The following is a 72,089-nucleotide window of genomic DNA, read 5'->3' as shown; positions in this document are numbered from 1 at the left end:
TAAATAATTAATTTAGTGCTTCTTAAATGAGAACTGTCATACTAGGTAAACATAATAAAATGTAATGGAAAGCTTTGGATTCAAGCTTTTGTTACTTGCCTGTGTGTGTGTGTATATATATGTCAATGGTTGTTGCTAATTAAAATTCTCGGACACTCTTGCCGTCATATGCACTTTAATTTTGGTGTGGTCTGCTTTGCAAATGTATGGTGGGGATTTTGCAGAACTTACCTTTTCCGCACACTCGGCTGAATACATGTGATATATTCAGTCAGCTCCAGATCTGGTTCTAGTTAAAGCTACGTGCAGGGGCCTGTGTAGACCCCAGTGCGTATGTGTAAAGTCTTCTCATTGATTTCAGTAGGAACACTTTCCTGCCCCTGATTGGCAGCTTCAAGTAGCCAATCGGTGGCAAGAAATGTCAGATCATGAAGGAAGATTTTGCAGCATGGCTGTAAATTCTGTCTGGTAAGTGCTTTACTATACATTCTCCCAAAATGGAAAGTACACCCAGATTCTTCTATACCGGGGATACATTAGACAGTCTCATTAAGTAATGTTAAAGTCTTGAACAGTTAAATGTTTAATGGATATCCAATTTCTTTTTATGAAAGAGCAGTTTGTAAAACATGTTAATATTTTTAATACCGTGTACATGCCCATCATTAAATGACATGCATTTTTTTCATTCACCCTTCTTTCTTTCTCTCTCCCCACTGTTTCTTTCTTATCTCTAGCCCTTCTCTCCTCACTGCATGCAGCTCCTCACTTCACACAACACGATACAGCAGCCCCTCGCTTCACTTAACACTATGTGGCAGCCCCTCTTCTCCCTCCGCACAACATGATGTGGCACACACGCTGCCAGAGCTTTTGGATTATTGGTCGCACTGACCAAGCAAAGGTCCAAGGTAAAGGACAGTACTTAGCATTAAGCTCTGTCCAACTTGACCAACAACTCCCACAGTAAAAAAAAAAAAAAAAAGTTTGTTTCATCTTGCAGCTGGAGTAAAAAGTGTGCTTTTGCTTTAGCCCTCCTCGCTCCCAGCAACACAGAAGTTAAGTCACTCATAGGGCCATATTTTATTACACAATTCCAGGAGGATTGTTACGTTTTGAGTGTTGATTTCCCCCCGAAAACAAGTCCTTGGACGTATACACATGATTTATTTTAATTGTTACAAAATTGGTATTCTTCAGTGATAGCTTGAATTATAACAAAATACCTATAGCAGCAAATAACCATATAAGTGAACCATTATAGGGTTTACTCTTAACTCATTAAAAAGTTTTTGCTTATTATTTAACTGTGCAGTTTCATGTTTTCTAGATGCTGACCCAGAAAACGGGGAAAGTGGAAATCCAAAGGAATGCCAGTCTCCTGATAACCGAGAAAAGGACTGTAGAAGTCCTCAACAGAAAAAGGTAAGAACTGGGTCTTCATTTATATCCTGTAGCATAAACAAAAACCATTTGGCATTTTGTAAGACTAAGCTGTATTTTATCATTCCCTTTCAGGATTGCTCTACACCATCCTATGGCAAGGCTACTTTAAAGCCGGAACCACCTCAAGAACCTATGAACACTCTGGTAAATGAAACTGTAAACCAGTCTAATCATGACCAGAAACAGATTGCACTTTCCAAGTCTCACCTTTCTCAACCTCATTCACAGAAGCTGCCTTCTACACCTTTAAAGTTGCATTGTCCTTCTTCTCCACATCTTGAACATCCTCCAAAGTCATCAACCCCTCACACCCCAGTGCAGCATGGCTATTTGTCACCAAAGCCTCACTCACAACAGTTAGGGTCTCCTTATAGGCCTCATCAGACACATCAGGTTGGAACACCACAAAGAGAATCCCATGTAAACTTTTATCCAACGCAAAATCTACAATCCTCTGCTAATCCCCAGCCAGCAAGTGGGCAAATTTTTTCCCAGGCACAACCTGGGCAGTGCTCAACGGTTTATGCTCCCTTTAACCAACAGACTGGAAACAACTCTGCTCCACCTCCTCCACCCCCTCCTCCTACACCAAACTATTATCAAAACCAGCAACCCACTGTAAGCTTTCAGAATTACAGTCAAATAAAAGGAAGTATTCCACAGCAGGCTGTGTTTACACCTTGCTCTAGCCAAGGCCATCCTACTAACACAGGGCAACCAGCAATTCAAGGACACCATGTGAATTCAGGACATTACCTGCCTTCTCAGAGTTCCACTGTGCATATCCAGCCTGCACCAACAGGAGTGCCACCGCCTCCACCACCACCGCCGCCACCACCAGGCTGTCACCAACAGCACCCTGTTCCACATGTGACAGGGTCAGTTCATGCAGTACCAGTTGCCAGTGGCACACTTATTCATCCTCAAAATTCCAGTCATCATTTACCACCACCACCCCCTCCCCCACCTGGTCCCAGTCCCCATCACCCACACTTGCAACATGTAACCGCCGGGCATCAAAGCCTCCAGCCGCAACACCAGCACGCTATAAATGCAGCTCCTCCTCCGCCCCCGCCTCCTCCGCCCCCGCCACCTCAGGCAGTAACTGTTTTAGGTGGATCTGGACATCATTCTGCATCAGCACAAGGATTGCACATACAGACTCATCAAGGGCCTCCTATTTTCTCTTCGGGGGCTCATCCTGGTGTTGCATCATACGCTGCACAGGCTACCCATCATAACCCAGTAGGACCTGTATCACAACACCAACCTTCTACAGCAGGACCACACCACCCACTTTCTGGCCAGAGCCCTCATATCCAGCCACAAGGACCAAATAGTATTGCAAACTCTTCTGGATTCTGTCCTCATCCTGGGTCTGTTAACATTCCCCATGGGGGGCAAGGATCTCAACAGGCATCGGCAGTGCCTGGGCAGATACCTACTCACAGACCACAGGTGCCACCAAATTTCCAAAACAATTACCATGGCTCAGGCTGGCATTAGAATTTGGACTCTTTACACGTAAAACATTTTTAAAATGTTATGTAAATTAACCTGTATATTTTATATGTACCTTATAAAGGTACTTTTTAAAGCCTGTACATGAAACTTTGTAAATTCGAACTCCAGTGCTCGTTCATTGTGTTACTTTCTTTTTGTCTAAAAACGATGTGCTTCTAAGCCAGTATTGAGTCTTTATAGTAAGTAAACATTCCAGTTTATTTTTGTTTTGCTATTTTTTTTAATGCAGCGTAGAGAACGCTGCACAACATGTACATTTACTTGTTGTAGTTGAAATCATTTAGTGAATGTTTTCTATTGTCAGTTTTTTATACATGTGGTTGCTGGCACTAACAGTTTTTAGAATTTATTTTCTTTTTGTGTTGTGTGTGCAGATAGATAAACATAACGCAGGTTTCAATGTTACATTGCTCCTTTCATTGGTTACTTACAGACTTGTAATTTAATGTATAGTTCTTTTAAACTTCTTGAGAAGTTCTGTAAATACTGTATCTTGCTTGTATATGGCTTAAAGCTTCCTCATTTGATAAAACATTGTACATAGGTTTTGTTTTTCAGAAAAATGTATGATGCTTGTGGAAGTAGTACAGTATATGACATTTAATATTTGTAATATACTGTCACATTGCAGCACTGGTTGGGCATTTTAATTCATGTTAATAAATCACAATTATGTCAGTTTTATCAGGTTAGTCCTTTCATACATTTTACAAAACTTGATGCAGATACAGCACTTAAATTGTACATTAAATGAGTTGTCAGCACTTTTTTCCTGACTTACAAAGCATGTTTCATGTGTTGTGTTGTCTTTTAACATTTTAATGTTTTAAAAATACATATCCCCCTTGAGGGGGAAATTATGGGTGGTTGGACGTCTGATGGCATGAAATGATCTAGCCTCATAATTATCTTTTATTTATATAGCGCCAACAATTTACGCAGCGCTTAATACAATACATATATTCAAGGGGTATGACAAGACGAGTATTGACAGATTAACCCCTTCGTGACAAAGGCTGATTTTACTTTTTGTACCCTTCGTGACAATGGCTGTTTTTTCACACACATTTTACTTCAGGTATGAATAAACAGGTTCTGGTATATGTCAGTATCATAAAACACCCCAATATGTGTTTAGCAACATCTCCTGAGTACAGCGATACCTCATATGAATGATTTTGAATGCGCATTTTTCAATGTTGAACTTTGGCATTTGGGGATCCACTGCCCATGCCCTATTTGGTACATCTTTGAGCCGGGCCATTTCAGTGTGCCCAACAAAACCATATATTTTTTGAAAACTAGACACACCAGGGTATTTTAAATGCTGGTATTTTAACTCTTTGCATGCACACATTTTACCACCAGAATTTTTTCAAAGTTTGCAGTAGTATTCTTTTGTGTGTATTGTTTCCCCACACACCTATGTTATGTATGAATTTACAGCTCCTGGTATATGCCGCTGTCACACGACACCCCAATATGTGTTCAGCAACATCTCCTGAGTACAGTGATACCCCACGTGCATGGGTTTGTCATTTTTTGGGGGAACTAAAAGGCCACATTTGGTACATGTGCATTTTTCTAATTGGAAATTAGATGTGTGGCCATCCTTCCCCCTGTGTTAACTGGGACATTGTTGAACCTGGCCAACTCAATTTACCCCATCAGATCATACATTTTTTAAAAGTAGACACCCCATGGGCATTTAATATGCCAGTATTTTAACTCCATGCGAGAATTGTTTTAAGCTAATGTGCTAATTTTAGGACTTGCTCACAAAAATATATTTTTTATATATTGGCTCGGATATAGGCCGCCCCCGTATATAGGCCACCCCCTAAAAAGTTTTTTTCTTTAAAAAAGCACCAAAAAAAACATGCTGCCACTCTGTCCCCCCCGAGATATGCTGCCACTGTCCTCCCTCCCCGAGATATGCTACCACTGTCCTCCTCCCCCCCCGAGATATGCTGCCACTGTCCTCCTCCTCCTCCTCCCCCCGAGATATGCTGCCACTGTCCTCCTCCTTCTCCCCCCCCGAGATATGCTGCCACTGTCCTCCTCCCCCCCCCCCGAGATATGCTGCCACTGTCCTCCTCTGCCCCCCCCCCGACTTACCGGAGCAGACGCCCGGGTGTCTTGCGGGGCCGGCGGGGGACATCTACGCAATCCGCGTATACAACACCGGAAGTTGTATACGCGTATTGCGTAGATGTCCCCCGCCGACCCGCAGGACACCCGAGAGTCTTCTCTGGTAAGTCTTGGGGGGGGCAGAGGTAAAACGCATCGTGCAGACGGTCCGCAGGATGCGCTTAGACAATCTCCCGTGCCGGCACCCCCCCCTTGGGAAGTGCTGGCAGGGGAGGCTGTCTGAGCGTATCGGGGAGTAGGATACAGGTCCCCTGCACCACTGCGGGGGATCTGTATCCTAACCCCGCTGCCTGCCCGGCAGGTAAGTGTTTGGGTGTCGCTGGATGCCTCCTGATCGAGGCATTCCAGCGACACCATTTAAGTTGATCGCCTCCTAAACGCTTTTAAAACGGGCGTCCGTGGAGGGGCCAGACATGGCCCCTGGTGCCGATCGTGGCGTTGCTGAATGCCTCGAGGTCGAGGCATTACAGCAACGCCGTTTGGGTGCAGAAAGCGAATGTAGATCGCTTTCTGCACCCGTTTAAAGACGTGCCAGTTCTGGCACGTCATTTGTCGTAAACGACTTGTTTTTCCGGGCCGTGCCAGAACCGGCAATTGTCATTAAGGGGTTAAGACAAACTGATACATTGAGGGAATGGGGTGACAAACATAAGGCACAGAGAAAGGGTGAGCGGTAGTGTGGTGGTTGTATCAATGACGAGGAAGTTCTAGCAGCTAAGATGGTATGCTTCTCTGAAGAAGTAGGTTTTGAGATGTTTCTTATGTAGAAGCATTATTAAACACTCATCTAGAGACACCAGACAAGCCAGAAGGCTTGTTGTTCCCTCGGAAATCTCATGGGGCTGCCACAACCACAAGGGATTCTGGGTAGGTGCATGCAAATAAGGTTTAGAATTATCCCAATTGTTAACCTTATTTGCATGCGCCTACATATCCTTACATTTTAGTGGAAGGGGTTTCCATCACCTTTACCCACCATAACATGTAATAGAGATGTTTCTTGAAAGTTGGGAGGGAGGGTGAATGCTGCAGGTTCGTTGGGAGTAGATTCTAGAGATATGGGGCAGCTCGAGTGAATGAGAGGGAGAGAGGGAGGGCTTGGTATATGCTGGAAGGTGCAGTGAGGGGGGGGGAAAGGATGCCTACACAATCACCCTTTCGGCCATCAGGCCTAGGAGTGTGGCTGAAGTGTACTCATACGAAGGAGAGTGTGGCAGAAGCGGTAGTGTCATGGGAGGGGGTCATGTATACAAGCATTTGTTGCATACCAAGTGGGCATTCCTTAGGGCACAGTTAAAGATGGGAGGGAGTTTATGGTTGGAGATGATAGGAATAAGATTGGTTAGATTGTGCATGTTGGTTGAGTTTGGTGGTTGAGAGTGATAGGGATAGGGAAGAATATGTGCATGTTCTAATTCATTAGGGAGACTTTTTAATAGATGAAAACTGAATAATTTTGGGTTACAGCATTGCTTGTCTTTTGGTATAATACTAAGCTGGCACCTAGACACATATGCTGAGATGTTTCACTACCAGATTTAGCTGTTTAGTATTGTATGTACGTATATTATATATGGTTTTCTGAAGTGTGGTATTGAGATTTAACAGATTCCTTCAGGAAGCACTTGATTGGCCATGTACCTATTGAATTATAATTAATGCAGTCATCTGAGCACTAAGAGAAACCAGTATTTGCCATTCGTAATCAATAGGCGTTCCCCCGCATACAGTATTTTCCTACATTTGTGTGATGAGCTGATACCACTAATGGTTTTACGCGTCTTCTATATCATGCTTTACAAAAAGGGACAGCCTAAACATACATACCATGTACCCCTCATTATTATTTCTCACCTGTACAACTGAAACCATGCCCATTACTGAACACCCCCTTTATAGTTTTGAGGTGGACTAGGAACTATGTGGGTGGGTCAGAGGCTAAGCATAACAAACTTACCTTTTTTACATCATGGAGACTTTTTAAGATTGATGAGGATGGTGAAGACTTAAGTTTACTTGGCAAAGGACGAGGTAAGTAAAGCCTTGGTTTACATTTTGAGATTGGGGATTCTTCGCTTGGGAATGCGTGAGCCTTGTATATAGCATTGTATGTCATCAAAAAACATCAGTTTGCTCCTGGCCCACAAGCAACTTGCAAAAACTAATGTTGATAACAATGCTGGGTAAGAGCATCCAATAGTTGTCAGCAAGCTCTACACCAGGACTCCTATTGAAGCTGCACCAACTGAGCATTGGGACACTGAAGTGGGAAATAAGGATGGGTGTTCATCACTGTACCGTTGGAGAGGTGTCTTTAGTAGGTGTTTTTTTATGATGGTCAGCCAGAAGCTATTTCTACTACAGAAAGTTGGCTATGCTCTCTAAACTGCGGAAATCAAATAGATGAGTTTTTGCTAAGAGATGACTATTCCTTTTGATGATGGTCCATGACCGTAAAAAAAACATACTCCACTACCTCACAGATCAATCTGAATATTGACATTAACATGTATACTTTTACATATGATTTACATACACTGCTTACATATGATTTACATACGCTGTTTTTTTGCCCAATCCAGCCAGCTCCCGCAATGTGGGTGTTCCACTACCGCCCGCTCCCACCACATTTGGGGCCAATCAAGCCCCCCCCGCCGCCTTACCTGAACTTTAGATTTCCCGCGCAGTCCCGCAAGGCTGCCCTTGAGTTACTCCCTCACAACATCTCTTTCTCTACCCAGGAACAAGGTGGAGTCACTGTAAGTGACATCACATCATGTGACTCTGTTTTGTTCCTGGGCGGCGCAAGAGAGCAGACACTGTAAGAGAGCAGCGAGAAGGCAGCTTTGTGGGATTACCGGGATCTGCAGGTACAGTCCCTGACCGCCCCCTCCCGCCCGCAACCTCAGCAAGATGCCCGCGCCCGCAAGTTTTTTGCGGGACCCGCCTCCCGATGCAGTCCTCTACCAGGCACCTCATGGGGTTAAAGAAGCATAGAAAGCCAACAAAGATTGCTTTCTTCACTCAGCTGATGGTGTTGCAACACCTCAGAATCGAGGAATCCAGCAACACCAAAAAGTAAATAAAATGTAGGGGCCCCGTATGACCACTCATGAGAGCAGTTGTATTCACCATATTGAGGCTACATGCCTCTTAATTACTGCAGCACCTGGCACATAAAAACAAAACAAAATGTAAGCCTTCTAAGCTCAGCCAGTGTTGCTGAAGTGCCTGTATAGTGAGGCGTTGAGCAAAAAAAAAAACAAAAAAAAAAAAACACACACTTTTAAACTGCCACCAGTGGGAGACATACTGCCGCTAAAATAATGGTGATGCCCACTCAAAAATAAGAGTTCCCAGAGGTTCTATCCAGACATACCCTGAGAACTTGAGCGTCCCCTGCAGGTTGACTACAGGTACTGTAGCCAACCATGCAGGTCAATGGAGCCCAGCTCACTAATCAATGAAATAAAAAGACCCAAGTGATGTCACCATGACATCGTAAGAGGAATCATGCAGTTTAAAGAAAATTAACAAAAAAATAAAAACATTTTAATGTGCAAATGCTAAAATTAGCACTGTATCTTCCGAAAACGTCTGGCATGGAAATAGTTAACACCAGCATTTGAAGTACTCTGGGTTGTCTAGTTTTCAAAAATATGGGTTGATGGGGGTAAATTGCATTGACTAGTTTCAAAGATGGCACAAATAGGGCATAGGTGCAAACCGGACGGGAAAAAAAAAAAGCACACTTCCCAAATGTGACCTTTTAGCCCCCAAACATGGGTGGTATTCGCTGTTTTCAAAAGGTGTTGCTGAACACATATTGAAGTTTTTGACAGGCGCTGTAAATTTACTTAATGAGAATGAAGAAAATAACATTTCTGTGGTGCTTGTGCCATCCGCCATTGTCAAGAAGGGTAAAAAAATAAAAAAAATACATATATTATCGCCCATGAAGGTAACGCCACCATGTCCCCACGTTCTACCTGTATATACAAGAACTGAGGGCATTTTAGTTAAATAGAGGGCATTTTAGTTAAATACATTTTAATTCAACAAAGGATAGGTTCTCTAGAACATAGGTTTGCAACAAAGGTGTTTTCCAGTTTTGGTGTGGTTTTTTTTTTGCGACACATTACTTGGGTTATATCTTAAGTGAGAAACAGCCCACAGCTTGTACAACTTGAGATCAGTCAGAGTCAGCATATAGTGAGTGAGTGAGTGTGTATATATATATATAATTTATATATATTATGATATACAATATACACACACGCGTGCCATTTTATTAGATACACCTGTTCAATTGCTTGTTAAAAGAAATAGCTAATAAGCCAATCACATGGCAGCAACATGCATATAAACGTGGTCAAGACAACTTGCTGAAGTTCAAACCCAGGATCAGAATGGGGAAGAAAGGGGGTTTCAAGGGACTTTGAACTTGGCATGGTTGTTAGTGCCAGACGGGCTGGTCTTACTATTTCAGAAACTGCTAATTTACTGGGATTTTCACGCACAACCATCTCTAAGGTTTACAGAGAATGGTCAGACTGGTTCGAGATGACAGAAAGGTAACAGTAACTAAAATAAACTCGTTACAACCAAGGTATACAGAATACCATCTCTGAACACACAACACGTCGAAGCAGAGGGGCTACAGCAGCAGAGGACCATACCGGGTGCCACTCCTGTCAGCTAAGAACAGGAAACTGAGGCTAAAATTCGCACAGGCTCACCAAAATTGGACAAATGGAAGAACGTTGCCCGGTCTGATGAGTCTCGATTCCAGCTGCGACATTCAGATGGCAGGGTCAGACTTTGGTGTGAACAACATGAAAGCATGGATCCATCCTGCCTTGTATCAACGGTTCAGGCTGGAGGTGGTGTAATGGTGTGGGGGACATTTTCTTGGCACACTTTGGGCACCTTAGTACCAATTGAGTATCCTTTAAATGCGACAGCGTACCCGAGTATTGTTGCTGATGTACAGTAGCTCGTCTGTTGGAACTGAACTCACAGGCCAGCCTTCGGCCCCAATGTGCATCAATGAGCCGGTTCAAGGCGTTTCCTTCCTTAGACCACTTTTGATAGGTACTGATCACTGCAGACTGGGAACACCCCACAAGAGCTGCAGTTTTGGACATGATCTGAGCCGGTCATCTAGCCATCACAATTTAACCTTTGACAAAGTCGCTCAGATCATTACACTTCCCCATTTTTCCTGCTTCTAACACATTAACTTTGAGGACCAAATGTTTACTTGTCACCTAATATATCCCACCCACTGACAAGTACCATGATAAAAAGATTATCAGTGTTATTCACTTCACCTCTCTACCACCATGGGGTCATATGACATGGAATCTGTGTACCTCTGGCCCCAGCACCCCCTGAAGCCAAGCAGGGAGGAAGCTTCCTTGCGTCCTGGGTGCCAGGAAGTGATTTATAGTCACCTTGGTGACCTGGCGCTTGTGGGTCCCTGATCTAGCCCATGTTTTATAAGATGTAATTGTCCTATGGTGGCAAAGTGGATAAAGATCTTAAAATGTTATAAAGCTTAAAAACAAGTGCTTCCAGTATATCATATTCCAGCCTAATCCTGTGCACAGTAAATGCAGAAGTGCTGTCTGCTGGGAAACGGCCAGTGGCTGCTGGCAGGGCCGGCCCTATAATGGGGCAGACTGGGGCAATTGCCCCAGGCGGCACTTTAGAAGGGGCGGCACTTTGCCGCCCCAAGCGCTTTTTTTTTTTTTTTTTTTGAAGCGGAGGAGAGAGAGGGGCACCGAGTGGTTTTCGCTTACCCGCTCGGCGCCCCTCTCTCTCCTCTGCGGCGAGTCTCCCTGTTCGGTCCCGGTGCCGGCTTGTAATGCAGAGCGCCGGAAGTGACGTCAATTTCCGGCGCTCAGCATTACAAGCCGGCACCGTGGCAGAGCAGGGAGACTCGCCGCAGGACTCTTTAAAAGGTAAGCACCGGGGGGGGGGTGGCATTTTAAACTTCGCCCCAGGCGGCGTTAAGTCTTCGGCCGGCCCTGGCTGCTGGTGAAGTGTCATTTGTGAGCTTATTCAACAGATCGGTCAGCAGCAACAAGGGCCTTTATGTATAATGTGTGTGTGTGCGTGTGATATAAGAACTAAGTTTACCGATTTTCAATTATGCCAAACTGTCAAGAAAAGAGGAGAGGGTAAAGACAATTTATTAAACACGAGGTCAAGACTAGATTATCTGGGGAAAAAAAAAAACATACATTTTTATTGGACAACTGCAAGCACCGTAAACCACAACTGGTTACTGTTACAACACGGGGCATTTTCACATCGAATTATTGCAAAGGCTTGTGATTAAATTGCAATGGATAAGTCAAGAGAGGAAAAAAAAAAGTGGCACCATAATTTTTAAAACCAGAAATAAATTTACATTCAATCCACTGACTTCTAAAAGAGGCTAAACCCACCTCTGCTTACATTCTAAAATCTGAATCGTCTAGAACAGTGTAATTCTATTACTCTGAACAGGGAGCACTTAAACAAAAGTCAACGTTCAAAAGGGAAAATAAGTGGCTAAGGAGTTAGTGTATCCAAAATACATGTAACCAGTGCAATTAGTTAAAAAAATAATGTTGAATTATATGTACAACTAAAGCAGTTGTGAGATGGGCTATTTGATGTTCAGAATGTTACATCAAGAGCTAGATTAGCCCATTTCACCACACACTATAGAGCAGAACCTTGGTTTTAAATGCTTACGATCTTTCTTTCCCCCCCCATACTTGCAAAAATATAGTTAATGGTACATTAGACATAACACACATGAACATATCCCCATAGTGATTTTAAAGGTTGTATACAACATAAATATACCTTTTACGAGGCAATAACCTATGGATGAGACCATCACATGGGAAATTCTCAAAGGCTTCAGCAATTCATTTTCAAACATGTTACAGTGCGACAGACACTGAGAAGTATTTCTCCTGCGCTCAGAAGATGCCACGGTAAAGGAGAAACGCATCAATTAACATTAACCTGATTTTTTTTGACTCTTGAAACCAAGTAAATATTGTCTACAGCAATTTGTTTCCAAAATAAAACATGTTTCTATCATAAGCAACTTAGATAATGACCCAAAAGTAAAACAGAAATCAGTAATGTTTCAAGCCTCCCTCTGTTCTAAAAGCTTCTGCTTTCCTTACAATTACAGAAAAGCTGTAACAAACTGGCAATGGGGCTCCTTCCATAAAGAAAAACGTTGCAGTCAAAGGAAACTAAAGTTCCTTGGAGTAAAAGGGTCAGCTACTCAAAAATGGTTTATCCGAGATCAGGACAGCTAAACAGTATTTCCCCACAAAAGCTGCTCATTTATTTCCCTGGCTGGTGCTGCAATGTGAACTGTGCATGCATGTGCATTCACAAGCACTGCTATACAGACTATCACACCACAAAGCTAAACAAAGGCTACACAGAGTGTTATGTACACACACACACACACAATGCAGAGTACGGGAGGCTAGGGGGAAATACTATTTAGTATAAACGGGAATAAAAAAAAAAAAAAAAACCCTGACCGTTCCCATTAACAGTGCATTAGAAAGCACCAAAGGGCAAGAAGGGACCTGCTTGCCCTGCATAATGCACTTCTAATGCAAGGACATCTATAATCGCTGCAACTCACCTTTTAGCGGATAAACCCCACTGTGGCTAAATTCTATTCTGTAAAGGGCAAGTTACATACGTATCTATCCAGTCGAAGAGACAGTCTTTAACAGAAACTGCCCGCTGTTGTACTGTGAAGTTTTTGGTAAATACTACAAAGTTATCTCCCCTAAAGTGCCACCAAGGGTATGAAAAGGAAAAATAAACAGCAGCTTTTTATTCAACAAAATGCTTACACACCTCTGGATAAGAGTGGAAATTCATTACATGCATAGCATCCTAAAACAAATCAGAAAAGATAGAGCTGCTTTGGAATTCAAATCCCCTTTTTCTGTAACTAACCTTTTGGTGCAAGAGGGCTGAAGAATATATCACCTCTTGGCACTGTGAGGCTCTCAATGAAAAGAAACATTTACAAAGTGAATGTACATACACTATAGTACAAGAATGGTAATCCTCAATCAGGGTAAAAAGTGTACAGTACCCATATAACCAGGCCTGGTATTCATTTCAAAACCATGGATTTACCCACCATCTGCTAAAACTTATCTTCATAAATAGTTACAAAATCTGGCAGACATGGAAAAAATGTACTCCTTTTCAGAAACTGGACAGCTGAATGCCACATAACATGAAAAACAAGAACAGATTTTTTTTTTGTTTTTTTGTGTGTTTTCTCCCCTCCCCAGAAAAAAAGAGTGGGTCAGTAAAGCTTTATATAGCTGAAGACAGAGGCTAACTTTTCCATTGAGCACAGCGCACACCAAGCAAAATAAAAACAAAAACAGAGAAGGAGGACTTCAAACTGAAAAGAAACGGTCAGAGGCAGAAGCCAAATCACTGATATTCCTACTAAAGATTTTGTGACAGTCAGCATTTAGGTCCAAAGCAACGGAGCAAGATTTCAAGCTTGGAATATCTGCTGCTATGAATTTAACCACGGGTGTCTGAGGCACTCGCTAGCAGATGCGCGCTTCTCTGGAACCATTTCTAGCATCGGCGTCAGAAAATCAGTAAACTGGGCAGCATCTTCTTGAGGCCACCCATACTTCTCCACCAGAACATCAAAGAGACTCCAGGGCTTTAGTTTAGTAATATGCCGAAGTTCCCCTGTGGAAAACAAGCACTAAATTAGTAGCCTGGACTTGTAGGGTTCTATGCGTTTGTATTATTCAACCAAGCACCTTGAAGCTCAACCTTCCTTGCATAGAAATCATGAAGATATTTGATTTACAGCACGTTGGATATCTTCTTTTTCTTTGTACACGTCAACAAGTTACACGGGCTGTCCTAACATGCATCCTACAATGTTTCTAATATGTAAATGTCAACAAGCAACATATGGTTTAGTTATTAGCATTGCAAGGGCTCTGGGACAGAAAGGCAGTCATTTTGATTACTTTTAACCTGTTGTATACCATCAAATTGTTATAAGTTATGTGTGTATATATACTATATTATATGCCAATTTTACCTCTGCAAAAGTTAGTTTCTTTAGTGCAGGAAATCATTTTAGTAATAATTTCCCATTTACTTACCTGCAGTTAACTTACCACTTACAAATGCCTTCAATAGAATATCAAGTAGATTTGGAACTACAGTTCTGCTGTAATGCATGTATTTTTTGTGACACATTTCTCCTTTTAAGTGGCTGTCACCTACAACACTTCTAACGCTGGAGCTGAATGGCAGAGATTATACTACAGGCTCTCTGATACAGCGACTGCAAGCTGAGGAGACGGGAAAGAGGCAAAGGGCCTCATACATCGGCAAGCAGGACCACTTACCCATCATGTACATCACCATGGCTGGCGTGTCCCTTTATTGTAACACATGCACATGTGAATTACCACCACAATTAGATTTAGAAGTTTGGATTTTAGTGCATTGGTTCTTAAATCAGACACAGACTAACCTTTTTTTCTCTAGCTTCCGCTAGTTAAAGTCTTTATGTGTAGGTGACTCATACCGAACAGTTTTTAGCAACTGCTCACTAAAGCTCTTTGGTCTATCCACTTTAACATTGTTGTGAATTCTTTTTAAAAGTTTTGTTCTCTTAAGAGATAAAATACATGTGTGCGCAGGTCACCGAAAAAGTAATAGTAAACATGGAATCCTCAATGGAAATGCCATTTAAAGTGAAAAAAATATGTAAGATAAATGACACCATCAGTACCTACCTACTGACCAAAATACATTATAATGGTGACAGATCCACGAGACACAAAATAGTTACGTTCGTGTACAGTGACTATCTGTTCATTATATACCACTAAATACAAACTGTTTAACGTTATAGCAGCCCACACAAATATTTTTTTACTTGTCTTAAATTGAAAGTTAAAACAAGGTCACCATCAGAAATTGGGGATCTTTGAATGACTAAATGAGTCCAAAGGCATCACAACGACTGACACAGGACCCATGGGTAGTAAGGAGTGCATGCGGACAGGGGCCTGGCCACACCACTACAGACTGGCATTACAGAACTGTATCTGCCATAACAGGTGATGGGCAACCAGAGCACTTTACAACATAGTGTATAACAGCAAAACATCATGCAAGTTCAGCTAACACAAAAAGATTAAAAAAAAACAAACAAAAACAACCAGCCAAATCGCAATCAGTGCAGTTCTGTGGTGCAGAAATACAGTTACCTTTTTTGTTGAAAAAATCCTTGGAATATTTCCCCAATATAGCAAATTTTCGAGGGATTTTTCCCAGCAGTTCAGTGATCAATGCTATGTGATCTGTGTTTGAAATATTGCCAGCAAAACAAAAACATACAGCACAATCAGTACATTTTTTGTGTCAAGTCGGCCCGGCGCAGACAGAATTGATCATAATGCTGTTGAAGGGGCAAGTGTCTGCTCTCTCAACGCTGCGGACATTCGCGGCAGTGCAGTGCCAAATTTCCTGCACCAAGACACGAAATACAGTAATTCTAGGTGTTCTCAACCTCTGCTCTAAATGAAAGTAGCCCCACTGTGGTTTTTTTACTCACATTCAGTGCACAGGAAAGAGAAGTCTGGGCAGTGTATAAACACATATTGAGTTTGGCAATACCCACTACAATGAAGCCACCATTTCAGGGGCACTGCACGCATTGAATGATTTCCATTCTGTCTGCATCACAAGGCCTTTCAAAAAGAAGAGGTACTACCTCTGCGATTGAAGAATTCCCGAGAATATTTTCCAGACAGAGCAAAGTGTCTTGGGATATTGCCTAGAAGCTCTATGATGTGTGCTATGTGGTCTATGAAGAGAAAGAGAGGAGTGAAGGAGTGAGAAAGGAGAAAGAATGAGATAGGAAAAGGAGGAAAAATAAGAATTCATTTAAAAAAAAATTAAATAAAAAAGGAACCAGAAAATAAAAATCCAAAACTAACCACGTGGCAAACCCATGCAGGAGAGATTTTAAGGTCAGCAGAATAGCACTCTTATTAGTAAAATTTATGACCAATGCTTATGTTGCAGAATAAATCAACCAAGCAATAAAGCATGGGAATGAATATAGAGTACATATCAGGGTACATATATAAGCCTTGGTATGCATGTTAGAGAGAATTAGTCTTTCCATTTCTATCATTTAAACTCATCACATAAGGACACAGTGGTTTAAACACACAGGCTATTTATGGGAGTTTGTGCAGCCCAGACAGTGCCTTTGTCAAACATATGCATGTCTTACAGGTGCATAGTGTAGTCTGTGGGGTATTAGAAAGTAAACAGAACTGGAGGAAGGATTTCCGGACACTTCATTTGTTTGATTGGGATATGAAAGAAAAAAATATGGTTACATTTGTAGCACACTGCTGGAGACAATTATGTACAGACCAGTTGTGTGAGGGGGGTCTAATATTTAATAACATAGAATATCATTTAAACAGAAGAAAACATTGACAGCAAAAATAGGCTGAACCGCCAGTTGCAGCTGAGAGTCAGGGTTTCTGGAAGCAAAAATAGGAAAGTTACTTTACTGCAAATCAGCAGTACCCTGATCTGGTCCGAAACACCGGGCAGCGTCTAAAAAAAACGGTGCAATCACTGTAGGAACATGGAATATTCCGACACTTTGTACCAAGCTGGACTTTACACCTAACTGTCGTTAAGTGCACCCGTGATATGAGGGTCAGCAGTAACTGCCCTCTTTTGTGAGCATGAAAGACAAAAAGCAGGGAAATTACCCCCTACCTACCCAACCTATTTTTAGATTTTATCTGGTTTGCTTCCGGTTGAAAGCAGGTAATTGCTTTGAAAGAAGGGAGATGGTTCATAGCCAGAGGGGCTGTCACATTAATGATCTGGCCATCAATAGCAAAGAAACACTTACTCTATCTGTATTTTTTACATGTCGTATATGAGGCAGGTCTTATGATCCATCAACAGTGGATTACTAAAATACTTCAACCAGCAACTAATGTAACTACTCTGGTGTTTCAAAAAGACTTCTTAAAGTTTTACATACAGCTAAACTAGTATTTAACAGGCTTTCAAAATGCATTTATGGCAGGAAAAAAAGGTTTGGAAACTAATGTTCTCACATAAGGCGCACATCTTACATGCCTTTGCTGGTCCATCTCAAAGGCCTACAGTATATTGTTGCTGTTAATGTAGAAAAGGAAGATTTATACCAGGAGAAGTTAGTGGATGCTTTATTTTCTTATAGTGGGAAAACCCCACCACCAGTAAACAGTGTGTGTGTGTGTGTGTGTGTGTGTGTGTGTGTGTGTGTGTGTGTGTGTGTGTGTGTGTGTGTGTGTGTGTGTGTGTGTGTGTGTGTGAGTGAGTGATACGGGAGGGAATCTTTAATTTATTTCCCTCCCAATGAAATAACAATACGCACCTTCATCTCTGGAGTAGTCCTCACCGGAATGTGGTTCAAACAGGTAGTCACCAGTTGCTAGTTCAAAAGCCTGGACGCACAAAACATTGCATTAGAACTGATGTTATAATAATGCTTTTTTAAAACAACTGTAAGATAATTCTTAGAGTACTTTCCTCTGCATTATATAACACCTGGTGCTCTAAGCATTTAATCTTCTCTTACCATACAGGCGGTGCTCCAGATATCCGCAGGGGTGCTGTAACCAGCTCCTATCAACACCTCTATGGACCGGTACTGCCTGGTCTGTATGTCCTCGGTAAAATGTTTATGCTGAGGAGAGAGGTGCCGTTAAAGAGTAAGTGACCTCATGTGGGACACCAGCATCATCTTTATTCAGGTGTCCAATAGATACATACCACCCAGCAGGCATTTCCAAGATCAGCAATCTTAACCCTTATCTTATCAGCATTTCTTGGATCCAAGGGGTTCACCAGAAGGTCTGCAGCACAAGCTTTAGCTGTACAAAGTAGATAAGAATCATCATTAAATATGGAGACACGTATTAAAGCAACAGCTTCAGAAAAATACCATTATTTCAGTCAATCACTCAATGAATAACTCCTACATAACTTTAATGACATATGGGTCCTGAGGCTAAAATGTCAATCATACAAATAGTAAGGAGAATGTGTGTATGACATAGTCCACGCAACATATTGCCCAAAATATCATAGGAATTAAATAGCGTGTGTCCGAGGAGGTGCCTAGAACATTATTCAATGCATTTAGTTGCACATCCTCCAAATTCAGTGCTTCACAATTGATATAGCTGCTTTCTTTCCACACCTGTCCGATATTCCAGGATTAACTCCTTAAGCACAATGCACAATGTGAAGGGGTTTAACACAGATACCCCAAGGTACGAGAGGCTGCCTCTTTATAATGTATGGATTATTAGCACTCAATGGCTGCTTTCCAAGCCGTTTTGCAGTAGAATTATCGGTTATAGCGGTTACCTTGGGACACTGTTCGATAAATCTTGTACAAAATAAATAGTAAGTAGAACCTCTCCCAGTCATGACTGATCTCAATCAGAGATTGAGGCTCCGAAACAAGAACAATCTTCATATTTTAAAATGTTACAAAGTACAATCTTTCAACGCCATACGAATAATACATATCCACCAGTTTGCTGCACCTTATGTTAAACAAAAAGTCAAGAACAGGTACTAGTGATCAGGCCTGAGTGGCTGGCTAATGCAAGCAAATAGTCAAACAATTAGAGGTGAAGCTGACTGCATTATATAATTCTGACTAGCAGCATAAAAATACATTAACAGGAAAATGCTTAAATTGTTAATTTTCCTCATGATCAGACTATATATAGTATTTCTTTCACCTTTACACCATAATTATTTCTGCACAGTGCAGAGCAGTGGGCTGAGGTGATATATGGGAAATTATAAGGCTATCCTGAAAGTCAGCAGCTGGTCACTCTCGTCGGAGAAGGAAAGTTAGCAACACCTGCGTGTGTAATGGGCATGTGTGTGTGTGTGTGTGTCTTTATGGGCAGGTGTGTATCGCCAGTATGTGTGCATGTGTGTGGGCAGGTGTGTGTAAGAGCAGTGCAGGTAGTTGTGTTTGTAAGCTGGTGTGTGTGTATGGGAATGTGTGTGTATATATGCGTTTTATACACATACACTGACTTTACACACTAGCGAATATGTTTGCGTTTATGGGCATTGTATGTGTATGTGTGTGTTTATGGGCAGGTGTGTGTGCAGGCAGTATATGTGTATATGTGTGTTAAAAGGCAGTGTATGTGCATGTGTGTCTTTATGGGCAGGTGTGTGTATGGGCAATGTGTGTGTGTTTTTATGGGCAGGCGGTGTATGTATGTGTAAGAGCCGTGTAGGCATTTGTGTGTATGTGTATATGCGTTTTTATGGGCAGGTGTGTGTGCAGGCAGTATGTGTGTATATGGCGTGTTAATGGGCAGGTGTGTGTTAAGGCCGTGTATGTGTATGCGTGTTCATAAATGCTATAAACTAAAAACTACATTTTCTCTAGTCAATTTTCTTACCAGAGTTTTTAGTATAAAACTAAAACAGCATTAAAACATTTATTTCTGTGGCACCAAACATCAAAGTAGCTGTAACCAGTAGTTTATCATTTGCTTTGTTTATAAGACCTTACGTGAAAGAATACCTACTTTTTGGCAAATCTCCAGTACTCGATGCTGAGACGGTCCTGCTTCTATCACGACAGGAGCTACCCACATCTCTTTCCGTCGCAGCACAATCCTCAGATGCGCCTAACTCTGTTGCATCTGGTTCTAAAGGCCCAGAAAACATCGAAGCTGAAAACTCAGAAAACTGTAATTCTTTATTCTTATGCTGTCCGTTTGGCAATTCACCATTAAATTGTTCATAGGAGCTACTGTATGTGTAATCACTTTCTGCATTTGATTCATCCAAATTAAACTCATCTGGGTTGGGGCAGTCATCATCCTCCTCATCCTCCTCCTCTTCATCCACTTGTTGTTCTAGAGAGAAAGGACCGTTTTCAAGATGGCCGTTAGTTTTTGGAGATTCAATCCATGTTGGATCTGTGTTTGTCAATTCCTGCTCGGCATCCTCATCTTTCTCAACATTTTCCTTCTCAGTGTCTTCTTTCTCGTCGTGGTCTTCTCCTTCTGAGGAAATACCTGCTGTAATTACAAGAACAGTTCTAACTGATAACTGAATTACCGAAAAGGAGAAGAGTTTTTCAGTGATGTTATACCCTCAACCTGGACTGACTATTTAATACCAAATAAAGAGGCGGTCGGATTGCCTGCCACATATTTTGTTGAGGGAGAAATGAACAGACAGGAAGCCTCTGAAATGTTGAAACCTCCGTTAGATTCTGAACATAGAAATTAGACTGTCAAACTACAGGTTAATGTGTGAATACACCCCCCCCACCACCACTAATATATACCAATGACATAGCCCAGCACATATACATACAATACTTTCTTTGAAATCTTTTCTATCAAGCAATAGTCTTAAGATTACAATGTCACTGCATAAGTTATCAAAACCCAACCAAGAACAGTACAGTGCATGGTATAACAATACACACGTCTTTTCTACAAGAATAAAAATGTCTCACAAACGGCAACAATATATTTCTTCCATATGCATGAATAGAAACTACCCAGGTAGTGGGAGTGTTAAACTAAGCAGTAAGCTGCAGAAATTATTCAGTTCATAACTCAGCAGTGTTTCTCTTTGGGTCTACATAGAGGAACTTAAAAAAAAAAAAACCTGTGTCTTTCAAGACTATTCTGTTCTCTGTAATTATACCAACCATATTCATTGGCAGGCTCCTCGTCAGCCACATCATCTAGACATACTGTTTTCATCTTGGCCTCGGGCTGGCCTTCCAAGTCCTGCTCATTTGAAAGAATATCCGAAGATACATTTTCTTCTGTCTTTTTTCTCTCTGCTTCTCGCTCCAATTCTTCAATTTCTTGAAGTCGTTTTTCAAGAAGTTCCGCTTGCCGCTTCTGCTTTTTTTTTAGTTTTTTCTTTTTGTTTTTAGATATCTTCCCAACCTATATCAATGTAAAGCGTAAAAAAAGGTTATAAAAATACTAACAACAAATAAATAAATAAAAATAATGTTGAAAAAAAAAAAATGATAGAAATGAGTTTATTTACCAATATACTTACTGGCTTCTGTTGAGGAGCGGTACTCACTACAGAAAAGAAAAAAAATAAATAAAGGGAAAAAAAAAAAAAAAAAAAAAATCACAAGGAACTATTTTAGTAATATAATAATGCAAGGAAACGCACTTGCTCATTAAGTTATATTGGGTTCCAAACACTGTTTTCCTTTATCTGCACATTACCTGCTGAACCAGAAGGGGGTGGTGCACCAGCCTTCTGCCATTCTGTTGCTTCAGCGGCCATTCTACGGACATAGGCCTCATCAACAGACAACAGGATGTTTTCTGGCTTTATATCTGTATGGATTATTTTACATTTGCTATGCAGGTAGTCCAAGCCTTGAAGGACCTATATAATAGAGACAAAAGAAAAGAAAAACCCTCGACACATCTGAAATAACTGTACATGTAGTAAAATTGCACAAATCCATATTCAGTAGCATTCTAATTAGTATTTTAGTAGTAATTACTATTTTAAGCAGAGGGTATTTAGTCAATGAAACAAAAAATACTGCTCTACCATTAATATCACATCAAAATAACTTTACTGTCAAAATTTACATGATCAAGTGCTGTAAAAATATTGACATGAAAGGAAAAATTACCATATAAATGATATTACCATAGTAGTCAGAGCAGAGGACTCTACATTGTATTCAGTTTGCAAGTAGCCTTATCTAAACAAGACCACATTTATCCACTGATAGAAATCTAGTGAACAAGGCTCTAAATGTAGCCAGAAAAACATTCACAGGAGCAATTTGTTTATATAATTACTATTTTATCACAAAGACATTAGAAAGGGAAGGTAGATATTTGTCCTCTGCGTTATAATAGCATTTTTAACAGGTTTGCCTTAAAATACTTATTTCTGGCTGGACCAGAAGCTCACTACACTTGAAATGCGGTTTGTGGGTTTCCAGAAATTAAACACTAGAGCTGTTAGATCATTATAAAAAAAAAAATCTATTTTGCTCATATGCATTAAAATGCATATAATGGCTAAAGCACTCATTTAAAATAGGTAGTGACTAAAACTATTAACAATTAAGAAAGATAAAAAGAAAAATATGCTTAACATTTTTTTTGACAGAAAACATTGCAAATTTTACCTGATGGATTATGCTTTTTACACATCGAATGGGAAGCCCCTGATAATTTGACTTAATAATCCATTTTAACAAGTGATGGCCAAGAACTTCAAATACCATACAGACATCTGGAACACAATTAAGGCCATACACAGAAGGGAACACAGGATCAAGCCTAAACTGAGATTATGGTTTAGTTACGGTAATGTGTTAGTCACTTCACAATAAACATTAAAGCTTGTATAAGAAAGCTTTGTTTTACCTACATGTTTGTTAATTCTACTTTTAAGTTAACTACCGTATTTCTGCTCCCTTGTATAAGACGCACCTTAATTTTGGGGGCCGAAATTTTTTAAGAAATATATTACATAAAGTTATTGTTCTGGCTGCCTGGGCATGATATGAGCGTGATTGATGTTAGCTGCAAGCAATTGTTAGCAATCGCACTCTTATCATGCTCAGACAGCCAGTATATGCACATCACTTTCAGCCTCCTTGGGCCCCCTCCACACAGATCCATGCTAACAAACACACACACATTCATTTACTCCCCCCACTTTACCTGAACTGCAGATCTTCTGCTGCCGCTCGCAGACTTCCATGGGGGGGTGCTGTTTCCCCTCTGCCTTGCTCAAGCAGGAACAGGAACGGAGCAAAGGCATGTGATGCAATGTGCATTCACGTGACTCCACTGGGTTCCTGTGTCACCACGACGGATCAAGAGACGCTGCTGAGCAAAACAGGTAAGCAGCAGGTCCCCTTTCCAGTAAAAAAAACTGTACAAAAATCTACCACCACTGTATAAGACGCACCCAATTTTTAGACCCCAAATTTTTCTAAAAAAATGCGTCTTATACATGGAGAAATAGGGTAGTTTATATCTGCTTTCTTTTTAGTAAAGCAGTGTATATGTAAATCGTTTCATGGCTCTGTTTTTTGTAATGTTTTAGACGGAGATCAATGTCTGGAAAGGAACTGACCATAATGTATCATTTCAAAGCCTTAGTTGTAACTGTGTATGGTCGCTGAAACTGGTCGAGAGCGCAGCAGTCTTTTTTAGATGCTGTTCCATGGTAAACAAAGCTTTCCATACAACAGATAGTGTGTTATGGATTACAGCAACTTTATTATTACTCTCAGACACTAACAGTGTTTGCTTGTCAGGTGTGTGTGTGTGTGTGGGGGGGTGGCTGGTCTCTTAAATCCACCAAATGCTCAGAAACCAGGATGGGTCATCAAAATGAATGTTTGCATAAGCACCAGTTGCTTCTAATCCCTGCGTTCACAACTCCACCGACTCCTTTAATTTCATATGGCTTAACCCCCCTTTGTAAGGAGGGACATGATGTATGTTCTTGAAATCCATCCCCGGAGGACAATGAATGTATTATGTCACTACTTTGGTCAGACATGGCATGACAGCTTAATCTTTTTCATTCAGCAGAAGCCAGCATCACTGACAAAGATACTGGAAGTGTGCTTGGTATGGGAACCATTGCGCTTACAGCATTTGTTTGGGCATTTGCCTACTGCAGCGTCAACACTGACACCGCAGGAAGCATCGACCCTTGTAAGAGAGGCCCTGCTGGGTACAGAGCTGTACAGACTGCTGGGGTCTCTAATGTCCCTTCCCCCAGCTCTGATGCCATTCTGTTATGAGGAAGGAAGGCACTGTGTGTGTGGGAAGCACATATTAAGGTTAACGCTATTAAGGCTACAGCATATCATGTTCCCAAAACACAAATCAAAAAATAAAATGAACAGTACACATTTTAATTTTAGCCTCAATGCCAAGGATATGGAATATTAATTGAGCAAAACCAAAAAACAAAAAAAACGTATTTTATGCCATTAGATTACAACATGAACGGGAAGGATACGTATGCCATTCATGCCAGAGATTTTGAAGTCATCAATAAGCTGCACCACCATGTCTTTATTTGGGTCACTGGGGTCACTTTCCCGTACCTAAAAGGAGAGAGGGGAAAAAAATATATAACTCTCAGATCAATACACAGCTTTCTACATATCTTTCAGTACCTGCTAGACTGCAGGATTCAACTGAAAAAGAAAAATGTTTGTGTAAAAAAAAATAATTGTGAATTTAGTAGTTTATAAAAGAAATGGAGCATCTTACACATCTGAGAAGCTTAATTTCATCCAAAGCCGTTTCTGTGTAGTGCTGAGCACTCTTCACCACCTTCATCGCAACAAACCTTTTGCCCCTAGAAAATAAATACGTCATATACTATAACAGTGACTTAAGCTTTACATCACAAGTGTTGTTGCAGTGAGACTGGGAACATGCAGGCTTTATGGTCACTTGTAGGACATGCTGTTGAACATGTTTACGGAGAACACGGTTATATTTGCAAACATGGTAAAAGTGATTAACAACTACTTACTTATTAACTAATACTTACTGCATGTCCCAGCAAAGCCACACTGTGGAGAAATGACCCCATCCCAGCTTTCTAATAACGTGATAGCGACCATTAAACAGATCTCCAATCTTCACAGGATGATAGCCACCTTAAAATAAGACAAATCCATTAATTGTACGAACATCTGCCTTTGTAATTGTAGTTACAGATGGCCATAACAATGCATACACATCTAAACCCATAAGCTACTGGAGGGAATGTCATGAAGGATGCTCTTCATTCAGGACTTCAGTTTCTATCCTATAAACTAATTTTTCTTAAAAAAGGACACTCCTCTTGAACAACAAATGTATATATGCTAAACAGTATGTATGTATATATAATATTTTGAATGCATATCAGAGTTCATTGTTTCATGTAACTCTCCTTCATTGGAACGGACCATTAACTTCTTGCCCTCTTATATCTGAAGATGCTCAGAGTAGAGTTTTAATTATGGCAATTTTGTCACTAAAGTTGATGTTATATTTTTAACAAAATGTCCCATGAATTATTAAAAAAAAACAAAAAAAAAACCAACATCAGTTATTACAATACAAAGAGGCTTCCAAAAATGCAGCTCATCTCCATAGAGATTGGCATAGTCGTTGTCTGGAAGCGAGAGGGTTATATATTCTACCATAGCTAACCCCTAAAATCCTACGAATCGTGGAAAATGTGGTCCTTTAGTGATTAAGGCCATCCGCAGTTCCTAATTCTGTTAGATCCATGGGAAAAAAATTCTTCTTGAGGATAAAATATCCAGTGTTCTGTACTAGGTTAGCACTAACAAAACTTGGTTTTATTATGTTTAAACTTCTTTCATCTGCAGACCCGGAGGGTGCCATTGCAGCCAGATGTGATATTTTAGGTGACTTTTCCTGCTCAGATATCACACAGAGCTCATTTGGACTGCATTGGGAGGAGGGTCCCGCCAAAAAACTTGCGGGTGGTCTTGCTGGGGTTGCGAGCAGTCAGGGACTGTACCTGTGGGTCCCAGTAATCCCGCGCAGCCCCGCAAGGCTGCCTTCTTGCTGCTCCCTTACAGTGTCTCCTCTGTTGCTCCGCCCAGGAACAAAACTGAGTCACATGATGCGACGCCACTTCCCGTGACTCCGTCTTGTTCCTGGGCGCAGCAAGAGAAGAGACGCTGTGAGGGAGCAACTCAAGGGCAGCCTTGCGGGACTGCGTGGGAAATCTGCAGTTAAGGTAAGGAGGTGGGCTTGATCAGCCACAAATGTGGCGGGACCGGAACACCCACATTGCGGGAGCGGGCGGGATTAAAAAAGCAGTCCCACGCAGGGCTCTACTCCATATACCTTTCCTCCATCATTAGAGGGTCAGGCAGGGTGATTAAGACTGAGCTATTCTACTGATTACCACAAGTTAGTATGATAAGGAGAATTTTCTAGTAGATCGGGCTAAGACAACAGAGCAATAATGCATTATTATGCACACACTAGAACGGTTTACAAAAAAAAAAAAAAAACCACAAACCGAATACACCACTGATCTTATTAAATATTAAAGTATTTAATACTACTTTCGCAGCACAAATCAGGCAAAAATGATATCAGTTTAAGGCGTTTTATAAATGTTAACACCTACACAAGCATATAAAAATAACTACCTGACACTTAATATACTTTGCAGTAGACAAATGTTCAGCCAATTCACAGCATGAAACAAGAATAGCTTTTATCACACAATGAAAGTTTGCACTTTTGCAAGCCAACCATGCACAGAATCTGATTTTAAAGCTGTAACTATATAATCACAGTAAAACAAACAGACAAAAAAGTGTAAAAATATTTTGTATCGATCAAACACTATTGATGGTCTTTAATTGCTGCAATAAGATCCCATTTTTTATTTCAAGACAAAAGATTAAAACATTTTAAAGCTTTACCATGGTTTATAGTCAGTGCTTTTAAAGTTCTATTTTTGCCAAATACCTACTAGCCGTTAGGTCAGTTTAGTCTATAATAAACATCAAATTTGGCCAGTTTTATACTTTAAAACAGTTCTGTCCTGAACTCAACATATGCAAAGTTTCTAGTGCACATAAAGGATGTATAAACACCCCCCTTTTAACAAGCAAATATTTTGCTTGCAGTGAGCTGTACAGTGGAGGGCTTTGATCAATTTTATCCACTCGAAACATACAGAATCTATTCCTAGCTGCTATTTTAATTTACATGTAGGTGCTGGGGTGCGTGTCACCCAGCAGCATCATGTTACATGTGCTACATATGATTAGACTGTAGTAAGAATGATGTAAGCCAGCAGAAAACTGAATTGCAGTGAAGTCAGGGCACTGCATGAGGTGAGAGGAAGGAGCTGGCCAAGCTGCAGTCAGGATGTGAGAGTGTGAGTGCGTCTGTGTATGTATATTTGTGTGAGTGTATGGTAGAGGGTGCACCTGTTAGCATATGGTCTGCATGATGGTGTTAGGATGTGAGTATTAGTTTAGTATGCGTGCTTGTTACTGTATTTCGGTAAAGAATGTGTTTGTGTATAGTGTGTGCCACCACGGTTTTTCAAGATCGAGCATAGGATTAGTGGTGCAAGGAATAGGCAGATAGTAAGTGTATGGTGTTAGAGCGAGTATGCGCGTTAGTATGTTTATGTGTTCTAGTCACGAAATACTGCACCCAGAATGCTAGGCTTATCGCTGTTTACATGTATTCTTGTTTCTATCCTGCACTGATGAGCTCAAACAAACATAACAGCTGTATGTAGGTGGAACTATATTTAATCCCACCCTGTGCTATGCTCAAAGCTATGTATAAAGGAGCAGGCACATACAAGGGGAGGCCTGCTATATTTTGAACTGAAATAGGGATTGAAAATAGGTCTTTCCACGAAATGATATGCCCCAAAGAAACAGGGCAACAGTACTACTGTACATATATACGGGTTGGTAGCTTACCTGTACAAAAGTGACAGGCTATAATTTTACAATATGCCAACTGAACAGCTAAATGAATAAAACACTGAGCCTCCAATCTTTTTTCACTTAATGGGTATACTTAAGTATTTTTGTTTTTACCATTAATATTTTATACTGTATAATACACACATTTGAAGCCATAGATGGTTTAGGTATATTAAATACATCTGAGCCTTTGGCTTTCACAGCTGACCATTAGCAATGACACTAGGAGCTGACAATCGCACATTAAGTGCCTGTAGAGATTACCTTAAAATAAAAGAACCATGTTTACATAACAGTCACAATAAGTGCCGATTCCAATACCTTAAATAAATGGTATATATATCTATAGATATATCTTTGCCTTGTTACAGACCTAGTTTGAAGAATCACCACCGTCCCCAGATAACAAGTCTAGGATGTAATTTCAATAACCAGTGCCTACTGCACCTGGCCCATGCTAAGAAAAATGCTCCAGCAGTCTGTACAGATAATGTAATGTACCTTGACCAATATTTATCATTGATTGGTAATCCCTACTCCTGGATTTACGCATGACATGTTCAGTGAAGTTCATAAGCGGAATTAAGCTTTCCAGCAGCCTCAATGAAAGTACCCAAAATATTCTACTTTGACTTACCTGGTGTAGCACAGTGAGCAATAACTGTCACATTTTGTAAACTTTTTTTACTCTTATTAAACAAACCTTTACAGTAATCGGCAGGGTCTTCCTGTTCCTCATCATCAGATCCTAGAATTTCCTCCTCTGCCTCGGGTGGTGCTGGTTCTGGAAGTGGAGGTGGAGGAGGGGGAGGAGGAGGAGCAGACGGGGCTTTTTGTTGAGCCTCTGGCCTAGAACAGAGAACAAGAAATATTTTTTCCACCTTCGTTTCACTTACAATAGGAAGCTATGTTAACTTCAAGTCTCTATAATGCAGGTTTAAGTTCTTACTAACCAACATCATTTTATTCTAAGGCTTCACCAAAATGCTTTGTGCAAAAGGAAACCTGTGACCCAGATAAGAAGTTGAAACAAAACATGTATAGAACGCATATATCGGATAACACATCTCATTGTGCTTCCTGTGGGTGAAACGATTCAATAAAATACATTAAAAAAACTCCTGTGGCTCAAAACTGGGCAAAGGCTACAGAACTTCTACATTACAAACACAAAAAGATGAAAGCAATACTGCAAACATTACAAGGAATTACAACATAATCTACCTTTGGAAACAATGTACTTGATAGAATGTTTATGCTATATGTACCGGCTGACTGAGAACAGAATAGTGTCTGAATGAATAATCTCGTGCGTACCCGTCACAGAAGCCATAATCACAGCAACAGGAGGAACCACCACCTGCCTGCCGCCTCTCACAGGTTCACTCGCTGCCCTCCGCGCTGGGCCCAGATCAACGACACCCCATGTCTGTTCACTCCATGAACTAAAACTTTATGCGCTGCCACCAAGTTCTATTTTAAGATCTTTAAAAATAATTAAGGAGGCTTGGGTAACCCCCTGAACTGTCCTAAACCCAGAATCTGTAAAAACCCAATTTGGTCAAAAAAGTAAAACTCGCAAATTAGTGACAACGGAAAGCAATACGTTCAAATTGACCTAATTTTATAATGTGGTCTGGCCAGATTTCCAAATAACATTTATGGTAGGATCTGGCCAATATGGCAACACCATCACCTAAGCTTCAGCCCATCCTTTTCAGGGATCAGCAAGGCAGGCAAAGCATTGGGAAAATATGAAGTACACATATGGGGCATTCAGTCCTAATTTATCACAATGCAATGGATTCACTTTAGGCATTTGAAAAATAAAATTCTTGCTCTGTAGGGCCCTGCCACATTAAATAAAAATCATACGGGACAATAAGGGTTTCTGGCTTTGTAACATTGGAATGAGTGTTTGAAATATAGTTACAGAACAATTATATATATTCTTTTTTATTGGAGCACCGAACCCCACATGCTGCATTTCAACCTCTTATGTGAATTAAAGCACAATACATTACATGGTTTGATGTACGGTCTTATGTGTGTTGGCATGGCAACGGATGATCTCTTTTCAACTGCTACAGTCAGATGTTGTAAATGCATTTGTGTGAAGGAGGAGGTGGGAAGAACAGTATTTCCTACAGTATTTGTGCTCTCTAGTTGTGTTCAGCAGAACAAAGGAACCGGAGATTGATTTTTCCAGCTATGAAATACTGCATCCTGCAGAGAATTCATGTAAAATTACTCAAAGGGTGTGTTTTCCTATCATGATACAAACTACAGCACGGACTATTCATCCAACCAATATGCACAGCATATGTACAAACAAGTACACACTTCACTTACGGCTTATTTAACAGCAATAGCCACCTAGCAAATATACAAATACACAGACATGACACCACATTGCAATTCTACAATTAAAGACCGTTCCACCTGCTCTGATGAATGTAACACTTAAATGCAGCATTATATTATTATTACATTATAGTTGAAAGATCAAAACTTCCAAAATAGAAGGCCATATAATCACGTAAAATTTTGCACCAACATGCATTGGCATCGACATACAACACGAATATTCTGAGGCGATACATGGGCATCTGTATGGACTCACTAGAACACTTTCATTCCACCCCTGCTGGGTTAGGGTTCTTGCATAGTCCAGCATTTGGCTCAAGTGTCACCAATGGATTGGGGGCTCTATATAACTACATCCCCCGATAGGCTTAACTGATACAACAAAGACAGGTAAGAGTGCCATATCGATTGCCTGAATACAAAACAGACAAGCAGCATGGGGACATATAGGCAGTATTGCACATCACAGGAGCCTTTTATAAAAAGATACATATCCTCACTGTAGCAGGAACTGCAATTCCTTTTCGAGCAGGTTTGGATCTAGGAGCCAGCTTTTTCTTCTTCCCTAGTTATATTTTTATTTTCATGTATTAAAGGCTGGTCTGAAGTTAACAGATGTGTGTTTTTTTTTGTCATATTGCCCCAATAAACATTTCTTTGGTCCTGCAGCACTTTGTACAGTACCACGGTTAACCCCCTTTAATGACAAGGGGTATTTTACACAATAAAGCATCAAGCTCGTATGTTTATCATTAGTTAACAGACATGCTAGTGTCTTATGCTCACAAACACCTTACAGTAACACACACTAACATTCAACACTCATGTATACACATGCCAACACCATACACTAATACACACACATGCTAATGTTATACTGCAACATACACAACAGCACAATCTTATACATATGCACACACTATCCAACAACACACTCACATAGAAACTGGCTAACACTATTAAAATACACACTGAATCTGGTACTACAGTACAGAAGACATTGGCTCTGGCACTATACATTTAGAGACACATTACACAGGCACTATAGTACGTACACTCACTCACATACATACATACAATACTCCCCCACTTACCTTGGGGAGACCTGCCACGCCACTGCCTTTCTGCTGCCATCGTGAATTTGACACCCTACACTTTACCATGGGGAGCTGGTGTTGTGCAGCACCCAGCAGGGTCACGTAAAGTAATTACGTGACATTGGTGGGTACTGGAATCACTGTGGCAGCCTTGGCCATTTTTTACCTTCTTGTTCCACGAAAACCCTGGGCGCCAGAAAGTGGATTTACATTTGTAAAAAACATGGAGCTTCCTGTTCCATGATACCCGTATTACATTACAGTGGGATAAAAAAAAAAAAAAAAATAAAACTGTTATTCAGTGTAACGGTAATATACTGTACATTTTTCATGTTCCTTGTAACAAATCCATAAGCATAGCCTTTTAAACTTTTTCAAGGGGCCCCAACTACAATTTACTGCCAGCCCTATATAAAACACACCAAAAAAAAAAAAATTACTATGGACCGAGCTGTGTGTGCACAGACAACCTCCACTGCTACCGCCACTTCCGCTGGGGCTTCTATGGTGGAGCACTGGAAGATCATGTGACGCCGGTGCTCTGTCACAGAAGGCCCCAGAGAAAGTGCCGGCAGCAGCACGGTTGTCCATGCGCATCGCACAGACCTCCTCCGGCTGCCGGAGAGGAGGATCCGGATCTTAGTCTTGTAGTCAGACCACTATTTGAGGTCTGATTAGAAGACAACCTTGAATATAAGACTATGGTTATTTTTCCAGAGCATTTGCTCGTCTTATAATCGAGCAAATACAGTAAATACATTTGCAGCAAACTTGGAAGACACAAAAGATAGGCACAGCAATAAAAATAAGAATTGTAATCAACTGCTTCCTCGGATCTGCCTAGCTCTCAGACTGAAAGTATGCCAGTATTATACTTAAATCAATTACATTAATATATATGCAATTACATTAAAATGTAAACATTGCAGAGTGTACAAACCTTCAACTTTCTGTAGTTCACTGGCATGAAAGTGCTCCCAATGAAAATTGGGGGAGATTTTCTGGGGGTGCATGTCCCCTGTCTTGTTAGACCTCTCATACTAACCCGTACCAGAGCCGACTGGTGGTCTGTATCTATGCATGCACACAATCTCTAGCAAGACAAACAGCTAGGGGTGGGAAAACAGCAAATGCATAAAGGAGATCCCAATGAATCCCTCAATACATTTGCATGTAAAAAGTGTCTCAACAACCTCATGGCTTCAATAACATAAAATTAAATAACAAGTCACCAAACCCACCTATTAATTGGTCTTCTATAAAAAGCTCCTAACACTGCAGTTTGTCAGGAGAAATTTAAGTCATGATTTTAAAAATGCCTCATTTGCCAGGTATTTTCATCAATTTTGACCAAATATAAATGATGCACATCATTGTTCCCAAACTAGATTTTATTTTTTTTTTAAATAAAAAATGTGATATACTGCTAGCCCAATAGGAGCTAGAAAAAGCATATTATATATATATATATATATATATATATATATAAAATGGCATGCCAATTACCTAGGTTATTTTAACATTTAACAATTTTAGTGCCAGTCAGTTAAAAAAAAATAGTGCAATGTTTGGCAGGGTACGTGTAAGTACAGAAAAATCCAATATTTGTATTCATGACATCTTGTGATTACGAGCCTTATGACCTGCATGTATATGTTGCATACCTTCCAAGTGTCCCTCAGATTCCTCTGCAGACCTAAAAGGCGCTTAAAATAGCAGAATAGGCTTCTAAGTTGAAGTTGTGTAAATAAAATAATTCAACTTTTAACCCCTTAATGACAAAGCCTGTACATGTACGGGCTCAGAATGCATTGTTTTCAATGGATTTAGGGACCGCCCATTGTCCTTAAGGGGTTAAATCCCTGACATCTACCAAACTACCACCATAAATCTGGTTCACTTCGGACACTACAAGCATTGCGAGGTATGGTATAACAATATTATAAGTAAACAGGAAATATAACATAAGCAATCTGAAAAACTAAGTTCCAGTTCAGGTACAGTTCCTGCATATGGTATAAATTAGAAACATCTGATCTGCTTTCAAAAAACATATTCCGGCATCAAACATTTGTCAGCATTTGCATGCTAAGGCCTGAATGTTTATGTCAGCAAATTACCACTGGAGCTTACTCACTCATTTATTCAATATTTCCTTTTAACAATTTGCCTCCTTTTTTGCAGTTTACTAGTCTCCAATAAACTTCCTTTAACAGCAGGCCTGGAGGCTGCCATTGTTGTCAGTCATGTGATATTTTAGGTGCCATTCCCTGGTAAACCACCACACTAAGTGAATTCTTTACAGCAATGATGATGAAGTAAATGGTCTTCATAGTGAACGTCTCTCAGTGTCTGGGTGATTAAGTACGAAAATAATTCAGACTTTGTTTAGAAGATTACCGTATTTGCTCAATTATACGACAACCCCCAAAAATTTGAACACCCCCATAAGTCACATGTAAACTATTTTTTCGTATTTAATAAAATTGAGAAAAATTATTCGTTTTGATTTCTATTTGCCAATCATCCCCAGTTACGCACATCTACCCCCCAAATATGACTTCTACCCCCTTATATGCCACTCTGCCCCAAAAATGGCTTATATCCCCCTATATGGCACTCTGCCTCCCTAATAGGCCACTCTGCCCCCAGATATGCATTTTAACCACCTTTTTGCCACTCTACCCCGAGATATACCTCCGCTGCTGCTGGCCGGTACTTCTGCCGGGGCTTCTATGACTCAGCACCAGAAGGTCATGTCACGCCGGTGCTCTGTTGGAGTTTATATGCCCCGACAGCAGCGGAGGTTGTCTGTGCGCATCCTGCAAACGTTACCAGCTGCGGGATGCACACAGACAACTTCCGCTGCTGCCGGCACTTCCGCCAGGACTTTTATGAATGAGCACCGGCAGCAGCAGCAGCAGAGGTTGTCTGCGCACATCGCAGGGCAATAACTACAAGTAGCGTATTGCTATTGTAAGTATAGTGCTATTTTTTTACCCTCAAAATTAGAGTGACATTGTAACATGGATATCCGTCATAAATCCCTGAATCACCCCCACATGGCACATGTTTTTCAAGAGTAGACAACCCAAAGTATTTAACTTCAATTTTCATGAAGCCACTTTACGACCAATCTTTGCCAGAGGTAACATTTTTCGTGATTTTTTTCATCCAGACTGCAATGCAGATACATCTACTAGGAGTTTAAATGATTACCAAGGAACACCCCAATATGTGTTCAGCAGCATCTACTTAATACGGATATACCATCCATCCAAAGGTTTGTCAGGCAGTTTAAGGGCTAAAAGACTAAATCTGGGACATGTGCAATCCAGTTTTTAACATCTGGCTATCCTGCATCCACCTCCTATTTGGGACATCTTTGAAGCCAGCGAATTCACTTTACCCCATGAAACCCCATTCCACACACATTGTCACTTCAGTTATACATCACTTTCAAACACCAAACCAATATGCAGTCAGCAACATCTCTGGAGAACAGGGATACCACCCATGCATAGCTGCCAGGTTGCTTGGGGCTACAAGGCCACATTTGGGAAGTGTATGACATGGTCTCACACACAAAAAAAGGTCCCACTTGGTATGTCCTCTTAAAATAGCTCCAGGCGCCATCGCTTTTTTTTTGGTCTACAGACAATTTCTCACACATGTCAGATGACAGAAGAAACGCTTGTAAACTCTGATTGTGAGATTTAGAGATAGAGAACTGTAGGAAAACAGTGCTTTAATGTGTCCCATACGTTCTCATACAAACATTCAAAACATGAAATGCAGGCTACATGCAGCTGATGTACATGAAACCACTAAATTCATATATTTTCAATGATTAGTTGGAAGGGAATGCCCAGAAGCATTTTTTTTTATGTTCCAACATGTTGCCGCCAAGTATACTGTGTGAAAATATGATCTGGATTTATTATGAACAAGTTCAAGAATTACCGTATCATGAACTAAATGCAAGTTACTTTGCTGCACATTTACTCCATTCACTACTTAAAAATTTGTAGCAATTGAGAGGGACAGGGTTCAATTAGTTCCCATTCTCATTTGATGGGATGGAGCTGCCACAGAATAATGGGGTAAACCAGTAGTGTGCATGAGTAATGAAACATTCAGATTGCAAGAAACTGAAATTGGCCCTGCATAATGTTAATCCATCACCATAGCAACTTAATCGACTGACTGGAGCATTCTATTACTGCTATAGTGGCATAAGCCCCTTTCAAACTTTGCACCAAAAACCACATTTTACAGTAGCCCCAATACATTTGGATACAGTTTATCATTCACGGTTGCTCATTTTATTTCTGAAAGACTTAAGCACAAAGGTTTTACGGTGCTGTTCCTCTTATACCGCTGAATCTAACACATAACTAAATATAGCATTATAAATAAGATTTCTAGTATTCCACTTCCTAAACATGCAAACTTAGGCCTCATTCATAATTTTGCAAGGATCACTTAATCATGATGTGACCCAAAAAGCAAGTTCTGATGGTGGTTGCCATAGAAACTGAAAAGCTAAATTATGGTTTGTGTTCATGTGAATAAGCCTTCAGATGAAAGATCTGTTAAAGCTTAGTTTTTTTGGGGGAAAACTAGAAGGATTTAATGTTTTGTACAAGTGGAACAGCATCTTAAAAAAAGATTACTAGCATACCTAAGAACATATCTGGCCATGCTAGGGTAGAGATGCTGAAAAGCAATCATGTCAGGTAAGCATTTTTTCTTCTGATTAACTAATCTGTATTTTAACATCTTATAAATGTTTTTTCCCCTTCAATAATCCGTGAAAGTAAATGACATTGTACAGAAAGTCTGTGTTCTTGAGCAGCAGCTGTAAAGCTCAGCATCAGACATTCTAAAAGCCTGTTTCTCAACATCCTTTTCAGTCTGTCTTATTTTTCTAGACATGGAGGCGTTCAGGACAGCCATGTAGATAAACACCATCAGGTGTGTCGCCTACTGTACCGGGCCTCACACATATTTCTGCTGGCAGCAAACATTTCTTCCATTATAATCTGAAAAAGGTACTATCTGTTCATTTTTCTGGAGGCTACACTTCTAGATTTAGGTTTTCAGATACATACACGGAAGTGAAAAACAAACAAGGCCAGACATGGCAGCAAACGATGGCATTGTACACCGCAACCAGGAACTGATTAACCCTGTGCATGTCAGCTGGACATCACACAGGTAGGATTGTGCTATAAAACAGCAGTGAGAATCAGTTAGGAGACGGGAACATATTCAGGGGAAGTAGACAAAGTACTGCAGGCATAATCATGTCACACATAAATGTGAAATTACTAATCCTTACAATTGAGCAACCTCTGCATGGAAACAGACGTTATAATTTACCTGTCAGGCATATTTTAACCCACACAGCCCCAAATCCACCCACACCAAAAATTCAATTTTAGTAGCAGATCAAAGGACAAACAAATTTCTACTGGCCATTTTATCTTCAAAACACGTAAATTGGAATGCACAGCGTGTTTTTCAGACACGTCACGTAGCCCGCATTGTCAATCATTCCACTTAGTACTCAGGCACAACATTCCCCTGAAGTATGAATTGTGGGACGCTCACGTCTCAGGCGACTAAGGAGCCAAATCGCTGACCCTTCTCCTTTAGTATTTTCACATTTTTAAAAATATGACAGGTAACTACACTAGTGATGTTTTGGAATAAGCAGAGAGGACTGTTTTATGGTACAGATTGGACTGCACAGATAAAATTGCTTTATAACTACAGAGCCTATTTGCCTGACAGGCCAAAGAACAATGTCTGAGCAGTGAGCAGTTTTACAATTACATGCCGCTATAACAAGCAATGTCTTTCACAGATTCCCCCTGGATTGAGGGATTTACATCTATTCTATAAAACTGTTAATATAGGAGGTTAGCATTTCCAATGCCATTCGTTACCGACACTGCCCATCCAAGAAATACAAACTTATTTGCATTGTATACACAGTATGTACATTGTGTCAGCAAATATCTACTGCTGGTGCTGCTTTAATGGTTACGATACAATAGGATTTACCCTTGACTAAAAAAAAAAAAAACACAAAAAACAAACAAAAAAAACCCCCCTCTAATTTAGGGTAAGGCTGACATGTAATTCAGAATCCATATGTGAAAAATAAATACCGTAAAACCTATGCAAAAACTGCTACAGCTTTGAATAATTATTTACATTCTGCAGATACAACCGGAGAGCCAGAGGTCCACAGAGGTTTTTTAAGCAGTGCCCATGTCATCAAGCATTGTAAAGGGTTAAGCACAGCTGACATGTATGCAGTACCATGCAGAAGAGCTACCTCCCAACCAAAACTTACAAGGGGGGGGGACACAGATCCGATGACAGTCACCAGGACCGCCACAACCATTCATTGTTCATGCAAGCAATGTAGCTGTACCTTTCTGAAGAGGACGACTTCTCAGAATTAACTGACATCAGCAGCTCAATCTTCTGCTTGATTTCTGGAAAAATCTGAAAATGTTCACCACCGCAATTGCCTAAGCCTAGGACTCCCCCCCAAAAAATAAAAATAAAGGGAAAAAAAATAGAAAAATGTGTGTAATAAATAAGAGGCAGCCTTAATCCATTGAGGGTAAATAATGCCTTTCAGTTTCTTGAAGCTATAAAAGGGTGAGGGGAAAAAATTATCAAAAATAATTTTCTAAAAGAAAAAAAAAAAAAAGGAGCGATTCAGTGCTGCTGCTCAGAAAAAGAAAGCTCCAGAGGCTTTGGGCCTCGATGAACTATACACATGACTGTTTATGAAAGCAGAAAGTACCACTTCTTTGAAACACAGGGGGGTGTTTCTAGGCAAAGAATGAGCTACGTACCTTAACCAGCGTAGTACAGTTAAACAAATTAAGCTGAAATTCTACATACAAGCACGCAAACCGTCTCAACTTGTTTGACTTCGTATCCACTTCTAAATGTTAATGGCTATCAGGAGACGTGCCCCCCCCCTGCCAGCTATTACCAGTCAAAACAAATCTCCATGATGCGTGTCAGCTCGAAGACTGAAAATTCCAATCTGAATCAGAGTCTGGGAAACTGGGACAATCTCCAGCTCTTAAAAAAATATATATATTTTAGATGTTCCTTTCTCTAACATATGATGCACTATTTCCTCCCCCCCCTACTTTTGTACATGCAGTGCACAGAGCCAGGGAGCAGTAACACCCATCAGCAGAGCTTACACATTATTATGTGTGCTAACAAAAATTGCTCAGTCTTTAACAGGCAGGAGATGGCTGCCTTTAAGAGATCTGCAAAAGGGGGAGTACCAAATCACCATCTGTGATTTCAATTCTGTCCTAAAACAAGCCAGGGTTGTGGGGGGGGGGGGGGCATAACGGTGGTCTGGACTAAGGATTATTTTCCAATAAATCACAATATGAGCTACCCAGCCATCCATTTTGTAAAATGGTGTTCTAGAAAGGCAGGGATTAAGCAAGCTAAACATATAGATTTATGCCAATTGAGAGATGAATTCAACCTATACAATCTGGAATCAAATAGTATCAGTAATGACTCTATTCCACTCCAAGCCTAACAGATGACTTTGCAGTGACTCAAACACTCTGCCTGCCTACACACCTACACGCTCGTGCTCCACTTCAGCGGCAGATGTATCACCCCTTTGCCAATGGGGTAAGAATATGCCCTTCGACAAGAGCCACAACAAAAAACCCTTTACAACGATACAAAAGGTAGATGGAACGCCAAATATCATTCATATATAAAATGCTTATCATATAATGTTATACAGCCCACACAATTGGGGGGGGGGGTTCTTTTTCAAAGATTCCCATCAGGTACATTTAACCACTTAACTATGAATGTGTTTGCTAGCTACACAAGCCAGGATCACAATGCCAGCTGATAAACTCACCATACGAAAAAAAAAAAGAGAAAGATCATGGCGGAGATCAATGTTGCTGGCTGCCTGAACCCTTTCCCCTTAATTTACTGTTCAATTCTAATGGATGCCGATTTATACTAGTTTTGCGAGACATTCAAAATCCCTTGAGGTAATGCTTCCTTTGTTTTTAAACCAATATATCTTCAAATCAAATACAAAAAGCATGTTTTTTTTTTTACACTACAAGATCGGAGAATTTTCATGTTTTTAGGGTCTATGTTTACCCCAATGTCCATCTTACACAATGTACCCACACAAATTAATTTTTTCAGCAAAAGTATGACTTTATTTTGAATCCATATTCATAAATGTAAGACATTTTGTTTGAAGGAGAAAAAAAAACCCTATATGGCCAGGATTTTCATCTATTCTGTCGATTGTGGGGCAGACACTACAAGTTGCACATCCCTTTTTTCAAACTTGGAATGGTAGGACTCTAACTTCAACATAAGTCACATATATCAAAATTTACCCCATATACGTTACTGAAAATACCAGATATGATCGGATTAAAAAAAAAAAAAAAAAGTTTAAGGATTTAATTTAATCTTTTAATTTAATCCCCCCCCCATTACATAACTATTAGTACAGCCAAACCCCTTCGATGTCATTGGTGACATCACCTGTTGGGGGGGACCCTAACATAGAAATCAGGAGGTTCCCCACGTAGTATGGGGTGCCTTGTGGTGTTCCCCTCTACAGCAGTCAGGGGAAGCATATGGGGAGCCACCTAAATGCTGTGTGTAGCCCTATCACAGCTCTGTCATAGGGCTGCAGCGTACCTGCATACACAGTGACTGATCCTACATTACGTGATCAGTTAGGGAGTTACAGCAGCAGGAAACCCGATTAGAGTCTCCACAGAGCCCACAAGTCCACGACCACATAGCCAGAAGGAAATGGCTCAATTAGAGCACGGTCACATTTGATCTGACAGCTCAGGACCACAAATCTTGGCCCTACCTGTCAGCGGGAGACTAGGCCTAGGACTTAACCCTGCCTGGGCCAAAGCCCCATAATGTAGGAGATAGGTCATTGGTCCTCAAGTACTGGTTTTATTATTATTATTTATATAGCGCCATCAAATTCCATAGAGCTGTACAATGGGTAGACAGGAAATAAGTAGTATGTAACAAAACAATATGGCGTACAGAAACAGGTGAGAAGGGCCCTGCTCAAAGGAACTTACACCTAGTATGTTTCATGTTATAAATTGCTTTCCTAATCATTTCCTTAAATCTCCAATGAAACCAAACATCTAAGCTCTGCTTAGCCCACCCATTTCTGACATAAGTGTGCATGTGTCTGCTATTGGTTTCAGCAGAGAACCTTTAAGTAATTATACAATACAGGACTTGATTGCTAAGCAACACTGATAAGTTCATTTACCTTCTAATGCTGTTTCTATGGGACAAGGGAAATTACATTCCAGCTCATTTTCCTTCTCACTACTACAGGATGTAGTACTTAATCACTGTATACACCTTGGGAACAGCCTCACCAACAAAGAATACATTTTAAAATGTACCGTATTTGCTCGATTATAAGACGACCCCCCAAAATCTGATTATTAACTTAGGAAAAAAAGAAAAAGCCTGAATATAAGACGACCCTAAAGGAAAAAAAGTTTTACCAGTAAATGTATATTCATGTAAACTTTTTTTTTAATAAAAGCTATGATTGAGAAAAATATTTTTTTTGTTTTTATTTCCTTGTATTTTCCAACCTGTCCCCCAGTTACGCACATCTGCCCCCAGGTTTGCCACACCAATATGGCACTGTGGCCCATGATATGCCTTTTAACCCTCTATATGCCACTTTGCCCCATGGTATGCCTTTTGACCCCCTATGTGCCACTCTGCCTCCAGAAATGCCTTATACCCCTATATCCCATGCTGGCATTTAGGGGGTTAAAATGCATATTATGGGGCAGAGTGGCATATAGGGAGGTATAAGGCATTTCAGGAGGCAGAGTGCTCTATTAAATGCCCCCTTAACGCCACTCTGCCTCCTGAAATGCCTTATACCTCCCTATATGCCACTCTGCCCCATAATATGCCTTTTAACCCCCTAAGTGCCAGAGTGGCATATAGGGGTATAAGGCATTCCAGAAATGCCCTATGCCCCCATTCAAAAACACACACACACTTACCGGTGCTTCCAATTTCCTGCTGTATTGCCGGGGCAGCGGGTTGACTTCTCCTTCCGCTGCAGCCGGAAGGAGATGGAGTTGGCAGCGGGGGTTTGTCTGCGTCCGTCGCGCATACCTTCCCCGGCTGTCAGAGATCAGAGTTCTGACAGTCAGGGAAGGTATGCGCGACGGATGCAGACAACCCCCGCTGCTAGCCACACCTCCTCCCGGCTGCAGCGGACGTTGTCTACGCGGATCGCATAGACGTCAACCCGCTGCCCCGGCAATACAGCAGGAAGCACCGGTAAGTGTGTGTGTGTGTGTGTTAAATGGGGGGGGGGCAGGAGGATCCAGGTCCCCTGCAGCGGTGCGGGGGATCTGGATCTTAGTCTCATAATCAGACCTCTATTTGAGGTCTGATTAGAAGACGACCCCGATTAGAAGACGAGGGGTATTTTTCAGAGCATTTGCTCTGAAAAAAACCTCGTCTTATAAATCGAGCAAATACGGTACTTTAAAATTCAAATGCACAGGAGGGGTCACATTAGACCAGCAGCAGACAGGAAATCAGAGCCAGCTGACTGGCAGTGAGTACCGCACAACACTTGGGTTCCTGTAGCAAATGAGGTGTTGTCTTTCAAGCCAAGTAGCCGAGGGAAAAGGTTAAAGTAAAATGCCTCCATGCATTTCCAAGGAGGACCAAACAAATATATAAACGGGACCATATGACCGATGGGGTGTCACATTATGCCCACATTTTCTAGTTGTAATACTTTAGCATGGTGCTTTATGACGGCATGAGTCTTCACATACAGGTATCAATGTTTCAACACACATCTTCTAATTAGCAGCGATCAAGCATCATGCCTTTAAAGGTTAACAATTACCAGAAATTGTAAATTTTCCTTAAGCCAGACCCCATCATAAAATCAATGGTGCAGGAAAAGCATCCAAGCAGGGCATCTTCAAAGGATGCCAGACTCCTGTCCTGAGTGCCCTAAAATCTTACAGGCACACAGCACCTAGAATCTTCAGTTATTTTTGAGAAATACGGTTAAGTTTCCAGAGTAGAATCATGACATGAAGATGCCCTGTGTCGACAGTGTGTCCTTCAGAATGATAAACACGGCAGGATGGGGTTCAAGGAGCCTAAGAAATAACTATGTGATCTTATCTGAGACAAATAGGGGGTGTTTGGTACCTGTATGTTTGTAATGACATGGAGGAGATCACCCCACATTTAACATACAAGGTAACAAAATAAAATATGGCCTTTATCACAGGAGTTTGCTGCCAGGTTCTACGACCCAGCTCATTAGGAGAGATTTAAACTTTCTGGGCTACACAGTGGCCTCGGTGGTCTCCCAGAGACAAAGATAAAGTGGATAAAGCACTGTGCCTATTATACTTAATCAGCTGCGCTTTTGTGCTTAAAATTTTGAACTCATAGCTTCCGGAGTTATGTTTTACTACTAATTGGGTTTTTACCGAGTTTGAGCAGCTCAAATGGTTACCGAAGCCTCCTCAGCTATTTATTAAAAAACGAAGAACTTGATCTTAGCAAATTAAGGTTTGGGGTTAAGGTGTAGTTCCGAGGGCAGTGCGTATCAATTTTCCCTAATTTCCATTTTGCACTTCATGTTTGAAGTTTAGTTTGCAAGCCGGACTGTCAAAAGGCTCACTTTTTCAGGCACCAGCGATGTTAAGCTTGTGCAAAATCCAAGTTATAGTCTGTATACCTTCATCTCTTAGGTAAACAAACATGCAATCAGTCCACAACTTGTAAAATATCTTTCCTTTCCATCCAGTACCCACCCAAACACAAAACAGCCCCAAAGCAGATTGAGTTATCGTGTTGTGAGTGTACCCTATTTTAGTCCCAATACATTTCATTTTCAGCCAGCAATTTTGCTTAGTGCTTATATATTTCAACTAAGAGCGGTGCATATTCCACATGGGTGCTGGTAGCAAAAGTAGCCTTTGGAAACTTCTTAAATTTTTTTAAACCTATTTTATAACCAGTTTTTCCACTGTTCTTCATACCTTTGGGGTATTTCTATTCCTCATGGATCACCTGCTTGAGGGACCAATTAGATGTTATAGTGGCAATATTGTAGTACCTTGAAATTATGGCTAGACAATTTTGTGCAGAGGTTAGGAACGAGAAAGCTTTCTATAAATTTTTTTTATTTTTTTTTTTTTAAAAGAGCCTAAAACAGACACACCCACAAAGATAAATATAAAAACGAAAAATTAAATAAAATACAGCAGCATCTAAAATCTCAAAAAACGATTCACCCTGCTTCACCCAAGAGGTGTCTGTACAGGATTTATCTTGCCTTCTTTCTTGGGTGGAGACCTAATACAAAACCAAATTACATATATAACCTAAGGGTAAACACAATCACAGAACATTAATTTATAACACTTTTTGATGGAAGATTCCACAGATTACAATTCAAACCGGTGTGAGGGATTCCTTACAGACATCCCACAACCAGATGGTATAGCAGCATGCGAATAATTCAATGACCTACACAATCAGAGTACTCAGTGACTATATACACAATGATATCATTGGTACCTGCAGCTACGTGGATTGCTTTGAGAGCAATGATAGAATTTTAAAGCAAAACTAGAACAATTTTCCATCTACCAGACTTCCCATAAATGTGCTATATCATGAGGTTCTCATCCGTCAGAGTCCTACCCCAAAATAAGCCTGATTTTTACCAAATGAGGTTACTGAGGCGTGCAAGTTTAACACTTAACTATGATGTACAGTAACATTGGTTCAATCTGTAAATAAAAAGCTCCATTACTGACATAGCATAAAAAGGCCAAAGAACTAAATGAATTAGCAGCAGTATGGCCAAGATGAGGCTCAAAACAGTGCACTGCTTCATACTGTTGTATACTAGTGTAGTTTTTTATTTTACAGACACTGCAAACTAAGGAACATGAGAATTGCATTTCTCCCCAAGTGCCATTTTCCCATGAGAGATGCTGCTTAATACTGTGGAAAATCCAAAGGATGTACATGGTCGTAAACGTACTGAGATTTACATATTCATTACTAGTGGTATGGAGACGCATGAACGGTGATGTCAGCTCCCTCTACTGGATAAAACATTACAATGTATGTAAATAACACAGTAATGCATCTAGTACTAAGATTTTCCATATATCTTTAAATACTTGCCGTTACAGGCATTTGCCAGATTAAAGTGACAGTCTAATGTCCACGACACCCCTTATTAATATATCTGAAAAACAAGGATCAACTCCCCCCATGGTAGCACTATTCTTGCCACTGATTGGCTGCTTGAAGCAGTCAATCAGTGAAAAGAAGCTGCTCCTTGAAATTAATGGGAGGATTTCCCACACATGTGGGGTCTAAACGGAGCTAAAGACAGTATTTCATATCTTCTGTGTGGCATTTAGCTAAGGGGTGAGGAACGAGGCAAATGCATTTGGGGGAGGGATTCTGGAGAAGCAGACCAACATGCATATGAAGGCTGGAGTGTCCTTAAAATATGCATGTATAAACATAACAGTCACTGTACTGCACATGAACTGTGGTACATATTTGCTAGGAGAGATAAAGGACTGTATATAATTAGACTGCAGGAATAAAGATACAAAGGCAATTTTCCAGATTTTTAAGGCTAGGCTGTACAGATTCAGATGCATTTATCAGTGGGATATTTACAAATTATAAAATACAAAATATTTATATAATATATATTATATAAAAAGGCCGCCTTCTAAGAATCATTTTTATGCCAAAGGACTGTAAGATAGTGTGCACCCATTGCACTGAAGTCTCAGTCTCTAGAAACAGAGCAGGGCACTTCCTTGAAGAGTGGGATTGTTATTTACTTTCTTGTTCACTGCTGTATAACAGAAATAGAAAGGAAAAAAATCTATGTAAGCACAGAGGCCAACCAAATGTATTCCGTTTCAAGAGACTTTAGACAATGCGATGAAGAGCTCCTCAATACATTACCTTCAGATGGACTCAATGAGGCTTTGTTCAAGAGGCCTGGAAGGAGACGTAGCTTGAAAAGAGATGATGCATCTCCATTATACCCATAATTTCTCACAAACCTGTGTACTTTTATATCCCACGCACACAAAAAAAGTTTATATAAACACACAGGTATATTTTCTCTCCTCTTGGCACCCACAAGGAATAGCATCCTATTTGAAAGCGTTTTGTAAACCTACAACAGCAAAGCTTTAACTCAGGGGAGCAATGCGTTATAAAGGAACATATCCGAATGCTACTCGGATAAATACACATTTTAAAAAATTCTTTGATGCCAACATATTTTAACAAAAGCAAATTTGTCCATGCATTTATTGGCTTTAGAAAATGACACTGTTCCTTTTTATGCCAACCTCGTTCTACTGAAAGCAGGAAACATACTTGGGTACACTTCCTGTACATGTTATGTAGAGTGCCAACGTGAATTATTAGTAAGAGCCTGCCTTCAATAGAATACCTGTATATACTAACAACATTTAGTGACATTTCCGGGGCGTCACTAGGTGGTGGAACTAAATTTTGGTCATACATTCGTCTTCTGGTTCATCTGGCATTCTTCCTGCACCGCAAAAGCTGGCTTCTCATTATAAAACAAAAAGATAGCGCCTAATATTTATAATCCTCAAGAGTATAACCTTGTGACCAGGTCCCTCGTTGCCTCTTGTACTGGTGTGTAATTTAACAACTGCCAACTTTGAGATTTTGTGGGTTTTTTTTTTGTTTGTTTTTTTTTTTTTTACACCTAATAATTCGATATTGTCTTAAAAAACATCCTTTTGGCCATCCTTTGCATGGTTTAATGGACTTTAACCAATGAAGAAGACAGTGCCACTGTGCAATGCATTATTAAACAGCTTACAGTCTGAGAAGCAGTACATCACACCAGAGGGATAATTAAAATCAGTGTGGTGTGAGCTTCGTTGCAACATCTATACATATACATTTTGTATCAGACGATATACATTCGGCTCAGCCACACAATCTGTATGGAAGCTAGAAATTACCTATGGTGTTGGTGAGGGGTTAATAAGACAGCAAACTTAGGTAGTCAGGGGCAGACAACATTGTCCTTTCAAACATCACTGCTTCTTCTAAGCCATGGCCACCTGGTTCCTGTGGTTTGTTGAGCCCTGGCTTAGAAGAAGCAGCAATCTTTAAAAGGAACAATGTTGTCTGCCCTCGACTTCCTTAGTTTGCTGTCTTATTAACCCCTCACCAACATCATAGACAATTTTTCACTTCCATATAGATGTGAAGATGGATAGGATTTGCAGGACAAGGGCTGCCATTGTGAATCCGGCACCCTACGCTTTCCTGTGGGGGTGCAGTGAACCAGGTAATGCACACTTCTCACGCACCCGTGCAAGATTCACGATGGCAGAAAACAGGCAGCGATGTGGCAGGTCTCCACCAGGTGGTGGGGGTGGTCAACATGTATATGTATAGGACTGGACAATGAGCAGGTGTGTATACAATAATGTCAGTCAGTGTGTTTGTGTAAATATACTACTATACTGTAGTGCCAGATTCAGCATGTACGCATGTATGGTGTTCGAGTGAGTCTTCTTATATATGTATTGTGTGTGTGTGTGTGTGTGTGTGTGTGTATATGTGTTGTTTGATAGTGTTGTGTATGTTACAGTATGGCATTAGCTTGAGTGTGTGTACGTCAGCATATAGTGTGTGTATGGTGTTAGTGTGTGAAAGTAAGAATAATGGTTAAACATACAAGCTTGCATCTTTATGGTATAAAATACCCCTTGTCATAAAGGGGTTAATTGTGGTCCTGTACAAAGTGCTGCAGCAGTGAAGAAAGGGGTGTTTTATGTTGTATTGCCACAATAAACAAGCTTTAACTGCAGACCAGGGGGTAAAATGAATTGTTGCCAGAGTTGCCTCCTAAATTCAAACCAAATTTGTCGACCCCTGTTCTAATCAAACTGAACAAAACATTAAACATGTCCATCTCCTGCGTTATGCAAGGAAAAACCACGTCCAATTGTGAATGACTCCATAAGCATGTTAAATAAGTGATTCCTGTACTTAATTGTGAAGGATAATATAACAAACCGATGACACTGTATGCTTCTACTGGGTAAATTGCTGCTGAAATGAAATTACTGGCTCACTCAGTTGTTTTTTTTTTTATGTGGCCTTTACGGGTGTACCCCTCAAAACTATAGTGAGTGATTAATGTATAGCACATACATGTAAATGATTATAGAAGAATGGCGATCGCTTGATATTTCTTACAATGTTATATAGTCACCTATAAGAAAAAAAAAAGCCATCTTAGCGCTTGACTGTTATGGCAAGTGTTCACATCAAAACGTTAACTGCAGTAGAAAATATATATTTCTCACATTACTCTTTGGAACCAACACACTCAAGCCAGTTACAAAAAAGTGAGAATTGGTCTCCACTTTATTCTCCATGCATTTTTTGTTCAGGATACATCCTAAGGCTAGCTGCATTGAGACCAACTAGCATGGATCCTTGGGACATGACCAGGCGGGTTTAAACCCAGGCAGTTTAATGAAAATGGTTGCAATGACACAACTTGTATTCAAACCGCCATTCTGTTTACAAGCGATAAGAGCGGAGGGGCCCCTCCAGTGCAGTGAATTCAAAGACTAATTGTAGCCCTGATTTCAACGACAGCTAGATATCAGAAAGTCAGCTAGAAATGTAAGAGAAACAAAACAGTGGCCACATGCTTTAAAATGCAAAAAACACATTTTTCAGAGACAGCGGAATAACCAAAAACGTTTGCGGTCCGCACATTGTTTAACAGCATATCAGATAACCAGCACTGTAACTCCAAGTGAAACCCTACACTGGTTATTTTACACGTCTGATCATGAAGGGAAAAAACAAGTGCGTAAAAACCAAATAAAGGATTGTTCCCAATAAGTCATGCCTGCCTGCACCTGTTCTACTAGTTATGGACAAAAGTGAGCATAACATGAAGGCTAATTGAACCACAGAGAACGGACTACCAGTTCTTCTAGATATGCCAGCTCTTTATAACGTATCTACGGCACCAACCCCTTTATAGCTTATAAACACAAACACACACCTTCTTTAATATGCACACTGAATAAACTTTCTCCAAGAGGATTTACCCAGCTAGTGCCTTTGAAATCTAGTAATGGGGACTACAAAAGGTGTGCCAACGTAAAGTAAGACTGCTGTATTTAACCATTTGGTAGGCCAATAAATAAATCTTGAACCTCACAGAACTTCGTGTAAGAACCTAGTAAGCACACGGGAGCAGTATACATGGACACATGGCATCTAGCTTACTCTGGCACATATATACTCATAGAGCCTGTGGAGCTCCATTTAAACAGATCACCCAGCAAAGTTCACTTAAAGGTTGCAGCGGACACATTTTTAAATCTTGACAAACATATAAACTTGTTTCCAATGAAAGTTGATTTCTGAAGATGCATGCAAAATGTGAGAGACCCCAGACAGGCTTACAAAATCCAATTATAGCGTTCAGCATTTGATTGGGCCGATGAAGAAAATGCTTTAAGAGAACATCAACTTCCTAACCACAATTACATTAAAATCAGGAAACAAGGGAGCAAAATTGCATAGGCTAAATAAATGGGATACACAGCATCCTAGTGCATAGTCTCAAAAAAACAAAAAAAAAAAAACAATTGGCTTCATTCTGCAGTGTCGTGAAGGACAAAGCGAGCTAAAAAAACCAGGCTGTTAGTAGAATGCTACTAAATACAGTTGTGAATCCTCGAGATAGATTATAAATGGTCACAGTGTGGCACAATACAATAGCGTGAGTGTGTGGATACCACATTCATAGCAATCCTAAAGAGAAAAGACCTATGCATCCAAACTTGGCCCCTACAATGCTCAATAGAAAGTTGGGCAGAGATCTAGCTACCAAGTAACTTTAAAGCAGAAGAGAACGCGACCTTATTATTTATTTTACATACATTGGTGAGGGCTCCCAGCTGCATCCCATACACCACTCGAGACGAGAGGATTTAAGAATAAGGTGAACGCTTGACTGTAAAACTTCAAGTTATACACCAATATAAATTGGATATGGGGGTTACCAGCTGTCAGCGATGTGGACAATCAAGAAATGTAAACTCAGTTTCTAGAATATTGTACAGAACAAAAAATTCTAGAAATTTCCATTTTAACACAACATTGAGAGGTATTTACTTTTCAGTTTTTTTTATAATCTGAAGATAATGAAAATAAAATGTAGGCGCGTATTCAGGGTTACTGATACTCCTCTTGACTATTTGGTTAGATTATAAATAACAAAAACACACAGATATTATATATAATTTTCTTCAGATTTTCATTTTGCAGGAGCGAGAAATCGAGAGAGAAAAAAAAAAGGTTGCTCAGTCTAGCGGAACTTATAGAAATGTAGTAGCCTCTATTTTTCAAGATCCTGGTATCCCAAGTGTTAGGGAACTGATTTTTGTCTCATAAATGCAGCTGTAAATCATTCAAGAGCCATTACATTCCACATTAAATCATTTAATAATATATTACACATTGTGAAACGCCTTGGGCTTCAAGGACATATCTAAACTAAACACATCCTTTGGTGTGAGCCAATTATATAAAAAAAAAAAATACAAAGGGAAGAAAAAAAAAAGCAGCCAATCAGAAAAGATTGCCAAAAATCATACTGGGAAATATATTGACATTTGCAAAAAATATATGTAGAAATATGAAGAGAAATGGCAATTTGTGGACCATTTAACTTTTAAAAAGACATGACAGCTTTCTAAAGGGTCATACGGCTACAAAATAAAGGATATATGCCCTGCTCTTTCAAACTGAAAAGAAAGGTACGTTATTGTCCTTGCCCTAAGTATACGTTGAGTGTGAATACATCACTATGCACCATTATAAAAACACCTTTCTTACCAACACTCCCTGTTTCGTAAATACAGCACTGACACATCAGGCTGCAAACACTTAGTCAACACAAAAGACAACTCTTCAATAGTTTACTCATTCGCAATTGTTTTTATTATAAAACCCAGAATGTCCATATGCATTTCTGGGGAAAATGGAAATACATACGCGGATATTCTACACATTGCTCATCACTGTACATAAACCATAAAGCTGCCTGATGACCCCAAATGACATTGTTATCAGTATTAACATTTCACCAAATTTGCAGAGCAACAACACGGCTATACATGCAAACAATCCTAACCTTCACTGTTAATTCTATTTTTCCATCCATATAGGATCAGTCACTCATCTTTCCCTATTGTCCTGTAGGATCCCGTGTGTGGATATCAGAGGTGACACAACCATAAATAGATTAAGAACATCACAGGTGCCCTCATTACTCTAAGGGGCCCCTAAGAGCATATGGGAAGGATGAGACAGAATCATATTAGAGGGAATCACTATTGGTTTTTTTTTTATTTCACACCCTAATATTTCATCCTGTAGTGTGTGAGCACTTATTATTGCTATGGCTTGCATTACAGATGAGCCCCCACATTGGCTAGATCAGAGCTTAGTCACCTATAATATCTGCATCTGTAAATACAGATTTCATATCACTCTTACACCCCTCCCACACACACACACACACACAGAACAATACATACGTACATACATACATACATACTAAATGCGAAAAAAGGAAAGGAGCGATATAATCCACGCGTGGGTTTGGATACCTCAGCATCTTAGTGTATTGAATTCATCCAGAGAAAATAAATCTAATCGTTAGAAAATTCAGTTAATAAGCACATGGAGATCTCGTTGTGTCTCTACACATGTGATAAAGTTCAATTTCCGAGCCGTCAACCCTTCCTGACGACGGCTCTGCTTGTTAACAGATAGAGATTGGCAGTAATGGTGCCGGTCTAGGTACCGTCCAGGTGACAGTTACTCACTTTTTGCGAGCCTTCTCCTTCTTTCCCTTTGGCCTCCTCTTCCGGGCCTGGATGGCCAGCACTGAGAGTAGAGAAAGAGAGACAGCCATAGGAGAAGCGTTAATTATATTGCTAAACCTGAGCGGGACGAGTAAACAACCGTATAAGCGAGCGGTCGGTCTAGTGAAGCCTTTCTCTTCACCTACCCTTGCCGGAGCTCATCTCCACCTTGCTCCTTGTGGTATTGCCGGTGCCGGCCGGGACTGTTTGCACGCAGGCGCAGCCGTCAGCTTCCATAGGCCGAGTGAGCTCGCGCCGCACAGCGCGCTGATTTCTACACACTGCGTCACTCGCTCCCACCTCCTTTGACTCCTCTCCTAGGCAACCGCAGACCGCGGAGCATAGAGATGCTGTGGAACGGAGAGGGCGCTCTAGCCGAGCGTCTCGCTGGTGGCTTGGAGGACTTGACATCGGATTGTGAGTTGCAGTCGCTATCCCACGTGTTGTGCATTCAGATGCCCAGGATCCTTAGACGGCTCTGGCGTCTGCATTCCACGATACTCGCCAGTCGCCCGGCCTGATACCGAGTAGCCTGCTGATTGCTTCAGTACATTTCAGGTACAGCACTGCAGTGGGCTACTGTTCATATGTTGCTCAGAGCGGCCTGCAACGAATATATATATATATATATATATATATATATATATATGGCACACAGTTTGTTAATTCCAACCCCTGCTATCCCCAGGGGTAAGCCTAGTTTAGGGTAGACGGGCTTCCCTTTTTTCTCTGTGTTGCTGTAGTTTTTGTTTTTTTAATGGTTCCTTTTAAGTTAAATTGTTTTTGCTCTTGGCACTACCCCTTCCTCACTGATGGCAAAGTAGACGAGTAATTAGAAAGATGTGTCCCCACAGGGTCCAGTCCCAAACCCTGCTTTTAATGGAGAATTTGTTGGGGGCCTGCTTAGCAGACCTGGTGGCACAGCCTTCTAGGAAGTTGTCGGTGACGTAAATGAACAGTGTTTGTTAGTCAGACGTTAAACGTTTTCCACTGCCAACATGGATCCGTGTAAGAAATGAAAACACATCGTCATCAATAGCTATCGTGTGAAAATATATCCTTGCTTGTTATATTGATCATTTTTTTCTCCTCTATTGAGATCCTATATCATTATCCTTTATCAGGTTTCTCAGAATACTTTCCAAGTGCCTTAAGAACAATGGAATCCATTGAAATGACCACTATGTCTCTAAAGCGTGCCATATCTAGCGAAGAGCTTGTTGGTGATGATGGCATTAAAAGACAGAAGCTGTCAGAGAATTCCCCTCTGGAAGAACCTTTGAAGAATGTCCAGGAACCAGACCAGATGTTGGACATTCAGTATAAAAAGGCCATAGACACAGATGTTGCAGATGAAGTGCCTGTGGCAATTGTTGAGGACGAAGACAATGAAGAAGACGTCCTGGAGTTAGAGTCTGAAGATGGTGAACCGGAAAGTTTTGCTGACATGATGAAACATGGCCTATCTGAAATAGATGTGGGCATCACTAAGTTTGTGAGCACTCATGAAGGCTTCTCTGGAATTTTGAAGGAGAGGTAAATTGGCTGATGATGTAGTGATGACAGTTTCTGTTCTTGGAGTCACAGTCAGTATTAATGGGCTATTCATAAGAGCAGATGTTACATAAGATCAAATAATTACAAAGATCAAATTGTTACATATAACCATAGTCATAGTTTCCATGGTCATAAACAGCTTGAGATCTAACAAAAGTGTTCTCGATCAGCATAGAGGTTTGAGCATTAGCTGTCTGGATGCAGGGTGTATGTTGAAGAGAAGCATTTAAAGGGACCTTTTTGCTCCCCACCAACGAATGGATATTAAAGTACCGAAAGCAGTTTAATGTTCCTTTTTTTTTACCTAAAAGAAATAAGTGAGCACTTTCTGCACATGCTCGTGGGGCATCACATTATACACTGTGGAACATTTGTAGAAGCCAGTGGTGGAACTGGCTGGTGGTCAAAGTGTCAATTCTATAATGCATATGTAGTGTTTAAAAAATGTTATGAGATTACCGGTCCAGAATGTATTTCAGAACTCTGTTTTTTTCCCTATTATGTCTTTGTATTTCAAAATTTCATTTCTATAGATACTCAGATTTTGTAGTCCATGAAATAGGAAAAGATGGAAAGATAAGTTATTTGACTGATTTATCGGTTCCAGCAGACAATGAGGTAAATCTGTAATTTATCTTTTTAAGTATTAGTTTGTATTTTCACGGTAACCTTATGACTCAAAGTTGACTTTTTTCCCACAGGACCCTTCAGAAGAAATTTATTCTGTCCTCTCTGCTGATGATAAGAAACGCTTGGAAGAACTTCAGATGTTAAAAAACAAAGAAGCAAATGTGGAGATTGAGGTAATTGTTTATTTGGCTTTATAGAAAGATCAATGATAGCTGGAGTATCCGCTGCATTTGTGGTTTTAGGAGAAGGGGTAATTATGTGTCAATTATGGCTTGCTATGTCATACAAAATGTTCGGAAAGAGGAACCATCTTTCAGCTGAAGTGGGAAATGTTAATGCTGTGTGGGAATTTAACACACATTAGATGGGTATAACACCATCCTGAATAAAAGGAAAATCAAAGGACAAAATATGGGATTTACTCTTGAAACAAAATGAGCAGGTTAGATGAAATGTTATACTTCTGTGTGGATAGTCATCCCTCAGATTGCTTCATCTAAAGGCCGTGCCTCAGTATGGATCAGTGGACAGGTTTAGGTGGTTGTGTTATTAGATGGGGCATATTACAGTGTTTGTGGCTCATTTTATCCCCAGGTCATTGACGATACCAAAGAAAAGAGAACAATCATCCACCAGGCTGTTAAGGGTCTGTTTCCTGGCCTGGAGACAAAAACTGAGGATCGGGAAGGAAAAAAATATATAATTGCATACCACGCTGCTGGGAAAAAAGCACTTTCAAGTAAGTCATTTACTGTCCTGAGATCGAGCCCAGAAATACTATAGTAGTAGTAATGCAGGTATGTGAAACTCCAAGGCATGCAATATAGAATGCACCTTACCGGTAATGGACATGCAAGGTATAGCATTCCCTATGAAGCCTTTCTTAGTATAGACCCTTCTTCCTGGCATTGCCATCTGTCGATTTAATAAGAGATGGGAACTGGCCTGATATTCTATGGAGCCAATTTATCTGTTTGGATATGAGGTTCCATAGATAGGATTCATGGTTTTAACTCTCCTTACTTGCATTATACACACAGTCAGACCCTTGTTTATTATACAATTAAATGTGTGTATAATGTGAACTAGATAAAAAAAAAAAAATAAAATAAAATTCACACCTTTAGAAGCCTGTATTGTAACATTCTTGCATCTGGCAACAGAGATGCTTGCAGGCCAAGCTACAGCCAGCATGGTCGTAAGAATGAATAACTTTCTGCATGCCTTGAGCATGTCATATTTTGCATGCATGCTAGTAATGCATTTTTCCTTATTGCCATTATTATGTCATACAAGAAATGAATATCATCTCTTTCCAGTGCTAAGATATCTAGTTTAAATGCTTTTTTATGCGCTCCATGTGCTTGTTGATTCTTATTATCATTCCGAAGCTTTCGTGTTACTCACAATAACATAAATTTTTATAATAGATAGGATTACTGTAATTTAGTAATTTCTGGTTTATCTTTTCAATCAATTTCTGGATTCTGGTCAGCCCATGTGACATACTGCGAAACATACACAGATAATTTTTTATCTTTACTTTGGTGTACATTTGTGGGGCTCTGAATTGGCAACAGAAAATAGAAACATTTCTATATAAACTGAAACAAGAGATTCATTGTAGTCTTCTCTACGATAAATGTTTAGTTTGTTTAGATGATAGCATTTTACAGTTCCTGGGTTTTTTTGTGTTTTTAAGGGGCGTCGTGGAAGTTAGACTACTATTTAACTATTGAATACCCCCACCCCTGACTGCTCTCATCAGAATATTTTGAAATGGCATACTAATGTGCCATTGGAAATACCCAGTTTGCTTTATTAACCTCTGCACAAAAAAAAAAAATCTTATCTGGTTGTTATATTGGATCTCAAATATATATCATTGTGTATGTTACACGTTTATTGTATTGGACAATATGATCCCAAAACATTTAATAAGCGGTTGCTTGTGAACCCCTCTTTAATGACTATGTACGCAGTGCTCGGGCCAGCTCAACAATACAAAAATAGATGCTCCATCTCCATTCTTATAACTAGTATTTGTCTCCAGATAGAAAAGGTTGTTAAGAGCATACCACTTTTTAAATGAATGGAATAGTAAGATGAGAGCTGAGCAAAAAACTGAAAATGTGTTTCCTCGTCATTTAGTGAAGAATCCTTCTATTTTTGCCATTTTCTATGGGAACAAAGACTCCTGAAAATTGCGGCAAAAACAGCAGGCAGTTTCAGCAGTCATGACTCATGGTACACTTCACATATTTCCTAAAGCCCTGCATATTGCAGCATAAATGTTATGATACAACAGGAATGCCGTTTTCTGGTCATTGGGGAAACTTTTCACCCAGTTCTAACCAATAAATCAATCCTAATGGATAGGAAGGGACGTACCCTGTCCTTCCTGTATCATTCTTCAATACCAAATTGTGTCTCAATAATAATTTGGAATCTATTTTATATAATTTGCACTACCGCTTTTCTGTTTAAATGATTTTGTTATTATAAATTAGAAATTTTATTAATATCAAACCCAACATTATCAGAAGGCCATGTTTACAGAATTAAATATTACACATTGGTTTTTTTTATTAAATGGGAGCTTTGTCCAGTTTACTTTGGACAAAGCTCCCATTTAACTGTGTGGATCAATATGAAAACAGTAGCTTTCACCAAAATGGAACATTCAACATTGCAAGTTGGTGGACTATCTCCCATTGTGTTACGATTTTTATTGCATATACGGCATGAGGGGTCACAGTAGGATTTTAGGTCCTAGGTATGCCTGTGCTGCACAGACCTCTCTTATTTCATAAAAGCTTTTAACATTATATCCTTTATGCTAAGCAGAATTTAAGGTTAGAGGTAGCTGGCACCTATGAAAAATTTCATTTGCTCACCGTCTCCTGCTGCTCCTAAGACCATCGTGACTTGCCACGCATTTTGCTGGATGCCATAAAACCCCAACGAATGAAGCAATCATACAACCATAGTTATACTATTGCATGTTCACCTCCAACACCTAGAATACAAAGAAAACCTGTACAATTCATACATTACTTTCTTGTGCCTTTTATGCTATACGCTTGGACAGAGGTCAGAACACCAGCAGGTAAGCAAAGTTGGCATTCCTTACTGCTAAAACAAAGGAACCGCCAACCATGCCTTTTATAGCTGGCCATGCCCAAAACTGCAAGGTCTTAAGTTTTTATAAAAGACTTGTTTTATAGCAGGGGTGTCCAACCTGTGGCCCTCCAGCTGCTGCAGGACTACATCTCCCATAATGCTCTTTCAGCTAAGGGCTGGCTGAGGAGTATGGGAGATGTAGTCCTGCAGCGGCTGGAGGGCCACTGGTTGGACACCCCTGTTTTATAGTAAAGTGAAACTGCTTGGCACCTTTGATTTGACTATATGGTGCTAAACCACTGTGGTTTCAGTTTTCTTCTGGAAAAAGATATTGTTTTCCCAACGTTTTCTGTTTGTATCTACCATGCTCACAATTTTTTTTTTACTTAATTTTCCAAAAAGTTATGCTGGGAAAAATAACGTAACACTACAACTTTTTTTGTGTTCTTTTTAAGATCCACGAAAACATTCCTGGCCCAAATCCAGAGGGAGCTTCTGCCATTTTGTACTCTACAAGGAAAACAAAGACACAATGGAAGCCATTAATGTTCTCTCTAAGTATTTAAGGTTTGTGTCGTTCTTAAAGCTGTAATGCACACCCAGATACAACAATATGAGGGAGCTGGCACTCTTACACCTGTAACCTATTCACATAAAATACAGAGCAAACATGCTAATTATAGCACTTTTTGGAGATTGTCTGACTTCACATTTATTAGAGAGAAAAAAATGAAACCTCCTACAGTCCTGATATTGGGCATTTTTATGTAACTCCTGAACAATAGCGGAACTACCGGGGTCGCGACTGCGACCGGGCCCTGGAGTTCTGCCAGTCAGGGGGGCCCAAGGGGCCCCCCTGACTGACAGAAATCCAGGATGCCTCTGCTCGCAGTCGCTGCCGCCTGCCTCAGCGCTGCCCAGAGTGCAGTGTTGGGAGCGTGAGGCGTTTGTCTTGGGTGCCGTCATATGCCGGCGCTCAGCAGTGAAGTGCCGGCACCTGACACAAACGCCTCATGCTCCCAACACAGGAGTTGATGGTAAGTGACCTACAAAGGGGGGGTAGGGAGGGAGTGGGTAGATCGTGAGAAGGTGGGGTAGGGAAGGAGAGGGTAGATCGTGAGAAGGGGGGGTAGGGAGGGAGAGGGTAGATTGTCAGAAGGGGGGGTAGGGAGGGAGTGGGTAGATCGTGAGAAGGTGGGGTAGGGAAGGAGAGGGTAGATCGTGAGAAGGGGGGGTAGGGAGGGAGAGGGTAGATTGTCAGAAGGGGGGGTAGGGAGGGAGAGGGTAGATCGTGAGAAGGGGAGGGTAGGGAGGGAGAGGGTAGATTGTGAGAAGGGGGGTAAGGGAGGGAGAGGGTAAATCGTGAGAAGGGGGTTAGGGAGGGAAAGGGGAGATCGTGAGAAAGGGATAGATGGGTTGGGGGGGCCCTTAACAGATTCTCGCACCGGGACCCTGAGGTTTCTAGTTACGCCCCTGCTCCTGAAAGCAACGTATGTTCAAATAGGTGTCCCATACAAAATGTCAAGTATGCCGGGGGTTTAAAGAAAATTACCCTAAACGACTAAATTGGTTTTCTATTGATCTAAACAAATGAATAAGGCGTATATGTATAGTTGGAAATGAAGTTAAAAAAAGTTTTGTTTTACCTCTTTAACGGTTTCCTTCTTTTATAAAACAGAGTTAAACCTAATATATTTTCCTACATGGGGACCAAAGATAAAAGAGCCATTACCGTCCAAGAAATTGCTGTTCTCAGGTAAGTAAAGATTGTTTGGTTTAATGTGTTTAGTTAAATATGTACTCACTTTATTTACTATTATGACTCAACACAGCAAAAATGACAACATGCGCTGAATAACTTGTGCCACAATGACCAGAAAATAACTACACATGGCTGAACTATTTATGGATGAACAGAAAGAAAAATAATTTTTTTGGAATTCATATTTTTGTTCAATCTAGGATTACTGCCCAGAGGCTGGCTCATCTGAACAAGTGTTTGATGAATTTCAAATTGGGAAATTTCTCTTACCAGAAAGCCCCCCTGAAATTAGGTGAACTCCAAGGAAATCATTTTACAGTCGTGTTAAGGTAAGATGTAATATTATATATGAGTTTTATAGGCAGTTATCCTTGCGACTTAATGCATCATCACACAGTTTGTAATGTAATTATGCATTATATTCATTCTCTGTCATCTAAGAATTTATATTTAGAAGTATATAGAACTTAGTTTGAGGCATGGTGAAAAAGGTAGGCATTTTTTAATGAATTATTGTCTCCTGTTGTTTTGAGAAGCTGTGTTATAGAGCCGACATTTTAACACAATTTCAATTTATTACAGTGTAATATAATTGTGTGTGTTTATATAGCATATATATGTTTGTGGATTATACATTCATGCATGTCATTAAAAATTGTACATTTTCAAAAGCTTTTTCTCTCTTTACCCCTCCTCACTGTCCTCGATCTCCTACTGCTAACATATTCCACCCACCTCTCCCTGTGAGCCACGTGCTACCACATTACTTACAACACTGAATACCCTGACCACATATCCTAAACTTCTGCCAACTGTATATAAGAGTAGGAAGGTGTGTGTGTATGTATATAGACCGTGTGTGTTTGTATATGTATGTGTATATATATATATATATATATATATATATATATATATATAAAAACATCATGTGTAACAGATCCGACAAACATTGCACCATTTTACCACGACCTCTCGCGTTCTATATATATATATATATATATATATATATATATATATGACTGTAGTAACATGTGTATTACTTGTAGTATTCGGCCTCATGTGTTGACCCTATGAAGGGAATGTTAACCTTTAAGACGCAATACTTAGTAATAAAAAACATTCTATTTATGTTTAAGGATCTGTATAAAAATAACCATTAGAATGTCATCAGCAATATTTAGCCAATGTACAAGCAACCCTCTCGGCACCCGACACCCGCATTCTGTTGAAGCAATTTTTTTTCCTGATGCTTGTATAAAATAAATGACTTACACATAGAAATCAAATCACCACCACCCTATTCAGAAGTAATTGATATGTGTGATCAATGGGATAGCAGAATTCAGAATATCATTAGACAGAAGTGCACTCTTCTCTTTCCCAGGTTGTTCTTTAGTCAGTATTGTTTTTTTTTTCTTCTTTTGTTTAATAAAATCTCAGAAACAAATAGATCTTTTCAGAAAGGAACATAAACAATGGGAAGGTATCTCAAACCTGGATTATAGTCTAGGTAATTGTTCATAGGTTTGCTTTTGCAAGAGTTTTCATTTTAGGGCTTTCTTTATTTTAGCATTATGTTTGTTATTTTGTCAGAAACATCACTGGGACTGATGAACAAGTGAAGCAAGCCATGACTTCCCTCAGGGATATTGGATTTATAAATTATTACGGGATGCAGAGATTTGGAACCACAGCTGTTCCTACCTACCAAGTGGGAAGGTGAGATGTCGCATCATTTTTGTCTTAAAACCTGCACAAGGATGATAAGCAATACTGACACTCTACCATGTTCAATTTTAGAGCTATTCTTCAGAACAACTGGAATGAAATGATAGATCTAATATTGAAACCAAGACCAGGAGGTATGAACAGCTTAGATTTTTTCCCTTTTGTACCCCTACAAATATAGCAGTGTTCTGAAGGGCATCCGTTCATTTTCATTTTCTGTTGTTGAGATCTTTGCATTTGGCAACACAGCAATGCTGATAAAATGTGTGCTGTGGATTGAAAAAGAAACAGGCCTACAAGGGCAAGTGAAGCCAAATGGCCACCCGGCTCCTGCTGATTTTGCTCATACTAATGATTTCAATATTTCTGCTATTTCCTTTTTCTGAGCATGTCCAGATGTTTCCAGTCCACACAAATAAACCTTTTTTCTGCAGCTGAAAAGAACTATTTGGTTCAATGCAGAGAAGAGTGGGCAAAAACAAAGGATCCAGACGCAGCTCTCAAAAAACTACCTGTTAAAAGATGTGTTGAAGGACAGCTGTTACGAGGGCTTTCAATGTATGGCCTGAAAAATATTGTATCAGCGTTTGGCATAGTAAGTGCAATGTTACTGCGGAAACTCTTTCTTTTGCGATTAAGGTGTTGCAAAAACAAAATCCTGTATTGAAGAATGTCCTGCTCTTATCTTTTCAACAGGCCAATAATTCAGATTCTCTTTGGTTAATCCATTGGCATAGATCTAGCAGTTAGGTCGTTACCTTACAAGCCAGGAAATGGAGAACATTATTAATGACTACTATAGGTAGTTATAGAGTGTATTGTTTGTACCTTTATTATTTCAAATTCTTGATGTTGGCTGCTTTCAGGTGGTCCCAGGTAAGAAAGACAGGTAATCCACATATGAAGTGCAGACTAAAAGGAGTTTATTAAATCCGTAAACAGGACAAAATTAGGAGGAGAGGCAAGATAGTACGAAACACCTTATGCATTTCAAGATGCCGAACAGCTCTTAATTATAGGAAACTTTAGATTGCAATCATGGGTTACCTATGATTAAAAGCTGTTTAGCAGCTTAATATGCATGGGGCATTTTGTATTTTCTTGCCTCTCCCTCTGTTGTCCTGTTTATAGATCAAATAAACCATTGTTAGGTCTGCTTTTTAAATGAGGATTGCCTGTCTTTCTTACCTCGGACTACCTTCAAGCAGCCAACATCCAGAATTTGATATCATTATTTGCGTGGAGGAGTAGTAAGACCCGGGGTAAGGAACCTGGATCATAATTGAATTCATTGTTTTATGCATACCGTCTGAAATAAGATATATGCATGTTCGTTTTAGATCCCAAGGAACAACCGCTTAATGTACATCCACAGTTACCAGAGTTACGTGTGGAATAATATGGTGAGCAAGAGAATTGATGAGTATGGACTCAAAGTAGTTCCGGGCGATCTTGTACTGAAAGGAGGTAATGTATTTTATTCAGCTTCTTTCACTCCACAGGCTTATCTTTTTAATAATATTAGAAATGCATCATCCCCCTAAGTGTGTGTGAGTCTAAAATACACACAAGTTAATTATCCAGCCTTAGAAATACCTATTGGGATTCTATTATTTCTTCGTGTCGTTCTATAAGATAATACAAATATAACATTCTCCTTGAGTACGTTTGTTTTTCATATAATACTAAAAATAATAATAGTGATCAGGTGCTTATATATAATAGTTAAACAATTGTTTATATATATGTATATATACGTAAATCAACACAGGTGAATCTGTAAAAGTGCAGCAAACACTATTAGGATAATCCCAAAAATACCTATCAAAGTAGACAAAATAGAAAAAAGTGTTGCGCCTAAAAATATAATAAATGGTGATTTGTTAAATCAATACAAGTGTAATGTAATAAAGAGAAAAATTTGTAATAAACAAATACTTATATTGGTTTCCAATTTTCTTTCGTCGTATCAATATTGCGTGTCAGTATATAGAAAAAGAAAAAAACAGAAAATCATAGTGCTTTCCGCAAAATATGTGAAGATCAAAAAATAACTTGATATGGTGTTCCACTCACGTGAAAAAGAGCAATGAGTTTGCTCTAACTTGTTGGGATATATATCGAGAAAATGCCAGCTTCGTTCCCGCCGAACAAATTGCTTAGGAGATGCCCTCCTCGAAAGTTTGTGTCGTCCACACAGCCGCAATCCAGATTTGGTCGATATACGAACAAAGAGGCAGGGAGGTGAAGAGTAAATATATAATTTAATATTTAAAAGATATAGCGTGCTTTTAAAAAAGCAGTCTATAGCGCGTCTAAATCTCAGCGTTCCTTTTCAGGGTAAACGATTCGTAAATTTAGCGCGATGACGATAGTCCAACACGCAAACGCGTTTCACCCAATAGGGCTTCTTCAGTGACGTGTTGGTTACTTCTCTCCTCCCTCCTTAAATACTCGATCTCGTGTGTGGCGTGTTAATTGTCTCCTGCTACTTTGTATCCAGTTTCAATTAGTCCTCTATGACGTGTCAATTGGCTCTTGTTACATTGTATCGGATGTCAATTGGCTCTCTAAAGTATATCTTTTAACACTTGTTGTGTTGCAGATAATAATGATATCCAGTGAATTCATATATCCTAATATATATTTTAACAATCTTTTATAAATACATCCAAGCACTAGCACAAAATTATATATATATAAAACTATACAAAATTAATTATTGTTACTATAATAAAAAGTTCAGAAATTTTTTTTTATCAAAATGTATAAATATATAAATATTTACCAATTATAAAATACATCTTTGATTAAAAATCTCTCCATTTCATAGTTTATAATGTATGCCCCTAAAAATATATAATATAATAGAATTTGGAAACTGTTTGGCTTATTTGAATTTGTTCCATGTAAATGTTTTCATTTTTTTTAGCCACCGCTATACCAGTTGAAGAAGGCGATATTGACAGCTATTCCATTAATGATGTTGTGATGCCACTGCCAGGTTTTGATGTTATCTACCCAAAGCACAAGAGTGAGTTTTATCTTCAATGCGCTAAACTTTACATCATGCTTTTGGTACAGTTCCAAACTCGCCTCCTTTTGTCTCTCCTCTTTATTATGTGGTGCAAGTAAAACCACATTTGCTTACACTCGCATTCTGGCCTGAAGCATATGGCTTATGCTTAAAGGGCCAGTCATCCTCATTATTTCAAGGGAGAGTGAGGCATTATTGTCCCTGTGTCAATGCAAAACCATTTATCTTGAAATCATGGCATGCGCTGTGTCCACAAAGTAATAGCAGCTGCTTGTAAAGTAAATGAACACTATTTATATATAAATTATGTTGTTTTTTTTTTTAATTGTGGAGAAGCAGACAATAGAATTTCTTTCATTGTCAGTAAATTATAACGCCTGCAATTTATATAAGCTTCCTGTAGCTGCCACACTAGTAGGAAACATGCTTTTTTTCTTTCTGTCTTTTAGTTGCTGCTGCATACGAGGAAATGCTTGCGGCTGACAATCTGGATATCAAAAATATGAGACACAGAATAAAGGATTATTCCTTAGCAGGGGCCTACAGGAAAATAGTCATCCGGCCACAAGACGTTAGTTGGTATGTAATCTTTTATTATGTTTTTTTTATTATGTTTCGTAGTACAGCACACATGTGATTCCAAGGAAATATATAATTCTGATCTGTTTCATATTAAGCAAAATAATCCTTAGAAAGGTCTCAAACTGGGACAATGGCAAATTCAAGGCACCTCGAACTGCATAGATCACCTTTCTTGCTCTGCTTGATCTTTCTATGTAAGCAGATTTGATTTGGTTGGTCCCTGACAGCTCCAATAAACAAGAATGCATATGAAAGTTTCCTTTTGAAAAAAAATAATCCCTTACCTAAAATAGAAGCTGCAGTCCTGCAGTTGTCCTCTATCCTCCTGTGGTCCAACAATTATTGCCACTGATTGAAGCAGCCAACAAATGGCAAGAAAGTGCTCCCTGCGCACGATCAATGGATGAAACTTGAAGCAGTCTTGTGGAACGAAATTTTGTTGCTTATTAATGAGTCTTTGAGTCTTTGGTATCTTTTTTTTTTATTTTATTTTTTTTTGTTTTGGGCAACTGTTTTCACATGATAAATCAAAAGGAGGAAGTAATAGGGATTGCAAGAGGGATATTTTTGTATTTGATTTCGTGTCATAAATCTTCAAAGACTTAAGTTTAATGTTCTACCATGTCTGTTGCTTTGCTCCGTACAGGGAGGTGGTTGCATATGATGATCCTAAAATCTCTCTAGTCAAAACAGATCTGGATACTCTGGATGGAAACCCACCACCATCTTTCAACAAAGGTAAGGGATGACAACATAGATGTTAGTCTGTCTTAAAAAAAAAATGAAAATGCACAGCCTTGCACAATGGAGCTGTTGAATTTTAGGCCCAGACAATAACAAGTCAATTTTTAGTATATAAACACAGCACAAGACGATTGTGTTTCCAGGATTGACAAGATATAATTTTTTTTTTTAAATGCCCTTTGATTTTTTAAGGTAATGATATTATGTAGGACCTTAAAACATGCTTACATTTCCGTGTTGTTCATTTACAGAAGGGAAGTACAGGGCACTGAAGATGGAATTCTCCTTACCTCCCTCTACATATGCCACGATGGCCATTAGAGAAGTACTTAAAATGGACACCAGTATCAAGAACCAGACCCAGTTGAACACTGTGTGGCTACGCTGAGGTTGTTCTTTAACCTCTGCCATTGTTTTTAACATTGATTTTTTTTTTTATTTTTTTTTTTTTTTTGTGTATCCAACCATTTTTTTTTTTTGAAGCAAAAACACTTCAACATTTTGTTTTGCAAAGATACATGGCATAACTGTATGGTATTGAATAGATTTTACACAACTGGTATACATTTGCAGAGATTAAATAACCAAACCAAAATCTCTTTGCTTCTAATAAGTGCTCCTGCACTTTTTAGGTGCTGTAAAGTTGGCTTTCAAAAATAGTAAATGTTTTGAGTAATATCTTAATTTAAACTCTAGCACTAAATGAGTTTGACACGGAATATCACATAGCCTGACAGAGGTGGTTGCTAATAGGTAGAGTCTTATCAGTAGTGTATTCAAGGACTAGGGTTGGGGGTCCTGATTGTGTGATTAGGCTCCCCAGTGGGCCTTAGCTCAATTGTTAGGTTTGAATCTGACCCATTTAAATTTTGGAGCCTAGACAGACCTCTGTAATATCCCAAACAGTGTGCAGCCTTATGAGTTTCTGCAGCTCCAAAAAGGTGGATCAAGGGAAGTTTAGCTTCCTGCTGTGGGCCAGACCCAGACCATTACCCCAGTAAATACACCACTTGCCATTATAAAGCATGAAGCTATAGAGTGGTCATTACCCCCCTTACCATTGATGAAGTTATTTTGGAATTAATGGTAATTTCTATGTTTAGTGACATTGTTAATTGAAAGCACATTACTTTTAAAGCCAATATAAATTCTATCTTCTGCTTCCTTTTCTGGGTGTGCTGAATCGGGAAAGTTAACAAGCACCAGTCCTCGCCTTTGTTGTCACAGGCAGTTTTTTGTGTGAGGAGCTTCGCAAGTATGTTTGTACACTCTACATAGTGTGCGCCGCTATTCCCGCCACCGGGCTTAAAAGGGGTTGCTATATACATACAGCCATATGTTTATAATGTAAAACAGAATATTCGAAAAGACTGCATGTTTCTCCCTTTTCTTTTCAATTATCGCTTGAGTCAGTAGTTAAAACAATGCAATATAAGAGCTTTTTCTAAGCTTCATATAAAAGTCTCTTGTTGTATAGATACTAGAGAGAGAATTTTGAAAATCCGTCATCTCTGCTAACAGAAAGTCCTTGTGTGCTGCAATTATAGATGTGTTATGACCATGCCTTTCTAAATTAAACAATATAATTGCAATAATGTTTTAATGTAAACATATATTGTGACCTGGAATACAGAAGTGCGTCCGTTATCCTGCTGATTCATAAATTATTGAATTCTAAATAATTGACGGTATGATGGAATATTTTGCTATCAGTGGTTGTAAAGTGGGAGGCATTTAATATGCAACACATTCAGGTAAGGATGAATGATGTGGTCATGCTGTAACAACCTATGAACATGAACTGGATGTTTGAACCGATTTGAGTACCTCCAAGTGGGGACTGCGAGATGGGGTTCACATTAGAGCGCTAAAGGGATTCTTTAGGCTGGTATTATGTATAGGACTTATGTTTTATCAATTTATTGGGTTTCTACCTAATTTTACCTGACTTTTTCTGCCATTGTGTGTGACAAAATGTTGAAACATCATTTTATCTTCATGATTTGTTTTTTTTTTAGTACCAAACCTGTGCTGAATGAAGTATAATCAGGGTCCCTTCTGCTAACAGCCTGTGTTTTATTTCAAAGCCATTGTAACAAGAACTTTTGATTCAAATGTTTTTTTTTTCTGTATATAATTTTTTAGATCTGTTAAAGCTTTTTTTTGTTAATAAAATTGTGTGAATACATCTTTTGCCAAACTCTGTTTACTTTATTTGTAAGTGCTTATTCTAGTGCAGTGTTCCTACTAAAAAGGCCATTCTGTTGGTTGTTATGCTGATAACTTCCATAGTGGTAATACTTTTCTGCATGTCCTTTCATTTGCGTATAGATAATTATCTAGCATAGTAACCTCCACATTAATAGGACAACAAAAACATAACTCTAAACAAATGTTATTTAAAGGTGCTGTTCCACTTTAGAGGCCTCTTAAAATATCCCCAGATAAGTGCTGCATCAGGTAGAGAAAAGTAAAAGAAACCTGTCATTTTGTTTTTCTCCTTAATGCTGCATGTCTCTTAAAAACTGTGTTTAAAACATTATTAAAATAGTACAGTTCCCCAGAAAGAAAGTACTAAAGATTTCTCCTACGTATTACATCACAGCAGTCTGACTGCGTACAGCCACTACTATTTCATACTTGTGCATGTGAAACAGCAAAGATCTACAGACCCTAATACTCTGTGATGGGCAGCGAGTTATGATGTGTGATAGGTGTGAGGCAATGAGGTGTTTTGTGTGATAAGGGTGAGGAAACTAGAAGACCTTTAGAGATAATGTCTTTTAAAAAGGCATATGTTTATTTCAGATGTATACCATAGTGTAGTACATAATACAAAAATCAAGGAAAGTTTAGAAAAAAATGTCTGAACAGCACCTTTAATCAATAGTCTCCATCAGTTTATATATAAAAAGCATTACATCAGATATCTCAATTCATAGAATATCCATAAAGAACATGAAAGGTTCTAAATTGATAAATAGTCAGACAGCACTAATACATAAAATAGCACTTTCATGCACACGATAGCTGAGTGATCGCTTTAAATTCTGTTTGGCTCCTTTTGCGAGTGTGTGGATGATTCTGCAGGATCCCCCTACATGCATTTGCCTCTTTCTCCATCCCTCATCTCAGAAACATGTTTGGCAGAACATCTGCTTCTCAAAATGCTAGTACGTTGCACTCTTCGCAAGATGGCTCCAGTGTTTGCTTCAGCAAGAGTTCCTGACACAATTTCCTAGTGGCGCAAAAAACAGGACCATGGAGGGGACAGTCGCCACTGCTTATAGTAAAGGTGGCACGGGTTGAAATTTTTTTTAAAAAAAAAAATTAGATCATCTCTATGCCATTCATTGTTTATTTTTGAATACATTAACCATCTGAACATGGAAATTTCAGGTTCTCGATGATATGTCTCACTTTTTAAACAAAAACAAGTATTTCATTAAGTTTAATGTTTTGAGTGTATATACCAGGCCCGGACTGGCCGTCCTCTTAGGCTCTATTAGGATACCTATACAGTATGCTTTGTTCTTCAGTTCTGTGTAATATGCAGATGATTTTGCATGGGCGGAGTAGCAGTAGCCATTCATATATAGGTTATTTGAACTCTGACTTTATTGCTATTGAATTCAATAAGACCACCAATGTGCAAGTACAATTAGACATAATATATCCACCAGTTTGCATGCAGTAAAATACGGTGAATCTAATGTACAATTGACTCCGATATGCATTAAAGGCAAGCCTTTGCTTGTGGCCCAAGGAGTAGCCTAAGCATCATCACATGCCTGTCAGATCCCATGGCATCTCTTTCTCCCTCTCCTCTCTATCGTTTCTCATACAGAATTGTGTTAGTAAACTGCATAAGAGTGGGACACTTATTTTTAGGCGTTCAGATAGAGGTGAGGCCAAGGGGGGTTGTGACATATTGCTAGATATTTTGGCTATTAAGTCTTTTAGGAGGGAAACAATGTATTTTATTTTCAGAATTTTTACAAGCGCCAGTTCTGCTGTGACGTGGTCGTTGTAAGGACGTAGGCGCCCACTGCTCGTTCTGTAAAATGCATTATCAATAAAGCTTGTTTAAAAAAAAAAACAACTCCCGGGACCAGGAAGTGATGTAGGTGCTGTGTTGGTCACCCAGTTCGGCGTGCAGCCTGTCAGTGACTTGGGATGTTAGTCTACGTATGAGGTTACATGAAGCGGTACTGAACGGCAAATAAACTTTGTCTGCCACGCTGTCAGAGCGGAGGTTTCGTGACTCTAATCTTGCCTATGTTGATAATCAAGAAACCAATCACACTAAACGAGAGGGATCTGCTGAAAATTGGAGCAAGGGGATTATCTCTGATTTCCGGCAGACGGGAAAGGTACACGTTAGTTCCGATGGCAAACGTCACGGGAAAGGCAGCCTTTTAATAAACGCTGATTATTCCAGTCAACCTTCTTAATGGAGTCTGATGTGCATTTATCTCTGCATAGAAATCTGCGCGTGTATTGCTTGGCTGTTGGAGTTAGAAAATGAGCTAGGAGTACATATATTATATGAAGTTTTATATATATAAAAAACATATGTCTCCAAAAACTTGCAACACCCAAGGCTAGAGTGCTCCTGTCACCCGGCATTGTCAAAACATGTTGGGCTATAAGCAGAATTAGTGCTGTAAATGCTAAAAGTAATGGGAAAATATTTTTTTCTAAATATTAACTAATATTATATATAGCTAGTGTGCAGCAGGCAGTAAATAACCCAAACCAGGCTACCTTTTTTATTCTAGAGACTTTTTGTAAAGCTGCCTCTTTGTAACACTGCTTAATGATTCAAGGTGCTGCAGTTTTTCTGAAATATATTAAAAATGTTAACCTTTTGGGTAATGAAAAATTATATATATAATAGCCCTGTGCTCCTACCACAGTAACAGTAACAATAATCTAAAAGTAGTGAAGCCAGCACTCACGGTCTTCAATAATGCTTCATTTTTATTTGCAAGATGCCAAGATGTCAACGTTTCAGTCCACCACGTGGACTTTCCTCAGGACAAGCATATCTACATATAACATATACACACACCAATTTTTATAGCAGATATGTATTGAGGCATTACTATGTTGCCAAAGAGTTCTAAATACATGGCATTCTTTTCCTCTGCTTTACAGGTGAAATATGGCTTCAAAGGACAATGGAAAAGAGCTAGACAATTCAAACAGCCCTGCCCAGACAAAGTCAAGTGAGACCTTTGAGGAATCCGATCCAGATACCTGCGATATTCCATTTTATGTCACCGAGCTTATTGAAAAAGAGATTGGAAGTGATTTGAAGTCTTTGAAAAAATTATCCAGTCTTATTGAGACCATTGCAGATGAAAAGAAACAACTAGAAGAGCAGGTTGGTGCAAAAACTGGTTTATCGCATAAATGTCAGGATGAGAGATGTAAAAATTATGCTGATTTGTAATGTGTCATCTTCCATCAGCTTTGTAAACCAGTTATGTTGCAAATGCTTTTTGTGTTGGATTCCCATTTCCACATAAGTCTGTTATTATTTTGCCCGAAAGTCATAGTGTGCATGTGACTCAAATAACTGGATACATGTTTACAAGCTTTTTTTCTGTAGGTTCTAACTGTTTCATCAGAAGCACCTAAACGAATCCAGGCTGCTCTAAAAAATGCAGAAGATACAAAGGAAGCCCTTGGACATCTTCTAGAAAAAGAGGCCTCAGTGTCTGAATCGATTAGCAAGCATCTTGTGGAAGCTGCCCCATGGATGGAGGATCTTGGCATGCTGACAGACCAGATAGAAGAAGTGGAGAGACATCTATCATACCTTAAATGGATCTCGCAGATTGAAGAGCTTAGGTAAAAATCCCTTCCAATATTGGTCATTGCTGTGCAGATGCTGCAATGCTAAACTGAGTTTATGCTTTATTTTACAAGGTCATTCACATATGGCACATTTGAATTTACAAATGTATTTTTTCCCAGTGATAACATCCAACAACATCTCATGACTAACGATGTAGCAGAAGCTGCCAGCACCTTGGTTTCTATGGCAGAATTGGCTATTAAGCTTCAGGAATCATCTTGTACCAATTTGCTGAATTTTTTAAGGTCCACTGTTCAGTTTTGGCATAAAATTCTTAAGGATAAATTAACAAGGTAGGGAAATAATATAAAGCCTTACATGGTCCAGTAACGTCATTGAGCACTTTATTGAATACACTCTTGGATTATCCCTTTCACAGTGATTTTGAAGAAGTATTAAACCTTCTACACTGGCCTTTTGTTGGTCCTCTCCAGTCTCCTTCCACTGCATCGTCTTCCTCAGCCAGTTTAGGAGAAGTCTTTGGTAACCTAGAGACACTATTCTCTCAGCTGCTAAAACTTCAAACTTCGTATCCTTCCAAACCATTTTCAAGGTTTTGCTATTGGAAAATGACTTTTTCTTAGTTTTAGTAATCAAATAATAATAAGCATGACATAAAACATCTAACTGAAAATGTATGCATAAAATGTATTAGATTTTACATTAAACTAAAAAATGTCTACCGTTCAAATTTTGCATGTTTTCCTTAAAATTCACAACTAGCGATGAATTAATCTCTAAACCTAAGCAGATGCCAGAGAAATATTCCCTCCCAATGTCCCCACCAATCATACTTCCCATACAGATCATGCTTTTTCCCCTTCAGAAGAGGTTTCGGTACCATTTCTCAGGCAACCGACAAACAAATGCATTAAGCAAGGTGAGGACCTAACAGCTTCTCTAACAGCTTTCCTTTATCCCTTTGTGTAACTAAAGCCAGAGTGTTTCCTTCTTTTTTTGCCCTAGCCGGAATGGTACCTTACGCAAGTGCTGATGTGGATTGGGAACCACACAAAGTTCATTCATGAGAGGATTCAGCCCATACTAAACAAGACCGGTTCCTCTGTTAATGCAAAGGTAAGCAGTGTTTCTCAGCCATTGTTGCAACAAAGTACAACTCAAGAGGTTTTGTTTGTCACGTATCCCAAATAGCCATTGTTACCTAACCAAGGAAGTATTTATCATAGGTAGAATTATTTGTTTACATACTATAACAGGTCATCTTCATAGTATTTGAATACAACACTATGAGGAACATGCGTCCAAAGCACTACCTTTCACATTTTGCTTTTATAGGCTGTTTATACTTTTTAACTAGATTAGCCTATAGGTTCACATGATAAAGTTTTACAGTGTCCAGGTGCCAGACCTTCTTTAATATGATTGGTTGGTTCAGAAGGTCAACATATTGCTAGTCAGTTACTATTCACTGCAGTATGCCCAAATACTTTGGAAAGTATATTGTACTGGAGAAAGAGTGGAGCCCCTACTATGGCACCTATCAGAGTTTAGCCCTTCAGCAAACGCTTAGCACTCCACATTTTGACAGAATATTGCAGTATGCCCAAAACTCATACAAGTGTCACCAAGAGTAATTGTTAAAGTAAGCCCATTAAATTGCCAGAATATTGGTCTTTGCATGCCATCTTAATATGCATTTTTCTTGATGTCTTTCTTCCAGCTGGAGTTCACTCGGGGCCTGGTCATGCTGGTGCTGGA

At 39.7% G+C, this 72,089-nt stretch overlaps 4 protein-coding genes across 23 annotated transcripts in view; 3 read left to right on the top strand and 1 right to left on the bottom strand.

Annotated features, from left to right (window-relative positions):
- Positions 1-3,757, top strand: part of KMT2E (lysine methyltransferase 2E (inactive)) — a 31,779-nt gene extending 28,022 nt beyond the window's left edge. For 8 of the 9 annotated variants that reach the window (XM_053464238.1, XM_053464234.1, XM_053464237.1 and 5 more), the window contains 2 exons: positions 1,331-1,425; positions 1,519-3,757. In XM_053464238.1, coding sequence (XP_053320213.1) covers positions 1,331-1,425; positions 1,519-2,952 — 1,529 coding nt within the window. In that variant the 3' untranslated portion in view covers positions 2,953-3,757. Of the gene's footprint in view, positions 1-737; positions 980-1,330; positions 1,426-1,518 lie in introns of those variants that run through there. The other variant, XM_053464239.1, reaches the window with a different exon arrangement.
- A 9,219-nt stretch (positions 3,758-12,976) lies between these two features.
- SRPK2 (SRSF protein kinase 2) lies at positions 12,977-51,605 on the bottom strand. 11 transcript variants are annotated; one of them, XM_053464251.1, is made up of 17 exons: positions 51,488-51,598; positions 51,303-51,363; positions 28,473-28,618; positions 24,832-24,940; positions 24,546-24,633; positions 24,289-24,376; positions 22,430-22,536; positions 21,501-21,666; positions 21,310-21,347; positions 20,957-21,203; positions 20,058-20,312; positions 19,815-19,937; positions 18,019-18,119; positions 17,825-17,932; positions 17,621-17,690; positions 15,432-15,524; positions 12,977-13,884 (listed from the first exon to the last, which is right to left on the bottom strand). In XM_053464251.1, the coding sequence occupies exons 1-17, from the start codon at positions 51,576-51,578 to the stop codon at positions 13,700-13,702; spliced, it is 2,076 nt and encodes a 691-aa protein (XP_053320226.1). In that variant the 5' UTR covers positions 51,579-51,598; the 3' UTR covers positions 12,977-13,699. The 11 variants fall into 11 exon arrangements, with proteins under 11 accessions (XP_053320226.1, XP_053320224.1, XP_053320223.1 ...); XM_053464249.1 differs by lacking the exon at positions 15,432-15,524 and adding an exon at positions 15,938-16,030 and having other exon boundaries at positions 19,815-20,309; positions 21,322-21,347; positions 51,488-51,605; XM_053464248.1 differs by having other exon boundaries at positions 19,815-20,312; positions 21,322-21,347; positions 51,488-51,602.
- A 145-nt stretch (positions 51,606-51,750) lies between these two features.
- Positions 51,751-64,937, top strand: PUS7 (pseudouridine synthase 7). 2 transcript variants are annotated; one of them, XM_053464257.1, is made up of 17 exons: positions 51,751-51,899; positions 52,466-52,877; positions 53,432-53,516; positions 53,600-53,701; positions 54,123-54,267; positions 56,620-56,637; positions 57,107-57,218; positions 58,330-58,407; positions 58,614-58,742; positions 60,007-60,132; positions 60,214-60,275; positions 60,576-60,736; positions 61,482-61,608; positions 63,074-63,175; positions 63,628-63,757; positions 64,407-64,498; positions 64,756-64,937. In XM_053464257.1, exons 2-17 carry the CDS (start codon positions 52,501-52,503, stop codon positions 64,890-64,892), a joined length of 1,983 nt encoding a protein of 660 aa, XP_053320232.1. In that variant the 5' UTR covers positions 51,751-51,899; positions 52,466-52,500; the 3' UTR covers positions 64,893-64,937. The 2 variants fall into 2 exon arrangements, with proteins under 2 accessions (XP_053320232.1, XP_053320233.1); XM_053464258.1 differs by lacking the exon at positions 56,620-56,637.
- Positions 64,938-68,762: 3,825 nt separating this feature from the next.
- RINT1 (RAD50 interactor 1) overlaps positions 68,763-72,089 on the top strand; it is a 7,493-nt gene continuing 4,166 nt past the window's right edge. The window contains exons 1-8 of the mRNA XM_053464242.1: positions 68,763-68,877; positions 69,665-69,893; positions 70,122-70,363; positions 70,490-70,663; positions 70,750-70,899; positions 71,094-71,250; positions 71,337-71,447; positions 72,052-72,089. The exon at positions 72,052-72,089 is cut by the window's right edge and continues 188 nt beyond it. Of these exons, the coding sequence (XP_053320217.1) occupies positions 69,672-69,893; positions 70,122-70,363; positions 70,490-70,663; positions 70,750-70,899; positions 71,094-71,250; positions 71,337-71,447; positions 72,052-72,089 (1,094 nt within the window). The 5' untranslated portion in view covers positions 68,763-68,877; positions 69,665-69,671. The remainder of the gene's footprint in view (positions 68,878-69,664; positions 69,894-70,121; positions 70,364-70,489; positions 70,664-70,749; positions 70,900-71,093; positions 71,251-71,336; positions 71,448-72,051) is intronic.

This window comes from Spea bombifrons, chromosome 4 (assembly GCF_027358695.1).
Source record: "Spea bombifrons isolate aSpeBom1 chromosome 4, aSpeBom1.2.pri, whole genome shotgun sequence".
Taxonomy (NCBI): domain Eukaryota; kingdom Metazoa; phylum Chordata; class Amphibia; order Anura; family Pelobatidae; genus Spea; species Spea bombifrons.
The sequence above is the reverse complement of the archived record's forward strand: the minus strand, read 5'-3'. Positions and strand labels throughout refer to the sequence as shown.

Excerpts from the sequence above, each read along its gene's own strand:
- PUS7 (XM_053464257.1), top strand. The coding sequence starts at position 52,501 with ATGGAATCCATTGAAATGACCACTATGTCTCTAAAGCGTGCCATATCT. Across the intron at positions 60,737-61,481 it reads TTGTATCAGCGTTTGGCATA|ATCCCAAGGAACAACCGCTT; the intron begins GTAAGTGCAATG and ends TGTTCGTTTTAG. Across the intron at positions 64,499-64,755 it reads ACCACCATCTTTCAACAAAG|AAGGGAAGTACAGGGCACTG; the intron begins GTAAGGGATGAC and ends GTTCATTTACAG.
- SRPK2 (XM_053464246.1), bottom strand. The coding sequence starts at position 51,578 with ATGGAAGCTGACGGCTGCGCCTGCGTGCAAACAGTCCCGGCCGGCACC. Across the intron at positions 21,667-22,429 it reads TAAAAAGCATAATCCATCAG|GTCCTTCAAGGCTTGGACTA; the intron begins GTAAAATTTGCA and ends TCTATTATATAG. Across the intron at positions 17,933-18,018 it reads TTGGAAATGCCTGCTGGGTG|CATAAACATTTTACCGAGGA; the intron begins GTATGTATCTAT and ends CTCTCTCCTCAG.